Genomic DNA, 72,089 nt, shown 5'->3' with positions numbered 1-72,089 from the left:
TCATTCAAGACCACGTTATCAACTACTACTTTGAGCCTTTGCCTCAAACAATGTCTGCTCTCAAAATGATTTGGTTTCCAAGCTTATTCCTAGATTGGTATCTAACCATGATAATGTTATGCTTACTGATCTTCCTTCCCTTTATGAGATTAAATCTATAGTTTTCACTATGAGTGGCTCTAGGGCCACGAGGCTTGATGGGTATGGTGGCCACTTCTATCACAAGTATTAGGACATAATATCTAAGGATGGGTGCAATTTTGTGCTTTAATTCTTTTTGCAAAATTAGATTCTTTTTAAGGTGGGAGAGGATATTCTTCATTCTCAAGCTCTCATTCAAGACCACGTCATCAACTACTACTTTGAGCCTTTGCCTCAAACAATGTTTGCTCTCAAAACGATTTGGTTTCCAAGCTTATTCCTAGATTGGTATCTAACCATGATAATGTTATGCTTACTAATCTTCTTTCCCTTGATGAGATTAAATCTACAGTTTTCTCTATGAGTGGCTCTAGGGCCTCGAGGCTTGATGGGTATAGTGGCCACTTCTATCACAACTATTAGGACATAATATCTAAGGATGGGTGCAATTTTGTGCGTTAATTCTTTTTGCAAAATTAGATTCTTTCAGGTATGAATTCCAACATTGTCGCCTTGATCCCTAAGCTCTTGGAGGTAGATAGATTGGAGCAGTATCGGCTCATTGCTATGGCCAAAATCCTGGCTGATAGGTTGGCTAACATTGCGCCTAAGGTTATTTTGACTCAGCAAAGGGGTTTTGTCAAGGGGCAAAACATTGTTGACTGCGTTTGTGGTTCTTTTGAAGCCTTCAATATGCTCAACCAAAATTGATGAGGACATGACCAAGAGCAAGGGCAAGGATCAACTTGAAGGACTTGGAGGTCCATGGTTCAAGTGCCAAGGCCTAGAACACTATGCTTATGAGTGCCCTAACAAAAGGTCCATGGTTCTTAGAGATGGAGAATATATAAGTGAATCCAATGTTGAAGAGGAAGAGGAGAGTGAGTACGTAGAGGAAGAGGAGACTTCGGAGGGAGATTTGTTGATGATTAGACGGTTACTTGGTGGTCAATTAAAGCATGAGGAGGAGAGCCAAAGAGAAAACATCTTTCACACTATATGTTTAATCAATGGCAAGGTGTGCATGATGATCATTGATGGAGGTAGTTGCACCAATGTGGCTAGTGCTAGATTAGTGTCAAAGCTAAATTTAGCTACTAAACCACATCCTAGGCCATACAAACTTCAATGGCTTAGTAAGGATGGGGAGGTACAAGTAAGGCAGCAAGTTGAAGTGGACATTTCCATTGGGAAATACAATGATAAGGTACTTTGTGATGTTGTTCCTATGGAGGCCAGTCACTTACTTTTGGGGAGACCATGGCAATTTGATAAAAGAGCCAATCATGACGATTACACCAACAAGATCTCTTTCATGCACCAAGACAAAAAGATTGTGCTCAAACCATTGAGTCCACAAGAAGTGTGTAAGGATCAAAAGAAAATGAGAGAAAAACTTCTTCAAGAGAAAAAAGAAAAAGAAAAAGTGAGCAAAACACTTGAGAGGGAGAAAAAGAGGGAAACACTTGAGAGGAAAAAGAGTGAACAAAAGAAGAGTGAAACACTTGAAGTGAGGGAGAGCTATTTAGCCAAAAAAAAGTGAGGTCAAGAGGTTGTTTCGTTCTAAACAGTCACTATACATCTTGTTTTGCAAAAATCAGATTTTGACCACTAACACTTTTGATGATTTTGAAGTGCCTTCTAGTGTTAAAACTCTTTTGTAGGATTTTCAAGACATGTTTCCATCAAATGTGTCAAGTGGAATACCACCTTTAAGGGGAATTGAGCATCAAATTGATCTCATTCTGGGAGCTTCTTTGCCCAATAGGCCAGCCTATAGAACTAATCCACAAGAAACCAAATAGATTCAAAGACAAGTGGATGAACTCATTAGCAAAGGTTGGGTAAGAGATAGTATGAGTCCTTGTGTTGTCCCGGTGATTTTGGTCCCTAAAAAGGATGGGACATGGTGCATGTGTTTTGATTGTAGAGCCCTTAATAACATCACCATCAAATATAGGCATCCTATACCCAGGCTTGACGATTTGCTTGATAAATTGCATGGTGCATGTTACTTCTCTAAAATCGATTTAAAAAGTGGATACAATCAAATTAGGATTAGAGAAGGGGATGAATGGAAAACTGCTTTTAAAACAAAATATAGTTTGTACGAATGGTTGGTTATGCCTTTTGGCCTAACTAACGCTCCTAGCACTTTCATGAGATTAATGAACCATATCTTGAGAGAGTTCATAGGAAAGTTTGTTGTGGTGTACTTTGATGATATTCTTATCTATAACAATTCACTTGATTTGCATATTGATCATTTAAAATCTTTCTTGTGTGTGCTTAGAGAAGAACAATTGTATGCCAATCTTGAAAAATGCATCTTTGGTACTAACCATGTTGTGTTTCTTGGATTTGTTGTAAGTTCAAAAGGAGTGCAAGTTGATGAGGAGAAGGTTAGGGCTATTCAAGAATGGCCTACACCTAAGTCTGTGACCAAGGTGAAGAGTTTTCATGGCTTAGCAAGTTTTTATAGACGATTTGTGAAGGATTTTAGCACATTGGCAGCACCTCTCAATGAAGTGCTCAAGAAAAATGTTGGTTTCAAATGGGGAGAGAAACAAGAAGAAGCTTTCAATGTTCTTAAGCAAAAGCTAACTAATGCCCCCATACTTGCGTTGCCAAACTTTCAAAAATCTTTTGAAATTGAGTGTGATGCTTCAAATGTTGGGATTGGGGCTGTGTTGTTGCAAGAAGGTCATCCAATTGCTTACTTTAGTGAAAAGTTAAGTGGTCCTACCCTTAACTATTCAACTTATGATAAGGATTTGTATGCCTTAGTACGGGCTTTGAAAACATGGCAACACTACCTTTATCCCATGGAATTTTTCATTCATAGTGACCATAAGTCCCTCAAATATATCAAAGGGCAAGGCAAGCTTAACAAAAGGCATGCGAAGTGGGTGGAATTCCTAGAGCAATTCCCTTATGTTATCAAACATAAAAAGGGAAAAGGTAATATTGTAGCTGATGCTCTTTCTCGACGTCATGCATTACTTTCGATGCTTGAAACAAAATTGATTGGTCTTGAATGTTTGAAAAGCATGTATGAAAATGATGAAACTTTTGGAGAAATTTTTAAAAATTGTGAAAATTTTTCAGAAAATGCTTTCTTTAGACATGAAGGCTTTCTTTTCAAAGAAAACAAATTGTGTGTGCCTAAATGTTCTACAAGAATTTTTCTTGTTTGTGAAGCACATGAAGGATGTTTAATGGGGCATTTTGGGGTCCAAAAGACTCTAGAAACATTACAAGAACATTTTTATTGTCCTCATATGAAAAAGGATGTGCAGAAATTTTGCAAACATTGCATTGTGTGTAAAAAGGCAAAGTCTAAGGTAAAACCTCATGGATTGTATACTCCATTGCCAATTCCGGAGTATCCTTGGATTGATTTATCCATGGATTTTGTTTTGGGGCTGCCAAAAACAAGCAGTGGTAGAGATTCCATTTTTGTGGTTGTTGATAGGTTTTCTAAAATGACTCATTTTATTCCATGTAAAAACGTTGATGATGCTTCCCATGTGGTTGATTTGTTTATCAAGGAGATTGTGAGACTCCATGGTTTGCCAAGGAGCATTGTTAGTGGTAGGGACTCTAAGTTCCTAAGCCATTTTTGGAGGACTTTGTGGGGCAAGTTGGGTACTAAATTGTTATTTTCAACCACTTGTCACCCACAAACTGATGGGCAAATGGAAGTTGTTAACAGGACATTGGGAACTTTGCTTAGGACAGTTTTGAGGAAGAACTTAAAAACTTGGGAAACTTGTTTACCCCATGTTGAGTTTGCTTACAATAGAGCTGTTCATAGCACCACTAATTGTTCTCCTTTTGAAGTTGTTTATGGTTTTAACCCTCTAACTCCTCTTGATCTTTTGCCTATGCATAATGTTTCTGTTTTTAAGCATAAAGAAGGTGAAGCAAAGGCGAACTATGTGAAGAAGTTTCATGAGAGAGTCAAAAATCAAATTGAGAGGAGAAATAAAAGTTATGCTAAACAAGCCAACAAATGGAGAAAGAAGGTTGTCTTCGAACCCAGAGATTGGGTTTGGGTGCACATAAGAAAAGAAAGGTTTCCGGAACAAAGGAAATCAAAGCTTCAACCAAGGGGAGATGGACCATTTCAAGTGCTTGAAAGAATCAATGATGATGCTTACAAAGTTGAGCTGCCCGGTGAGTATAATGTTAGTTCCACCTTCAATGTCTCTGACTTATCTCTTTTTGATGCAGATAGAGAATCTGATTTGAGGACAAATCCTTCTCAAGAGGGAGAGGATGATGAGGACATGACCAAGAGCAAGGGCAAGGATCCACTTGAAGGACTTGGAGGACCTATGACAAGGGCTAGAGCAAGGAAAGCCAAGGAAGCTCTTCAACAAGTGTTGTCCATACTATTTGAATACAAGCCCAAGTTTCAAGGAGAAAAGTCCAAGGTTGTGAGTTGTATCATGGCCCAAATGGAGGAGGACTAAATGACACCACTTTGTCTTAATTTTAGAGTGTTTAGTTTGTCTAAATAATGGCCCAATCCTTATAAAGTTGGCTGACCAAAAATATGTTTTGGGTTAATCAACTAAAAGGGCTTTAGTTTGGTTTAGTTAAAGTTGTAATAAGAGCCCAATTGGCAACCTAGGAATCAGCCTTTTGGGATACCAAATGGCGGCTGGCTTGATGGCTGTTGGGGGTGACTTTTGGTTGCCACAATTTCAGTTACACTCAGCCATTAAGTTATTTTATTTCCCTAGGTTAGTGGCATTAAGTTATTTTAATTCTAGGTTAGTGGATCATTACTAAAATCTGATGTAAAGCTTCTATATAAGCTGAACCATTTTATCAATAAACACAAGTTGAGTTTTATTCAGAAAATTAGAGTTTATCTCTTTTATCTTAGTGAGAGTGATTCTCCTAAGTTCTTGAGTGATTCAAGAACACCCTGGCTATATCAAAGGACTTTCACAACCTTTGTGTGTTGCCCTCGCCGGAAAGAGTGATTATTTCCTTCCTTTCATCTTCAACCTTGTTCTTTCAAACCACAATTCCAAAAAATCCACTTCTGTCCAAAATTATCTTGTGGCCATAACTCCCGTTATACGCGCTCAAATTAAGTGATTCTTGAGCCTAAATTGAATTTCAAAACGAGATCTTTCACCTCGTTTTGGAATCACCTCATTTGGAGCCATGTAGCTTGAGTTATTGTCATTTCTATATTTCTGTCTAGCCACCACTTAACCTACGTTTTATCATCTCATTCTTCCATTTTATGCCAAGAACCACCTTATTAAGACCCACGAAATTAGCCACCGCCCAACCCTTAAATCTTCCCAATTTTCCATCCTTTCCTTAATCAATTTCCTCATTTTCCATCAAAGTTTAATCCTAGACGATCCTAAGTCAACCTTTGTGCAATGAAGGTTCATATAAAAAATTCCCTGGGGGAATATTGCCATTAAGTTCAACATCAGGAAATCCTTTTATACTCTTGATTAGGCCTGTCTCTTTCAAGTCTTGATGGCATACAACTTCAACTCTACCTTTTGTAGCTGGATTCACACCATTTTGTCTTCAACTAGGCTCTCTTTCTTCATTAATGAATCCCTTTATGGTTATGTACCTTTTAAAAGGAGTGTTCGTTAGGGAGACCTACTATCTCTGCTTCTTTTTTGTCTTGCTTAAGATGTTTTAGGTAGAGGGATTTCTCAATTAGTTGATTCTAAGGCCTTCTCTCCCATGTCTAGCTTGTGTTCTTTTCCAATGCCTTCGCACACCCTTTACGCGAATGGCATTCTGGTTTTTTATAAGGCCAAATCTTGGTCCTTAGATAGCTTATTAAACTTGTTTCACAACTATGCCTAAGTTTCATGGCAACATATCAGTCTTGAGAAGTGTACTTTCTTTCTCGATGACATATCTCGTAGGAAAATCATGGCTCTCAAGCAACTTCTCGGCTTTAAGATTGGGAGTCTTCCCTTCTCTTATTTGGGAGTGCCTATCTTCTTGGGTAAGCCCAAATCTTGCCATCTGAGACCCATAGCAGATAGAATTAAGTCTAAGCTTTAATCTTAGAAGGGATTTCTCTTATCTTTCATGGGCAGGTTCCAATTGGTCAACTCAGTGATAAGTGGCATGTTACTTTACTCCTTCCACATCAATTCTTCACTGAAGAAGTTTTTGAAGTTAGTGGACTCTTGGCTGCGAAACTTTGTGTGGGCGGTAGACCTTAACCAGAGGAAGGTTTGCACGATCAAATGAAATATTGTCTGCTCTCCCCTCGATGAGGATGGCTTGAGCTTTGTAATGTGACTTCCATCAACTTGGTAGCCTCCCTTAATCTTTGTTGGAATTTCCTCTATTTTGAGGAGCTTTGGGCTAAGTTTCTAAGAAATTGCTTCCTGAAGATTAGGTCTCAAATTTCCTACTACAACAAATGTTTTGTCTGGCCCTCTATTAAATCCCACTCTAGTGTTGTGGTTGCTAATATTGCTTGGGTCCTTGGCTCAGGTTGCTTTGTCAGTTTTTGGAACGACTGTTGGTGTCTCCAACAACTGATCGCTAAAGCCCCCAGCCTCCCCCTTTCCATTTGCCAACAACTATCCTCTATGGTTAAGAACTTTTGGCAAGATAACTCTTAGACCGTCCCAACTTCCATCCTTTCTAAAGTTCCTAGTTTGAGTGATGCGCTTCGTAATATCCAATTCGCTAAGGATAATGGTAAGGAGAATTATATATTTTTCATTACTCTTTGAGATAGATGAGATAGACTCATTATCCATTTTTTTTCCAAAGAATTGAAAAAGTTTTTATATATAATTTTTTCATCAAATCTTAAAACTTTTTCATATAAGCAATCACTGAAAAATCAAGGGGGAGTGAACGACACAAATGGATATTATTATTTCTCTTTTTACTCCTTACCAAAAGATGGTTGTCATCATCAAAAAGGGGGAGAATGTGAATGTATATCATGTAGGTTTTGATGATGCCAAAAGTTTACTTGATGAGCACGAATTGAATCAAGTCAAAGAACAAGATCAAGAAAATCTAAGATAAGAACTTAGTAAATTTGTTAAAAGAATCTCAATTTGATTAATATAGTTTGGCCTCAAAATCTTTACTGTGAAAACTCTTTTATTAAAGTTAAATCAGTTCAGAAATCTCTTTTTGAACTAGTAATCGATTACCAGGTTCATGTAATCGATTGAGAGAGTTTGTGAAAATGGCATATTGAAAATTTTGAACTGTTGAACCAACGTCACAAAATTATTTGAATTTTGATCTGTGTAATCAATTACAAGAGTCATGTAATCGATTACCAGCAAAGAGATTTCAGAAAAACTATTGAAAAGTCACAACTCTTCAAAGATATGACTGTGTAATCGAATACCAGAGTCATATAATCGATTACCAGTGAAATAGTTTCAGAAAATCTTTTGAAAAGACACATCTCTTCTAACTGTTTTGAATAGGCACAATGGGCCTATATATATGTGTCCTTACTTCGAAAAGAAAAGAATTCTCAGAGAACTTAACTGTCAAAATCTCTCTAAATAATTTTGGCCAAACTCTTGCAAATTATTGAGAATTCTTCTAGGAACTTCAAGTTGTACCATCTGGTCTAAAAGAGAGAAATCATTTTATTCATAAAACTCAGTTGTAATAAGAGATTGTTTGTCTCTTGGCATGTGAGAAACTCGAACACAAGGGTGAGGGATCCCAAGGTGTGTTCAAAGATTGTAAAGGATTTACAAGGATAGTGGAAAATCTCAAGTGAGTTACTTGAGGACTGGACGTAGGCATGAGAAGTGGCTGAACCAGTATAAATCGAGTTTGTAATTCTCTCTTCCCTTATCTCGTTTATTTATTGCAACTTACTTTGTCTTGCACATTTAAGGGACATTGTTAAATTGATTGTTGCTTCTTCTTCTACATTCTAAATCTATCACATATCATTTAAAAGAGGATTAAAAAGTTGGTAGTCGGGAAATTTTTTAAGACTTAATTCACCCCTCCCCCCCCTCTCTTAAGTTATTGAGGTCACTTGTCCAACAAATCGAAACAGATTCTGGATAGTGATTTTACTATGGAAGAGGTGGAAGCGACTCTACACAAAATGCACCCTTGAAAGTCCCAAGGTCTCGACTGCACCCTGACCCTCTTCTTTCAGAAATTTTGGAGCTAAGTTGGGAGTGATGTTACTAGCTAAATATTCTCAACCATGAGGTAGATCCAACTAAGCTCAACAAGGCATACATTGCGTTGATACCCAAGATAAAGTCTCCAACCCATCCTAGTGAGTATTGGCCAATTAGTTTATGTAATGTAAGATTATTACAAAAACTACTACAAATTGTCTCGAATTGATTTTACTGAACATTGTTTTGGATCAACAAAGTGCCTTTGTCCCAGGTCATCTTATCATGAACAATGCGTTGGTTTCTTTTGAAGGTTTCCATTACATGAATCACAAATAGGCTGGAAAGAAGGGATCCATGGCCCTCATACTCGACATGTCCAAGGCGTCTCATAGAGTTGAGTGGTTGTTCTTGGAAAAATTCTCACCAAAATGGGGTTCCCTCTAAAGTGATGTGACTTGATCTTAAGGTGTATCTCTTAAGTATCTTTTGCTGTCTTGGTAAACGGCTTCCCCAGTAAGGAGTTCAAATCGCATCATAGTTTGAGGTAAGGAAACCCTCTGTCTCCTTACTTGATTATTTTGTGCCTAGAAGCATTCTCGTCCTCATTTCCAAATCTATGGAAAACAACATGTTACATGGTATTAAGGTTTATCCAAAGTCCCCCTTTGACTCTCATTTATTTTTGTCAATGACATTATTATTTTTGCTCGCACCTCTCACCAAGAAACTCTTTAGATCTTGGCCATCATTGAGGCCTATGAGATAGCATCAAGATAGAGAATTAACATGCAGAAATCATATATCTCCTTTAGCCAAACTGTATCAACACAAAGAATTGATGATCTAGAAATGTTGTTGAAGATCAAGGTTGCTAGATATCATGGACAGTACCTGGGTCTCTCGGCTCTTATTGGAAGATCGAAATCTCAAGTTTTCCAATTTTTCTGGGAGAGGGTGTGGAAAAAGCTTAAAGGGTGGAAATAGAGGGTTTTATCTAGAGTAGGGAGGGAAGCCTTAATCAAATAAGTTGTCCAAGCATTCCCAACGTATGTGATGAGCTGTTTTAGACTTCAAAATTCTTTGTGTAGGCAATTAGAGAGTTTGATGGCGAAGTTCTTTTAGGGTGGAGAATCAGATGCTAGGGAATTACACAAGATGAGTTAGGACTGCATCTGTGAGCCTAAATCGTTGGGAGGGCTAGGCTTTAGACGAATGAAGAAGTTCAACAAGTCATTGTTGGCCAAGCAAATGTGGAGACTTATTACCAATGAAGAGAGCCTAGCTACTCAAGTTTTGAGAGCAAGATACTTTCCCTGGGGTTCTCCTTTGGATGCCCAAAAGGCTCACAGGCCCAGCTACACATGGAGCAACATCTTTTCTTCCAAAGACCTTATTGACAATGGTGTTGTGTGGAGAATTGGTAATGGGGATTCGGTCTGTGTATGGAGTGATAGTTGGATCCTAAACAATGACAAAGCCAAATTTCAATTGCATTCTAATAAAAAATTTGATCCTTTTCTTCTGGTTTATGATCTTATAGACCATGATAGAAGGAGATGGGACATCCAAGTTATCAATTTTGTGTTCCCCAACTAGTTAAAAAAAGAATCCTCAGCGTCCCTCTTCAAAGTGCTCACTACCTTGATCGCTTGATTTGGAAACACTCTGCAGATGAAGCTTTCTCTATCAAAACAAGCTATTTCCAAGCTACACACCCCAGTGGCCCTCACATCCCTTCTTCTAGCCTTATTTCGGGGGACTACTGGAAGAAGTTTTGGAAGATCAAGCTAGTTCCTAACAGCTTGGCCTGAAGAGCGTGTAGAAACATCCTCCCCGTGATGAAAAACTTGGCTGCTATGGGGTTGAATGTTGATACAATGTGTCCAAGGTGCAGGGAATGAGAAGAAACCGTTAGCCATGTCATCCTTTACTGTATCGAGGTAAAAACAAGTTTGGCTAGCCTCATCTATAGTGAGAGATAGTAGGTGAATGAAGACTCATCGTTTTTGGACTTGTTCTACTCATGGCTGAATATTGGTGATTGGGATTTTCTAAGCAGAATTTGTGAATTGTTGTGGACACTTTGGTATGCTAGGAACCAGTGGGTTTTTCAAAAATTCAAAATTCCCCTTCCTGTTTTGTTGGCAAAAGCCTAGGCTCTAGCACTACCTACCATGTCTCAACCTCTACCTTCTGAGGCCTGCAACCTCCGATGGAAAAAACCGCAGATGTACTGCATCAAGGAGAATTTTGATGCTTCTGTTGTGCAGGATAAAGGTCTAGGTATTGGAGTTGTTTATAGAGACCACCAGGGGGAGTTCTAGCAACGACTTCTCTCCTTATTTCCTTTGTATATGAGTCCCACATTGCTGAAGCAGTTGCTTTTTAATGGACCATAAAAACAACAACTCATCTCTGTCTAACCAACATTCTTTTTGAAAATGACAGCCAAAGAGTTGTACAATAATGGATAGCTAGGCACAAAGAAAACTTTCTTATTTTGGTGAGTTAATTCAGGATTGTGTTTTGTTATCATGTCCTGCTATAGTTAGATCACTTTCTTACTCTCATAGATCCACAAATAGAGTTGCTTATCAGCTTACTCGAATAACTTTTGTAGTTAAGGAAGCTTACTGGATAAAGGAAGCCCCTTCATAAATCCAATCTTCGACTTTGGATGATGTAAGGGCTCTGCCCATGTTTCCTTGAATGCAAAGTCTATTCTCAAAAAAAAAAAAAGATCCCATCCAATGCCATCCTACATTTCACACAAATAAAATTTAGGTTTTCCCGTAAATATATTTCATTAAATTTAAATCCTGCAACACATTCTCTCTTGACTTAAGACTGATAAATTTAATTAAACACTTACAGTAAATTTTAAGAAATTAAAAAAAATTATAAATCGCTTTCCTAAATTATTTAATTAATTGTTCTAGTTTTTCTAACCACATGTAATAAAATAATTTAAATTTGAATAAATAAATTTGCTAAAATCTAATTTAAGTTATTCTCATATCCGGTTGGCTTCGCGGTGGACCTTCCCTATCTGATGAGTCATTCTTGGAACCAATAAATAAATAATTACACAAAATAATGGCAGTTATAATATCACCAACTATAGAAGAATAACGCAAACCCAATAACAGAGGAGGGAATCGATTCTGAAGCCCCACACGCCATTTATTATTCATATAAAAACTTGTTTTCCTTCTTCATTTCTCGCTCGCACCTTTGCCTTTTCTCTCTCTCTCTCTCGTTCGTGTTCTTCGTCGCAAATTCAAAGGAGGATCTCTCTTGCGTTTTCTCTAGGTATGCAAATATTTATTTATTATTTATATTATATGATGATATATGTTCTTAGCATACGCGCGTTTTGGATATGTTCGTGTTTTGCGTTTTGATCTGAGCCGAGTTGTGGTTTCGATCTCTGTTGTTAGGTTTTCGCTATGGCGTCGAAGCGAATTTTGAAGGAGCTTAAGGATTTGCAGAAGGATCCTCCAACATCTTGCAGTGCCGGTATAATTTTTTTTTTTCTATTTTGTTGTGCATCTTTTTGTGAATTTTGTTTCTACGGTTTTGGTTGAGATTTGTTTCGATCGGTTGTGCCGGATGTCGTTTGTAGATTAGAACAGTGCTTGTTTGATTCTGTGTTGTAGTGATTTCATGAGGCTTGCCTGAGCTGCAAATTCTTTGCGACGTCATGATTCTGAAGGAGAAATAATTGTGGGTTTTTTGTGGAATATTGAATTTTATTTTCTATGGACAAAAAATGTTTAGGGAAATGTGCAATTCTAAGCATATTTTGTTTCAATTGTTTTAAGGTGGGAATAGATACATATTCCTCAACCTCTCCTTATGCATGTTTCTAAGTGTATTCATGATTCAATGTTTTGTTTCCTGGCCATGCATCTGGTGGCTTCTCTATCTATTTTATGACAAGATTATGCAATAATGGAAGTTGCAGCTGCTGTAGTTGTAAATTTATATACTATTGTTGGAGTGTGGCCCAAACCTTTATATGTGATGGTGGGTATTTTAAGGAAAAAAAACATGGTTATGTTCTTTTTATGTTTGTCATTAAGTTCTCAAATCAAATAATGACACGAGGATTTTACTTTCCAACATTATATTTTTTGGAGAAAAAGGGAACAGAGGGTAAAGTTTTCATTTTCTAATAAATTTTCTTTAATTTAATAATTATAAAACAAAAGAAATAAAATTATAGATTGACGTTATTGTTCTAATCTTTTGTTTATTTTTATGAACATTATATAAATCTTAATTTAAACATAAAAAAACTGTTCTCCTTTCTCCTTTGCTCTAAAACATTACTCCTAAATACCCCAAGTATCCACATGTTATTGTTTTGTTTGAGAGCTTGATGGTAAGGATATGCATAACTTGATTTAAGTTTTGTCGTATTTTAAGTGTTGTCTGTTCTCACTCTTGTTTCCTACTTTGGATCTCTGACTAATTTATTTCTGGGAACCCTGTTGTATGTTTTGTATGTTGGTTGAAGAGGATTAAACTAATTTATCTGATATTGGTACTTAAGAGCAAGATTAATAGTACTATTCTAGTGTTTGGATGTTAAAAGTTGCATAAAATTGTTAGAAACTAATATTTTCACCTATTCATTTCTCAAAAGTGACAATTTACTAATTAACATGATGGGACAATATGTTGCACTATCATTTTAGGAATTTATACACCCTATTTATGTCTGCATTTATAAAAGAAAATTTGTGCTTATGTCATGCTTTGTTGTTTGTTTCAAAACATTGCAGGTCCTGTTGTTGCTGAAGATATGTTCCATTGGCAAGCTACAATTATGGGTCCTCCAGACAGTCCCTATGCAGGAGGTGTTTTCCTAGTGACCATTCATTTCCCTCCAGATTATCCCTTTAAGCCACCCAAGGTCTGTATATCGATTAGGTGTCTATTAATGTAGCAATTAATACCTTAACTATCTTCATTTCTTTATAAGTTTATTTTGTTGTAGTGCATTTTCCCTTAGTTTGTTGGAATTGATTGTCTTTTAAAACTCCCATTTCCAAAAAATGATAAAAATTTAGGCATGGCTTTTTTCTTTATGAAGAGAAAAGGTTTAGTACTATAAGTGTGTGGGTCTATTGAAAAGTTTAATTAGTACCGAAATCATTTTGTATATTTGAACATGTATATGTAGTATGCTGTCATGAGCACTATATAACTCTCAACTGTTCTCGGGTGTGTACTTACGTAAGGTGATGGATCTTTCAGGTTGCATTCAGGACAAAGGTTTTCCACCCAAATATAAATAGCAATGGAAGCATTTGCCTTGATATATTGAAGGAGCAGTGGAGCCCTGCTCTAACCATTTCCAAGGTTTGTTCATTTCTCAGATAGTTAGACTAGCCTTTGTTTCTTAAAATATTATTCTTTAAAGTGCCATCTATCTCTGAAGTTTGAACTAAGATGTAGCAGTTCCTTAGACTCTGTCAAATGGTATTTACCAAACATTGTATTCATCACCATGACTAGTCACTGATATTAAACTTGGTCACTGAACTTTGTTGAATTACATGATTAGTTCAACTAATTAGTCACTTCTTGAAAAGGTAGACTGGATCTTTAAGTTTTAAAAGGCTATAACACAAGTATGTATCATATTAGTCTAACCATGATAGAGTTAGTGATAGTTAAATATATACTTTTTAATATCAATTAATAAATTTAATAGATATTAAAATATCTCTTAAAAAAATTATAGATATTAATACATTGATGAAATATTATAATGTTATATAGTTTAACCATTAACATTATTTAAGAGATTTTTAAAATTTAACAACCAGAAGAAATCAAATTTATACAAAATAGGTAAACACACCAAAAATTGAGGTGGCACGGTGGTCAAGCTGGACTTGTTAGAGGACCTGCCTTCAGATCCTGAGTTTGACTCCTTATGAGATTAGTCAGATCACCTTTGATTAAAACCGGTTGAACCAAGGCAGCCCTTGTTTGACTGGTAGCTAGAATATCTTGACCTGTCTAGCAGGTGACATGGTGCATGGACAAACTGGTTCAATTTGTCAATCCAGTGCAGGTTTCCCAACACTAGTATTAGTCTATATATAATGTTCTTGTGTCTATATATAAAGCTTGGTTGTTTTCATTGTTGAAGTTGTACTGGCTGATTTGCATGAAGTTCGTATTGATGTGATCAATTTTGAACTAATCCCATGCAGGGGGTTTAGTTGAGTCCAAAATATCTTCGTTAAAACATGTATTTTGGCATCATTGCTTACTTTGTTTATACATGTCTTTGGCATAAATAGGTGTTGCTCTCAATTTGTTCCCTATTGACGGATCCAAATCCTGATGATCCTTTGGTCCCTGAAATTGCACACATGTACAAGACAGATAGGAACAAGTACGAGTCAAATGCAAGAAGCTGGACCCAGAAATATGCCATGGGCTAATTGACATATATAGAATGAGGGAGAGCGATTGTTTAGGCCTAACAACCTTTGTATGAATATTTGTGGTCTTCGATTAAGGCCCCTCCAGTTGAAGATGAATGGGGAAATATTTCTTCTGTTGTTTGTATTGCACAATGCAAATGCTACTTTTAAAACAGTGAAATGTAGCTCAATTAAAAGTTTGTCAAAATTTTAACCTTGTATTGACGTTGTCGCATATTTAGAGAAGGTTTGGTTTGCTCTATTATCATGCTTTAGTTAATAATTATGATTTGTGAAGTACCGATCTATTAATATTATATAAAGAATTTTGTAAAAATGTACAACCATTTTATTCAACGTTTCTTAACAAAATATTGAAAATAAAATGAAAGACAGAAATTATAACCTCTTTGTTAATTATGGATTTATTTATTTATAAGAGGATTGAAGAGTAGTATCCTTCTCACATTCTTAAGGTAATCACAATAGCTAAAACCTATGATAAAATAAAATGACCTTTGAGATTGAAACATTGATGGTGGGATTCTAGGAAAAAAAAAATGGTTGATCTTGTGTTCTATTCTATCTCTTTCGGTGAAATAGGCTACTCAATATAGAAAGAATGTAGTCGATGGTATTTCATGGTTGGTAGTGAGCGCTATATTGGGTTTTGGAAGGGACCCTTTTATTCCTAGTTTTGGACCTCTAGTTCAGCATGCTTGCAGTAATAATAATGATGTTTCCTTATAGCAGGAGAACATGAATGTTTCTCTCTTTGCTTATCATGGTGTTTAGCGTTGTGAAGTCCTCCAAAAAAAAGGCTTCTTTAACAGTCATGCACGTATGCATTTGGAAAAGCACCTAGTTATTTTGCAAATGATGTTCGCCCCGAAGAAGTATTCTTCTATTGGAGGATTTATGTTAAAGTAAGGTTGCTTGAGTTATTTTTCTAGTATTATTTCTTCTAATGCTAAACAGCAACTCGTTATACTAAATTGGTATGTAGAAACCTTGTTACTTCTAGTTGCCTCCAAGGGTACACTTTTAGTGTGGATTCTCTTATTAGTAGGGCATTTCTTCTCATGGTTATTCGAAGCATAATGTTGATGGCTTAGACCGTGGTTCATAAGGTTATGCTGCCTGTGGTGTGTCTATTGCCAAGAGATTAGAGTTTTGTGTGTAACCTTGGTGTTTGTCTTGATAAATTATTAGATGATTTAAGATTATTATAGTCGTTACTAATATTTATATGTCAATAATTAAGTATTATTAATTATTTTTCGTAGATTGAAAATTTGTAATATATATCACGTAAAAATTGATTGGTACTATCAACGTGTTATAATTTCAAATTACCTAATAATTTCTCATTTGTACATTGATAAAACAGGATTTGGTGGGTTTGCTTCATTACTTACAACTGTTTTAAATTGAACCCTCAAACTTCTTTTACGGTATAATTGGGTAGTCCTCATGAAGCATGTCTTTAGAGAGGGAAATGGAAGTGCAAATGTCAGTTTTTATTTTACGGGAGGATTGTAGTTGGGTTGCTTTCCCTCGCATTATGATTGACCAATTGCTTCCTGCAACCCCCCCTTTTGCTTCTTGCATCCCTTAGAGGACAATAATTCCCTTCTTGTTACCCAGCACCCCACTCCCCACTGAACTCTAATGCGCACTCCATTGTGACAGTGACAACCCTTTTCACCTTCCTCTTTGTTGTGCGCCATCACTCCCCATTCCTCAACACTTGGTAAAAAATCCTGTTGAAGTGCAAGGAGAGCCATGATACCCTCATTTTCTTATTACGGAACCGTCATTCCAGAATAGCTATTCCGAAATGTGAACAATCATATTTTAGAATAGGTATTCCGAAATATAACTTTCATATTCCGAAATAGTTATTCTGAAATTAGGTGTGGAACTTTCTTTCCTTATGACTTTTCCCTTTACCCTGGTCACTCAGTCTTGTGACACCCACACATCGATCCCAGGAAGCTGAAATTCCCTTTCCTCTAACACCTCCTACGGAAGCCAACAGATCTTCCTCGCCACCACCCTCCCTAACACCTACCAAGGCCACCACAACTTCACCATTTAGTCTCCCTTCCTCTTCGGTAATGTCATCCCCATCATGTCATTTGTGATGAGCTCTTTGCAGTAGGATTAGAGCCTGACACCATTATGGTCAATGAGATGGAAAGTGATATCATTGGAGTTGGGGCTCCACCAACTCTTGCTGAGTTGCAGTGTTGATGTGTAGGCAATGGAAGTGACCAATCATCAGGTTTTGCTATGCTGCATCAATGTACGCTTGGAGTGTGTTTGTGCGGGGGGGTGTTCACGGTGACGAGATGGAGGCTAAGTGGTCTAACAACACTAGAAATAGTTTTGATGAGAAGTGTTTGTTGATGGCGGGAACGACGACAGGTCGGAGGGGAGGGAGTTAGTGGTGGTGCAGGGTGCCTGTTGAGGGGCATTTGTGTCCATTCGGGCTTTTTGACGGTACATAAAGTAAAAGCCTTATCATTGAAATTTAGTGTTGGCCTTAAACCCCGTTCAGTGTCTACGTATATAAAAACAGACACATATGAATTGTGTATGTGTGTGTTATCACTTTTTTGTCAGCAAATGCCTCCAAATTGGTTCCCATATGAAATGGCTAAGCTTCAAAAACTCTAATATCTACAACTTAGAATCTAATGAATGAACTTTGGGTAGAGTTGTGAATTTTGGACCGAAATGGCTTGACCCATGACGTCACCTTATTTTTGTTTTTAGGTTGGGTTGGGTCAATTTAATTACGAATTAGTTTTGTTTAATCAAACCTTCTATGAGCGGGGAAAATAGGGAAGTTTCTATACAAACTCTTCCTTTATACTAATACACTCCCTTTTATCAATTTTTACCCAAATTACCATGCAAAACACACTCCCCCGATTTAACTATTTTCTGGAGAGAAAAAAAAAAACTCTCCACCTCCCACATAAGTCCTCCAAAAAACACACTCCCCTCATTTTTTCTCTTCCAAACACTCCATTCTTAACCTTGCACCGTGACACAAATCAAACTCTAAAACCCGATTGAATCAAATAACGTCTCTACCAAATTAGTTTACCCAAAGAATAACCACTGCACAAAATTGAATTCTTTCAAATAAACAACATCCGGCCAAAGGATACTGTAACATTGACATAATTTGTTTGCGTATAAGCTTCTTCTTCAGTGTCGTTCTTAAATTCTTTATTATGCTGATAAGGTCGAGTTAAGTATATTTTATATATGTGCTGCAGGAGGTACTTGGGTCATAAGCATCCGCCCAAATGCAAAGAAGTTGAACATGTTATTCACGAACAAAAATAATAGGACGTGGGAGAAATTTGCTTCTTGACTTCGAACTTTCTAGGTAGGCATTATAGGAGAACAAAATGAGTTGAGGCTCGACAGTGGTGAGTTTAACGAGAATTCATCCTCTAGTATATGTCAAAACTCATCAAAGTTAGAGTTGAAGTATTATAACTCATTCCAAGCTCCAAAGTCGAGATCATGTTGTTGTGGTTCACATCGAAGTTAATAAAGATTGGTTTCTTCTCAGCCGCTAGGCGCGCGTGTGAGCGCACTGACAGTGAAGTGGATTAGGAAGGTATGGTTGAAGGGATTGCGTCCTTGTTGTCGTTGAAAAGAATTATACTAGAGGGAGAGGAGGGAGTGTGTTAGTGTGGCGTAGACTAGGGATAAAAAGTGAGAAGGGAAGTGCCTCAGTATAAAAAGGGACTGAAAATAAGAATTGCCTCGTAGGCTTAGCTTATGGGCTCTACTTTTTAAGAAAAAAAGTTAACTTATTATCTTTTTATCATGATATTAATAAGAAATAGTTCTCATCTCAAGCCACAATTAGTCTTTGCCAAAATCGTAAACTCATATAAGATTATTTCTTAACAATATCATTTTCATCAAAAAATATAAATAATAAAATATTAATTTTTTTATTATATATTAATACTTATGTAAAATAATCATTTTGTTAACATATTATATAATTTTAATGACTAATGATAATATTGTCATAAATTAGAATTAATAGATTGAATATAACTATTTAATAGATAGTACATTCATGAGTCACCACTTAGGAATTCATCACATAAAAAATGAGTTTAATATAATAAATAGAAATTTCGAAATCATATTACAAAAAGTGTAAGATAACATAAAAAAAAAACATAGGATCACACCAATTTTCTCAAAGTATTGTCAAATATTTCATGTACAAGTTTTGGCTTTTTTTTCTCCGATGGTTCAAAGTTCTCATATGTTTAGTAGGTAATTTGTAATTGTAAAACGCTTTACTAAAAAAACCACCAATCCGCTTCCATGTTAATTGTACTATTATTCATATTTATAACCATTAAAAAAGTAATGAAATTTGAAAACAAAATGTTAAACTACAGCTTTTATTATCTATCTAAAATTTTCATACTTTTTATTTAATGTAAAGGCAACTATCACAAATGGGGATTGAATTCTGATTTTATACATTTTAAAATCTTTTTTCACTTAAAACAAAGTTTTCATCTGATAAAACTTTGTAAAGAGCATATTATAGATTTTTCAAAAAAACTATTAGATGATGTAAAAATGTTTTTAGAAAACACGAGATATCTATTTAAATCTAAAAACAAATTCACACCCTTTGGTTAGATAAAACTTAAAGGAAAGCAAGAAAGATCAAATGCAAAAAGTTTTATACTGGTTCATCTCTACCATTGAGAGTACGTCCAATTCTTGGAAAATCATCAAATTTCACTAACTTCACACAAGTTACAAGTATTGTTTAGTATCACTTTTTACTCTTACACAATCAAGCTCTACATCAAGCTTGACAAAACTTAGTATTCTTTATTTTACCAAATCATTGTTGGCTCTAAACAAATCAAATGATTTGTTGTTTGAGATTGTTCACTAACTAAACTATGAATGTCTTAGAGAAAAATATACAATCAACTCTCTTTCATCATTTTCTCTCAATATATTCAAAGTGATTTGAGGGCTTTTGAACTTTACAACAATATACAAAAAACTTTTTACAGAAAAAAAATGAAAGAATAAAAGCATGTATGATTTGTATCTTCTTCTTCAAAGCTTCTAGTATATATAGTCTTCATCTTCAAGTGTTCGTTGTCTCACAATGATTGGATTATTTACTTAATCTTCTCTTATGATAATGGATGTTGGGAGCATTTAATTATTGCATTAAATGCATGCCTCTTCTTCATTCAGAGAATCTTCTCTTATCAGTTATCTTGTTGAGCACTTCAACATAATTCACTTTTCACTTGTCAGAACAAGTCTGCAAAGTAGAGCACATCTTTTGATGATGATGAATACTTTTAGATCTTGGATTTCATATAGTCTTCATAGGGTTTTCTTATATCTAAGGAGAATATTTTTGTAAAGAGAATATCAGATATAAAGAATTAAATGTTCTTGTTAAATGTCTCATCAGATCACTTAAACTTTCTACCATCTAGAGCATCAAATGCATAATAACATATCATAATCTGATGATGCATTAGACGTTACTTTTATCATTATATTTATATCTAATCAAAATAATTAGAAGTTTTAATTCATCTTAAGTTATAAACTAAATTTTCACTTAATAAATAACATATTAATTACTGCCACATATGATATACCCTTATTTGATAAGATATTGATTTAGTGTGGTTATTAAGTTTTCTTTTTGGGATATTACAATGACATTAAAAAGGAGAAATTTATTCTATGGACCATCATTTTGCATACATTATTTTAAAGCTTAATGAGGTTTTTCTTACCTGAAAAATAAACCATTTTCAAATTACTACTTATCATTCATTTTTTTTCAACTAAGTACTTGAAAAATTGTTATTTTTCAATTTATTACATGACGTTAGTCCCATTTTGTTAAGTGATGATGTGACATACAGAATGTCACATCATCACACCTTACCATTGACACATCATTGTCACGTTATCACCTTCAATGATGTGTCAATGATATGTTAGTGATTAGGCTTGATAATGTGACACTCCGTCTGTCACGTCATCACTTTACGAGGGAGGATTAACAATAGGTAGTAAATTGAAATAATTTTTTTAGGTAATTATTTGATAAAAAAATAAATTTTTAGGTAATAATATGAAAACAACCTACTTTTCAAATATGAAAAACATATTTAAGTCAATCGAAAAATAATTTTTAGTTAAAAATGATAAGGAAGAGTTTTATCAAAAAAAAAAATTTAACTTCTGAAAATGATAAATGATAAATTTTATTATTTTATTGAAAATAAAAATAAAAATGGTAACCGTAAATTTAAGTTATGTTTAAAAGAAAATCTTATAAGTCAATAAGAAAAAATCGTTTCTCAAATACTTTTATTTTATCAAATAAATTCGTAAACTTGTCAAAAAACTAAAAAATAATTAAAATAATTTGATGAACATATATATAATTTACTTTTATATAGACTTAAGAAACGTTATCATATTTATTATTTTAAGATAATTTCTCATTCAAAACAAGAAATAAATTAAATTAATAAGATATTTTTTATGGATAGGAATAAAAAAATACTATTTGAAATTTACAATAACTCACATATCAATTTATCATGTTTAACCAATTGAACTATATTAATATGATAATATTAAAGGTGAAATTAAAGAGTTAAGATGAATACATTTAATATTTGAACAAAGCTAAAAGAGAACACAATAAGATTAAATGGTGAGATATATATTTTGGGTCCAAAGAATAGTGAAGGAAGACATAACATGTTGTACGCGTACATTGATCATAAACCGCAAAGCACCAATTATATATAAAGTATTACATCATCACTCCTATTCATTGGCACATCATTGCCACATCATTGGAGGTGATGACATGGCAATGAGGTGTTAGTGATAAGGTGTGATGACATGACACTCTATCTGTCACGTCATCACTTAATGGAAGGGGACTAACAACAAGTAGTAAATTGAAACAATTTTTTTTTCAGGTACTTGGTTGAAAAATAATGAATGTTATGTAGTAATTTGAAAACAGTCTATATTACATGGACCTCTACTGGACCTATATTCTTCCAATTTTAGCAAAAAATCATAAAAAATAGTCATGTGCCAATATACTATTCAACTTCCACTCTTATGCAGGTGTCTATAATTTTGTTCTATAATATTTTTTTAAAAAAGATCACAAATAAAATGCCATTAGTGTTTCACAGTTTTCATTAAGAAGAAAAATCATACGAATGTAGTCACTACTAAAAAATAGTTTTTTACGACGCACATTTTAAGATGATTTTTGTAAATAATAGGAAATCTATGATGACATTTTTATAAAAACCGTCTTAAAAACTGAGTGTCCAAGATGGTTTTGTTAAAACCGTCTTAAAAAATAAGTGTTCAAAGATGACAAAGGTAGAGCCATCAAATTGAAATGTCAACTAGGGTTAAGAGCGCATTCTCCTTCTGCTTCGTCGCCACATTCGCCTTCTCCTTCATCGCTACATTTGCCTTCAATTTATTGTACTTTGCCATCGCATTCAATATCTCGCAGATGATCTCCTCGGGCCCTTTCCACAACGCCTTCCTCTCCCTCCTTCAACGCTAGGTAGAGCCTTCCGTCAATATCTTTTTGCAGCTCTTCCTTCTTCGATTTCACCGCCTCCATCGCCGCCTCCTCCTCTCTCACATCGCCATTCCTGTTTGGAACCTCATCCACGGTTTTCAGCAGAAATGACATCGTCTCAAGCAACCTATCGGTCCAGTCTGAGTACTAGTGACTCTTGGCTCTCTCTTTCTCCCAATAAGTCCATAGAGTTGCAATTGCGAGTGCAGGAGGAGGAGCGTGGAATGCGCCAAGTGCGGAGAAACCAACAAAGAAGCAGAATAATGCGCACATGAGGTCTTTCGAGAAAATGTTGTCGTTCTAGGAAGGTGTGGGTGTGGGTGTGGACTTTGCGGCGAAGGTGAGTGGTGGAGTGATGGTGATAGGAGTGAGTGAGAGTGGGGTTCGTGGTGTTCGGTGGGGGTTGTTGGAGATGAATGTTTGGTTTGGAATGGGGTGAATGGAAGTGAAAAGTGGATGCTAGGGGAAATGAAGTGGTGAGTGAAGTGGAGAAGTAGCCATGGTTGAGTTTAGAGAAGAGGAGTGAAGGAGGAAGAGATAGACATTGAAATTGAAGTGGAGTAAGTTTTCCTAGCATAATTTTCAACAACTATTTTATTTTTTGTTTCTTCTGTGATAAATTCTAATAACAAGCATTAGATCTAACTAGAATGAGTGTTGCATAGATAAAGTGGTTGGATAATGGCTTCCTAGCTAAAGTTTTGGGAAAAATTGACTTTGACATTCCATGATCAAAGTTTTTTTTATTTTTGTGCATTGAAAAATTAGTTTCTCTAAGATGTGATTTAATGAGGATGATGTTGTATTATTTTATTCTCTAAAATGGTAATGTGATCTAATTTGACACTTGTTTTTAAGTATTTTTCTCACAATTATGTGGTCCTATTTACCATGGCAACAACTCTTGTCTTTCTAGCAAGCTCTTTTGTCTCAACTTGATCAACAGCAACCAACACAGTAAGAAATGAAGCAATCTTTGCATTTCTATTTTCACATGAGTTTTCTTTTTTACTCCCTAAAAAGAAACAATAACATTAGTTTATTACTGCTAACTAGGCAATTAATATTTATAAGAGAGACCACATGCATAACTGTGGAAAAGTTACTAAACACATAGTTGCCTTATAAATTACTATAGATAGCATTAATCATAGTACATGTTAATTGTTAAAGGTAACAGATTGTGTATTTTTAGGCATCAACCTTCATTACCATTTCACCAGGTGAAGGCTACTACAAATTTTGATTATGAAGGAGGTAGGTACACATGTAAGGTGTTTTTTTCCCCATTTGATAGTTATACTCAGTTTTCATATCATGAAACAAAATGAATCATCTTCTATTCTCCTATCTAAGCTAACCACCCAAATAATTATTCAAATAACTTCTCTTAACCAGCTTAAACAAGTGGAGGCACTGGTATGCAAGAGAACTCTACTTTCTTTTTATTGTTTGTTTAGTACTAGAAACTATGCTCAATTAGTCTTGTTAGGAGTAATTTTTGTGTCTATCGTTTGGCAATTCAAATTGCTTGACTATCATGTAAGATCATCTGCTAATACTTGATTTAGTTTGAATTATAATTTTTGAATTTGTTGAAGATTATAATGTGATTAGGTTTCCTCTTGCACTTGTTCTTTGCATTTGTGATCAGCTGGAACCATTGCACTATTACCATGTTTTATGGTTTACATTTGGCATGTGAAGTAGCAAGTTTTGATTGCATACAAAATGTATCTTAGGATTCAGTTGTAGTCACTTGCATCTATGATTTGGATTAAGTAATAAAAGAAAATGAGTGTTCCCTAATTGTTATATCCCAAGATAGTTCCCTCTGACATTCAAGACTCAGAAACTTGAAGTTCTCAGCATGTAGTTTATGCCAACTGAATACCAGTAGAGCATTGCTCCCAATGGAGGACAAGAACATTGGATGATCCAGCATTTGTCCCGTGTACGTACTATTATACTGGAATATATAAAATTTTGGGAATTTTCCATAAAAAGTTCAGATGTCCTAGAGCATCCAGGTTTAACCGTACGATCCACGTTTATTTATTTTTGACTTGTTAATACCTCTATGGATTGATATTTTGGGTCCTTAATTATTCTTTTGAATAATAAAACAATGCAATCTTTTTCTTATCATGCAGAGTGAAGTTGATAATAGAAACTAGAAACCTTTGGCCAAATGTCATTGAATATGCTGAAAAAAATGTTAGAACCCCAAATCCATTTCCTGCCATATTCATCTTGCTTGGAAGATTCTGCATAAAGTAGTTCCTCTTAGTGCAAAGCTAGTTAAGAGTGGGATATGATGTTTTCTGTCCAAGATGTAGTATTAAAGCTAAAATCCTTACTCATGCATTTAGACTGCGTTTGGGTTAATCAAGTGTGGTTTCCTTCACCTCTAGTATTTCTATAATTGTTTGTGCATCAGCATATGCAATGAATGCAACACTAATAATATATGCAACACTGATTTTTTTTTCAACTATTGGTCTTAAGAGAGGAGAATATAAGGTAAATTATCTGAATAATGCAGAAATAATTGATATGGGAGTTGTGGCTGCAAATAATTGATGTTGTGGTGGCTGCATATCTTTTGAATGCTACTCTTGTTGTTCTAGAGTTGGATCATACATCTTTCAGGAAGGACACAAGGTCTATTGTCTTGCCCTTGCAAATCATATATGATATTTTTATTGGTCATTGTCTCTTAATTTGTGTGCAATTTTTGCAACCACTTTTCTGAACTATTTGATAAGAGTGGTTTATAACATTTCTCCATAATGACGTGAGAATTGTAAAAGAGCTTCCGAAAATGGGAGGGATCTTTGTGGCTCCATATATGGTGCGTGTTCCAAGGAAATGCACCCCCAAGTGCTATGAGAATCGTGTTTTACCTATGTTGGTCAAGAAGTGTGTAAGTCTTCACATCCTCAGATAAAAAATATTTGCATGCATTCCACCAATTAAAATTTGGACTTTTCGTCCCCTGTTTTGATTGTAACTAGTTGGGTAACTCATGTAGTAACTACTCATTAAGGATGTTGTATGTGTTTTTGCTTTGTTTTTCTTTTATAGAACTTAATCTTGCCAAACTTATAACTCCTTAAATGCACTTAGTAGTATAATTTTTTCAAATTGTTAGTTTTGGGTACTTTTTCTCTTACGAACGGAAATCTTTTGTTATTTTTTGGTATATAAAAAGTTCAGGGGAGAAAATATTCCTATTCTTTTCTATTTTATATTTATGATCAACTAGTGCATGTTTGGTTATATTTTATATTTTAATATTAGAAACTAATTTCCTTTTTCTTAAAAAAATTAGGAAGACTCAAATAAATTTTTGTTTTTTTTAAAATAATTTAATTCAAACATGCGGACTTTTTTAGTGAAGGTTGCATGAATTTTATGGTTAAGCAAAAATAGTTAATTTTCTTCATATTATGGTATTCTAAATTAACTTGCACAAGTGTTGGATTGATCAAACCTTTGCTTTCTAGTTCCTTTTCTCTATAGCTATGATTACTAAATTTGTTACTTCCTTTTTATGTAATTGGAATTCATTGTGACTTTGACACTGGATGAGGCCATAAAGACCACTAATGATGCAGTTTTGCTAGCTATTAAGACTCTCTCTGTTCTAAAATTTGTAAGTTTAATTTTCTTGTATACTTCTGGCTTTTAGTTTGTAAAACTATTCTATGCTTATTGATTCAAAAGTTTTGCAACTGTCCAAGACTTTCTAACTTTCTTCAATATTAAATATATGCATAATCTATGATATAATATTGTTTCACAAATTTATATATATACACACACATACATATAAAAATAATGTTTATGATTTAAATTTTTAATTTGTTAATGAATATCAACAAATTATTTTGAGTTACTGGCATAGAATTTTGAATGTTTATGGATTTCATTACAATCATTTTATATGTAAAAGAAATATGTTTTATATTAGTAAAATGATCTCTTTATTTTTTTAAAACAGTCTTAGAATCCTCCTTTTAAAAAAAAACAAACATTCTAAGACGATTTCCATGTATAAACCGTCTTAAAATCCTCTATTATTTATATTATTTTTATAAAAAAAAATACATTCTAAGACGATTTTCAAGTTAAAATCGTCTTAGAATAGTAATCAAATGTTGAATTGAACCAAGTCCTCCATAAGTTGCAACACCCAAATTTGTTGAAGTAATTTCCTAGTTAGGGCCATATGTATAGAAACTGCATAAAATAGTACAAAAAAATTTGACAAACTTATATAAGGTGGTTAAAAATATGTCATTCATCAAACAAAGAAAATAAATAATGAGTCTATGGGGTTTAAGAAAATATTTGAAAAATATTGTTCTTATTCTGTGGTGGAGAGATCCTACAAATTGCAACACTAATGAGGGATAAAGGAGCACCAATTCTTGGAAGCGAAACCCCTCTAGTTTAGATATAGTATCATTGTAAGCAACACAATTTTCTTTTTGTCAGACAAAGCAGGCTGCAATTTTGAGGCCACTTGCATAAGCCATGAAAAAAGTGTTTAAATGTATCCCATATCGAAAAAGTTTGACAATGTAGTGTGAACAACTAGCTATAAAACATAAGCAAATAACATTGGGTAACATACTTACCTGGATGTATCCCATATTTTGTGCATGTTTCACATACAATGTCACGAAAAACAAATCTACTCCTTCTTCCATGTTTGTTGTTTTGATTGCAGAAGTAACTTGTGTATTTTCACATACTCATGAAATTTTTCTTTTTTTATCCATAGGAATACAAATGGAAAATTATCAAAATCAAATTTAAAATTTATTCTCTTAGTTTTAATTAAACCATGATTCGTATAGGTTTTAATGTCTTAGAATATATATTTGTCTCACTTAGGCATTCTATGCTTAAGTCTTTGACATAGACATCCCCTTCTACTTCATAATTTGCATTGTAACTTAATGTTTCTGGTTTGGCATTTGTGAACACTTTTCTCTCATATTTAAGTTCTTTTCTCATTTCTAATTGGTCACCAAGAACATACTTTATAGCCAACCCAACCTGATGGTGCTCAATATGCTGAAAATGACTTCCAAACTAGCATTTTGTATTGCATAAAGGTCAAACTGCATAATTTCATTCCCTAACTTGGTTGTTTCTGGTTTTGTATGTTTAGATACATTCACACCACTTCTAGGCTCAATTAGCATCAACAATTAAGCCTCTAAAACTGATTGCTAACCAATTATGCACTAAAGAACCTAAAAGACCAAAAATCACCTCCAAATGAACCTTTTCTCTAACAATTTATCCCAAATCCGCATAATTTGCATATCAAATGTGATTACTCTAGTTTTTGTGTCTTCGCATTCCTTTCCATTGATAACAAATCATGCACCCAAAATACCTAATTTTAACAAGAGAGTCCGCACTTGGAGGCTTGGTTGGGGCAGGAGAATCTTGCTCTTTATCACTCCTGAATTTGTTTTCATCTAAAAAACTGAGAGCAACAAGTTTCTCTCCCATAGTTGGCTCATTTAAATCAACATCATGAAGGATTCCATCTACAACCTCACCTTGATCCACATCTGATTCCGGTATAAGAAGAAATATAAAAAAAATACTTCTCAGAATAATGATAGGACTCAATTCATCTACCCTAACAGTAAATATTTACATGCTTTAACATTAAATATACTTTCAAGTAAAATAGTTTATCTAGTAGCAAGGCTAATTGATATGCAAACTGAGAAGGGATAATATAAAAGAAGCAAGACAGGTGCAACATCAAATAACTATGAATTAGATTTGTCGTCTTAAGCAAGAATTCTACAAGAATACATATTCTAACTTTTAGGAATTGATTTCCTCATATATTAAAAGGAAATTTCATATATGAACAGAAAAAGTTTGTACTGGCTATTGGGAGTTCATCAATATTTTATTCAACAACACAAAAATTATACCTACACCTAAGTAAAGAGCATTTTTTTTTAAAATGCAAGTTATCAAGTACCAGGAAAACTAATCATTTCAAAATGGGATTAAAAGACACAAAAATTGAAAACATTATATGATTCTTACTAAAGTCGAGTGTGTTGTGATTCAGAGATGAGGATCAGAAATTGCTTGTCTTTTCTTTGCTATTTTGGTTTCCATGGAAACTGCTTCTCTGAGCTAAACTCTCCTTTGCAAAAAGGGAGTGATATGGGAAAGAACGAGGGTTTAGGATTTAGTAACTAAAACACATATTATCTTCACATTTGCTTTCACAGGTTTTGGGGCTGCGATCAACAAAGAGCATAAGATCTCTTGGAAGAGAGGTTCCACCATGCGACTACCTTTACTCGAGAAGAAGACGTTGTCATTGACTTGAGAAGAAGTAATTGAGAGAATGTGAACAAGGTTTGGGGATTTTGACAAAGAGGATGTGAAGTTTAGGAATTTCTCCACCTTCTCTAATTTACCTAATCCACTAAGAAGATCATCGAATGCAACGACAACGACTCTTCCTCCAAAAGTGGAAAAATCATGGAATAGAAATCCACGCGGTTGTAGTTGGAGCCACGTGGTGTGGGGTTTTGAGCGGTTGTAGAAATCCAAGTTGAGGCTGTAAATCTTCGTGTCGATGAGGTTAGAGGGTTGTAGAGTCATCATAAAGGACCTTTTGGAAGCGTAGAGTCACGTGAAGCTTCCCATCATTGTCGACTTCAATGTTTATTTCCAAAAAATCCCTTCTGTTGAGCAAAAAAATGTCTGAATATACATTGAAAGAGACTATGGAAGCAATGATTTCAAGAAACTACCCTATTATAAGAAGCCTTGCACCGTGATACTCGAAGAGAAAGAGGAGGAGCGTACTAGATGATGCACTGCAGCACCACCACCTGTACCATGAGCTTGTTGGAGTATTCACCGTACACCATCAAGATCCCCATCACGAGCATGTTTGGCAATGTGGAGACTGAGATTGAGAGTAGGAAGTGAGTGAGATTGAGATTGGGAAGTGAGTGAGATTGAAGGCTAGGTTTTAATTTGGGAATAAAATACAACATCAATTTTTTTTTATTATAAAATTTGATGTTAACCATTGATCAAGCAACATTGGTTTATATCAAAACCAATGTTAACATATATACACAACATCGATTTTTACACACAAAATCGGTTTTTTAAAAATCAATGTTAACGAAGTCAAGTTATATTTACAATTATGCCACCACCTTTTTTTAACATCGATTTTTATAAAACCGATGTTAAAGGTGCGACGTTAAATTCTACTTTATAACATTGATTGTTTATAAACCAATGTTTTTTTATAGTGGTTCTTGTTTGTTAACGAAGTCATGCTATATTTACAATTATGCCACCACCTTTTTTTAACATCGATTTTTATAAAACCGATGTTAAAGGTGCGACGTTAAATTCAACTTTATAACATTGATTGTTTATAAACCAATGTTTTTTACATTGGTTCTTGTTTGAACCGATACTAAATTTGTGACTATCTCTCTCTATCAGTGACTATGTGATCATGAACCAGAGTTAGTGTTATGTGTTGCTCATCATGCTCGGTTCTTACAATAAGCAATTTTTTTGTGTTACTCCTTGAGCCTTGATATCATTTATTTTGTGTGATTGAAATCGCTATTGTTGATGTTTGGTGTGATTCAATCAATATATTTTGATTTTAGTTATGTCTATGTTCTTTCTATTTTAATACTTAATTGGTGTTGTTAATTTATGGCTTGCTGCACTTTTTGAGATATTAATTTTTTAATTAAAAATCTTGATGGTTTAATGCTTTGAGGCAGTTTGGGCTTGTTTCAATTTAGGAATGTTATATTGCTTTCAAGCTTAGCTCTGTGATTGCTTTGTAAATTTTATGTTGGTAAAGTATAATGTGGTTTAGGTGTGTTTTTCATGTGATTTGGTGCTTAAAAGTGCATATTTTAGTATAATGCCTAAATGTTTTGCTTATTTTATTGATTTTGTGTGATGTTGAAAAATGTGGTGTTAGGATTTTTTTGGGTCTTACCTGTGGAGATTGTAATTAGAAAAGACAATTAACTTATCATATATGAGGTGAAAGTAAGTAGGACACTAAATGACATGCAGTAGAAGAAATTTATTGAGAAAAAATGACCAAGTTTTTCTTCAATAAATTTTTTTGTTGCATATTGTTTATGACTTGCTTATTTTTATCTTGTCAATGATGAGTTCATTCAATAAACTAGATCAAGCTTCATAAGTCTAGGATGAGCTATCAGGATACTTGAAAACAACATTATAATGCGAGGAAAACCGTAGCTCACATACAAAACCTAAAAAACCAATTATAGCTCTTTAAAAGTTCAAAAGCAATATTTTAGTCTATCATGTTCTACATGTTCATTGCATGTCATTAAAACATTAGGAATTGGTCTTCCGGTAAGTGTTAAAGGATGCATATAGATTCAAGATTGATAATTCATTAAGTGATCTAAATGATGTTGGTGACATGAAAAAGTGGTATGGATGTCTACACTTTGACCAAGTGTTGGCCTTTTTCCTATCTTTAATTGTTACTAATACCAACTCATGTAATTTAATGAGTTATTATCTTTGATTTCATTCACTTTGTCCTTGACACTTACAAGGCCAACTTTGTTGGCTAAATGCCACACCATAAACATGTTGAATATGACACGCCAAATAACGATGAAATATGAATATTTTTAATTAAATCAAACAAATTGCTTATGCTTGCATATTTAATTTTAAAAACAAATGATAAAATGTGAATACTTTTTCAATATTAATTAAATAATCTTCATTGAGAATATGTTGTCCTACTCCATAAACTAAAACTTATGGAATATCTATATATAGAGAGAGAAATCCATTTATATCTTCATTGAAGAAATTGATGTAGCGTTGATACATGAAACTTAATCTAAACTTCATTTTTTTGTTTGTTTTTCCAATATCCTATTGAACCTTTTCTTTATTCTCCATCGTACTGCTAAGTCTCCAGCCAGATTAACGGCCTATATGAAATTGTGTAATGATGCAACCAAACTTAATTGTTGCATAAATTGACGTAGCCTTGAAGAAATGAATATGGTAGATGAAAAAAAAATTGAGATGAAAAGAAAATACTTATCTTGTGTGCATTTTAAAAAAAAAAAAAACACTCCACAAGTTAACTTTGGGAGGGGGGGGGGATGGATCCTTCAACCAGAATGATGTTCTCAACGTTTGTGTTTACGTGCTTGCTGTTTGATTTACTAGAGATAAAAAACGGAAGCTATCTTTTGTTTTTGTATTTGATTATTTGTAATTAAGATATACTACTACTCTACAAGCAAAGACTTGAAATTTATAGTATTTATTTTTTCTTTTGTTCTGTTAACATACACAACAAAACCAACATCTCTTGCTTCGAAAAGAAGCTTGTGGACACGTTTATCAGTGAAAGAATAAAATTTAATATCATTCAATGTTAGTATTATTAACTACTACTAATTAATTTGAATCTGATCTACTTGCAGACTTTGTCCCTCTTTCTTTAAATTTTGCTTACATGGAAATGCGAGGTACGTAAGTTGTTTGATCGCAAACACCAATCACAAATATTAAGACCGACATCATACTAAAGCTTCAAATTAAGTTGTGACAAATGGCCCTTCTTTTTAGAATAGATCTTGTAGTTTCATTACTTCATGTTTTCGAAGGAAACACAGGGATTATTATATACTGTACTCCTTAAAGGCTTAAACTAAAATACACACAATCTAATAATAATAGAAAATACACATAATCTAGCACATTAATTTTACCTTGTTGCCACAATGGCAACTTTGTCACTTTAAATATAAAATGTAACATTACCATCCATCACAGGCAATATATAGGTAACGACCATATTCCAAGCTTATCAAGAGCTGAACCTGATCATGTGAATACTCGTTTAATTGGAAGGGGAGCTCAGGCTCATCAAGTACAATATTGCTTGAAGATATAAAGTTGATTCATTGATTAAATAAAGATGATGAAAGGAAAAGAAAAGAAAGAGAGATTATACGTTTAAATTGTTTTAACTGCCATTTCTAACAAAATTAGCATAATAAAAAAAATATAATCATTCATTTTGTATAATCACAAAACATGCAAATCAATGTGTGAAATTATTTCAATTTAATTAGACGTTTAAGTTTAAGTTCTGAGTATACATATAATTACATTAAATACTTGAAAAGAAAATTTTGTTATCCATAAAAATTCTATCCAAATTGAACAAAAATTATTTTCAATAAAAAATACTTATAATCTATATATATAGATATATATACCTTCATTCATTTTTATAAGAAATAAATACACTATAATTTATTTATATTATAACTTGTTTCTTATAAATCAAAATAGAAGTAATATAATTTTATATATATTTACCATGTGTTTTAATAATAGATTTGATCAAAGACTTCTAATTTAATATATTAACTTAGTAGTTTTTAACGACTAGCAGCTTATACGCTTTACACTCACGTATGACTTATGAAAATACATTGCTTTCAGAAAATAAAATAAAAATTATAATGAATGGCAGTAAGGATTCAAATGAAATTAATGCAAGTTGTACAACACCTGGTGCTGAATCGTACTGAACGTTTACGAGCATGATAAGCTGACCACACTCAAGGGCTTCTGCTCACGGTGATTAATTGACTTGTACCCACAGCTCACTACTTCAGTTTCATTCTAAAAGAAGAAAGAATACTCACCAGAAAGAAAGAGAAAATATTTAGAAACAGACGTGAGGTGAGGTGTTGTGGTTAATTAATTAGATATAATTGTCTAGAAGGGAGAAATTTATGTTAATAATAATAATAAAATTTAATATCTATGTATTAAAACTATACATTAATTTTATATTATCATTTAATTACGAATTAGCATTTGAATTATTTTTAAGATGATTATTTTAAAATTTAATAAATATGATAAATTATGATTAAATAAGTGTATAAAAAAATTTATAATCTTTTTCTCACATTGGTATCTCCTAACCACATTTATCTAACTAATTTTCAGATATCTCTTAGTTAAAAGTTAAAAACTTTGAGATACTCATATTTATTTAAAGAATTGATATCTCTTAATAAATATTCTTTTATACACATATACCTGAAAATAAATATTCATTTGATCACTTGTTTAAAAAATATAATTATTGAACTATACCGTATTATGCTAGTATAACATTTATCTAATAAAATATAAGCTACGACTCCCATTAATGTTAGCTTAGTATAATTTAGGTTAGTTTGTTATACAAAAAGTAAATTAGGTTAGTTAAAGTATTGCTTCATCATTCAGAGGTAAGGAATTATTTATTTATTTTAAAAAGAGTAAAATAATTTTATAATGTCATTCTATCACAATATTAATTTTTATAATAATTATTTTAAAAATTATATCAACAATATTTTTAATTAGTTTATAGTGTTAAAGTATTTACACCGATAATATGTACCCTCATTGATTAAACTTTGTTATATGTGCACTTTGAATCTCAAAATTCAACTCAAGACGGGTCCTTCTTTTTCAATGAATTAATTCAAAAATGGGTGCGAAGCATATTATTAGACTATTAGTATAACACACCATAAGATCTTTTCTTTCTACTGCATAAGAATTATTTATAAAAGGGTTAATTATAAATTTTACTACTCAATTTTTTTTAAAAAAAATTTTACCACTCAATTTTTTTTTACAAATTTTACCATTAAAATTTTAAATTTTTACATATTTTATCATCATTAACAAAATATTAATGATTTTGAGTTGTGATATTGATTGTAATTATGAGCGATGAAAAATTTATTTTTCTATTTCGATTATAACTAAAATTGATGTACAAAAATCTAAAAAATAATAAAAATTAAAAATTAAAATTTAGATGATAAAATTATAAAAGGTTAAAAGTTCAATGACAAAATTTTGGAAAACTTGAGTGATAAAATTTACGGAATTATAGAAATTAGCTAATTAAATTAGGAAAAAAAATCAATTGGTAAATTTTGTTAAATAATATAAGTTTAGTGATAAATTTTACGGTTAATTCTTTATGTAAAAGAGAAAATCATAAATTATTTGAATTTAATTTATTTCAAGTTGAACTTAGCCCACCCATCATTTGTCGATTTCGGTGTTACTGGCTCGGTGTCTGTCATGGTCTATTTCACTTGGCTCGATGTCAATTACTCGAAGAGAGAGCGAGAGGACTTTCGACAACATTGATTTTTTGTCTATGATGATCCACACAGTTGCATTGTGGCCTAGGACTTTTAAGCATTAAGGCATGGGATCTTCAAAATCACACACACAAAAACCATTTGAAGTTTAGACATAATAATCGCTTTTGGTGGAAACTATTTTGTACAAATATTATAGTTAGAAAAAAAAAAGTCATTCTCAAAGATTGCAAATGGCAAGTCAGTTTTAAATTCTAGGTTTCAGTTCTACGATATGCTAACATGTTTCTCGTTTTGATTTTCCTTTCGTTCCAAGTTAGAAGTCAGAGGTAATGCAGCCGTATTAGAGACTTCCAAGAGCCACATATGCCTCGACGCGGGTTGCCGTTGGTACTTAGTATAAGTAGTCAAAGATTTGAATATAAGAACTCCCACTATTTTCGTAAATGAGTTCAAATTCTCCTCTAGTTTGGTGGGCAACCACCCCAGAGATGTTTCTTGACGTCTAGTTAGTAATTGTAATTGAGTTTGTAAGGCCTGTAAAATAATTGTTTTTTTATTAGTATCCGTTGATAGCTTCAACATAGGTTTGATTATAATTAAAAATTTAATTGAGTTTTTTAATTATTAAAAAGTTCTATCAAATCTTTTTTTTTTCTTCTTCAAAATTATGTTAATTATATCTTTTCCATCAATTTTGTTACATTGACTAATTAATGGAATTGACTCATCACTCTCTTCGGTTCCTTTCTCTAACTTATTCACTCAAAAGTCATGGTCACCACACCCTCAACACCATCAATCTCCTCCACACAGCCCAAATTGTAACAACTTAATTTTTCATAATGTATGATAAGTGTTTAATTAAAATAGAAGAAAAGACAAAATTTAAATTTATGTTATTTAATGAATTAACTAATAAAAATAAAATAAAATATCAAGTAAATCTAACTTAATTTTTTAAACATGATGTGAGTATATTATAAATCTTTTATTACTTTGTTGAATTTCTATGAATAAAAAAAACTAATTAATAAAAGTAGCATGAAACTCTGTATTGTGTGTTTTAGTGCTCTTTTATAGTAATTGGGTTTGATTTTGGGCTTTAGCACATTTAAGAATAGGTGTGTATAGGAAAAATGTTTGAATAGGTAAGAAAACCCCAAAACTCACACACAACCCGAATCTGCGAAGAGCACGTGACCACCCACCACCACAAACACAACTATTAATCGTCACTTTTTCTTTTTAAAAAAAAAATTATACTTATATTCACTACTTAGTTTGTGAAAGAGGAGACTATTGTCCTTTTGAGATACTTCTTTATAAGAATTTTAGGAGAAAAAATAAAAAAGCAAAAATAAAATAAACTTATTTGATAAGCTAAAATTAATTTATGCACAACTTAAGATAATTTATTTTTTTATAGAGAAACTACACAACACAGCTTCTATACATTAGCATAAGCTTAATTTATAGAAAATTTTACCCAAGGTGCCGTAGTCTTACAATAAAGTGTATTGGTTATCGATATCACGTCCCAGTAGATTATTTTTATCTGTGTAAAATTTTTGTAGGATATTAGTCATTCAAAGTTCAAGAAAATCAATATTAGATAAATTAAATTTAATAAAAAATATAAAAATAAAAAGGACAATCTTATTTAAATTATTAAATGTTTTAATAAATCAAGTATATATTAATATTTATTTTAAAAAAGAAATCTTATACATATAATAATTTAAATAACAATGTCATTTTTTTATTAAAATAAATCAAGTATATATTAACAATAATGCGAGTGATTACAATAAAAAAAAATCTAAATTATTATTGTAATCACTATTTTTTTACCCTTTATTTTAAATAACTACACTCATTTCCCTTAAAAATTCAATTAATATATGCTATACTTTTATTCATTTTAATGTGAACTAGTTAAAATAACTACACTCTCTATTTAAAATATCTTTCCACCGTCTTCGAGCTGAAATGTTTAAAGGAAATTATTGTGGACCTTGGTATCTCACATTCTTAATTTATGCATCTTCATTATGATAGCCAAGACCAGATGGTGGTGATTCAAGCAAATCCAGAGTTGGATACTGGAAATCAGTATGGTGTCATGAGGGAGTCAGTTCCCAACAACCCAAGCATTTCTCAATGAATTGTTTATCCTGGAACTGTAGGGGGTGACGGGTATGAAGGGTTTTGCTGGTCTGGTAAACGACATTATTCGTGAATATGACGTGGGTTTTCTATGCTTAATGGAAACCCATATCAGTGGCGCTAGGGTTAGAAGTATGGTAAATCGAATGTCTTTGGATGGGTGTTTTATGGTTGAAGCTCAAGGCTTTGCTGGGGGCATCTGGTGTTTATGGAACTCATCTTTGTGGAAGGTGAGGGTTCTGGAATCGTCAAACCAATATGTTCATCTTCTGTTACAAAGGACGGGAAAGATTGGTTTCTGACGTGCGTTTATGCAAGCCCACATTCTCAATTCCGAGTTGATTTGTGGCGGGACCTTTGGAGGCTTGCAGCAAATATGGATATCCCCTGGTGCTCATTGGGGGATTTTAATGCAGTTCTTAGAGATTTTGAGAGGAATGGTGGGTCCTCTACAACCTCTATGAGAGGAGACCATGCTTTCCAGAACTGTGTTCTTGATTGTAACCTCCTGGATATTGGGTACCAAGGTGCACCCTTTTCTTGGAGACGTGGGAATACATTTGAGCGACTAGATCGTGCACTAGCCTTCTTCCATTGTCCGATTCTGATTAGATTTCAGCCTGGAATGTATGGTAGAAATGCAAGGAGACCCTTTTGATTCGAGTCGGCGTGACTCACCCATTCGCAGTTTCCAGAATTTGTTGGCCAAGAATGGAACGCAAAATCTGTCTGGAATCAAAGAGTGCAACATTTTCAGGGAGCTGTTCTAGACTGAAATAGAACAGTCTTTGGTAATATTTCCATGAGAAGAAATTTCTTTTGTAGATATTAATTCAACACTGGTTAACATTATCCCCCAAGGTTGATCAAGTGGTTAGTTTAAAGCAAAGTAGACCTATCAGCTTCTGTAATGTGTCTTACAAGGTGATTCCTGAGGTCTTGGCTCAACGTTTGAAGGTTGTGATGGAGACACTGGTGATCCGAACTCAATGTAGTTTTGTTTCGCATAGACATAGCAGTGATAATATAATCGTCACAAAAGAAGTTATTCATTCTATGAGGCACAAAAAGGAAAATAAGGGGTGGATGGCTATAAAAATAGACTTGGAAAAGGCCTACGATAGGTTGAGTTGGGAGTTTGTGAGAGAGATTCTTCAAGATATTGGGTTTCCAGAAAGTTTTGTGAGTTTGGTGCAGGTGTATATCTCAACCACGACTATGAGGATGATATGGAATAGGGATTGTCTTGAGGAATTCAAACCTTCCGGAGGTATAAGGCAAGGAGATCCTCTATCTCCTTATCTTTTTGTTTTATGTAAGGGACAATTATCCCATATTATTGATATGGCGGTTGAGCATAGATTATGGAAACCCATTCATCTTTCTAGAGAGGGACTTGCTCTATCTCATCTAGCTAGCCACAAATGATTTGGTTTTGTTCTCAGAAGCTAGCCTCACCTTGTACTAGCTCAAGGCAAATGGTGAGTCAGGAAAAAACACGTATCTTTTATTTTTTTTTATAAATGCTGATGCAAGTGTTAAAGCAGAGATTAGCGATACCTTTGGGTTTTAGATGGATGATCTAGGAAAATACTTGTGAGTTTCCTTAAACCATTAGAGGGTGTCGGGCTTATCCCATCAACATATTCTAAATAAGATGAACCAACGTTTGAGTAACTGGAAGAAGAAGAATCTTTCATTTGCAGGGCTTCTAACATTCTCTAAATCTGTGTTGGAGGTTTTGTCATCTAATACCATGCAAACGACATTCCTGCCCAAGTATATATGTGAGGAGATAGACATAAAGTGTAGAGAGTTCTCCATATTTTATGCACATTGGTTGGATGAGGGACCAATTTATGAGGAGATACCTTATGTGCACATTTATGATACTCAACTGCATGTAAAAGATGTTCTTGTTAATGGTCATTAATTGGAGTTGGAATGATATTTATTCAGACATCCCTTTGTCTGTGAAGCAGAAGATGTTATGTACTATTCTTGATGATGTATGATGACACAGAGGATACTCTTGTTTGGGGACCGTCTAATTCTGGTACCTACACTACTAAGTCTGCCTATGAGTGGTTACTGCCTGAGCCGATCAATCATTTAACTTTCACAGGGAGTTGGACATGGGTTTGGAAACAGAAACTACCTGAGAAAATAAAGTTTTTTATATGGCTCATCCAACATGAGAGCCTACCAACTAACTTACTCCGCATCAAGTGGCATTTTTCATTTGCTTCCTCTTATTGCAGGTGTGGCTTGGAAGAGGAGAACATCACTTATCTCCTTCGTGACTGTTTTCGAAATACAAGTCCCACGTTGACTGCCTATACTTCTTAGAGTATAGTTTATATATATTTGTTGTTAGACAACTTCATTTAATGTCAATTAATTTTAAGAAGAAATCTAATATGGTATAGTGTCAAAGGAGTGAGACAGTCAAGGTGAGATTTGAATATTTTTCAACACTTTTGAAGATACTGTTTGGTCTCTTTGGTACATTCTATCCCAAATTAGATCAACCGCTAACATTATCAAATCTTCAATTGACAACCTAGTGCAGCAAGCTCATCGTTTGGTCTCGTGGTCTCCTCCCCCAGATGGTTGCGTTAAGATCAACCCGGATTGGATTTTGCAAAATTGCTCGTGACTCGCTAGGGAATTGGATTTTTGGCTATTCGGATTCATGCGATTTCACAACTGTGATGAAGACTGAACTTCAAGGTATCTATAATAGTTTGATCCTGGCTTGGAACAACGATTTCAGGAAAGTGATTTGCGAGACAGATTCTCTAGCATCTATCAGCCTCCTTACTGAACCTACTTCAACCTGGCGGCATCCCCATGGATGTCATCTCATCAATCTTATTCATGGTTTCTTAGCAAGACCTTGGCAAGTCGACCTTAAGCACACCTTGAGAAAAGGAAATCAATGTGCTAAGCATGGAGCCTCTTCAGATGTTTCTCTTCTCATTTGGGATTCGTGCCCTACAGTTATCTCTAGTGTCCTACTAGTTGATGCCATGCAAATTTCTTTTGCTAGGAGTTAGTGTTTGTTTTTTTTATTTTTTTTAATTTTTTGAATGATAAAAAAAAAATCAACTGCCTCTTATTAAAATAATTTTAAGACAAAGTGCATTTAAAGGGAAAAAAAATTAGTTTTATACATTTCAATTGCATATATGGCTTGATGAATGTATAAATCTTAACAATTTAAAGTTGTCTTTTAACAAAAAATAATATAAACGATTGTCAAAATTATGGTATTGGTAAATAAAATAAATCCAGTCATAAATTTAAGTTCTATTTTTTAATAAGAATATTTAAGAATTCTTTCTTTTATTAAGGCATATGATTTTTCTAAATTAGTAATTTTATTTTATTTATATTTTTATTTTTCGTAAATACTATTTTTTAAATTATCAAATTAAACCATTAGGTAGAATGGATTTTCATACCATGATAAATATAGGCAAATTAAAATTGATTTTATTACATCAAAATATCAAGTTAATAAATATAGAAATAATATGCATTAATTTAAATAATTCATTTATGAATAAAAAAATGTTTCTTTTGCGTAATTTTTTTCCTTCATTAAAAATTTCCACCTCTTTACTTTCATTTTTTTATCCATAAAAATTGAATAAAAGAGTTTATAATCTCATTCAGTCGGGTCAACTAATTGAGATAGATTCCTAAGTATTTTTAAATTTATTTAAATCATTTGTTATTTTTAAATTTATTTGAACATTCCTACGCTATTTTAATTTTCTTCAGGGCCGAAGAAAAGCCGCGACAATCGCACTTGTTTATATATATATATATATATATATATATAACAATCGCACCTGTTACTATTCTCTTTATTACTTTTTTTTTTTTTGAGTTTGCCATCTTTCACTGCATTTCTCCATACGCACGAGAGTTTTATTTCGAAAAAAAATGTATTTATACCATTTTGTCGCACAAAATTATATAGAAAAAAATAGAGAAGGCAAACGATGCAAAAAGAGATGTTGATAAAATATAGAAATATTGAAATAATTATTAAGAATGATTATTTATTTTGTATTTTCCAATCTCCACTTACTCCAGGGTAAGTTATGCAGCAGTACGAAGTATTTTTATTTTTTTATCATACTGTTTGGTACAAATTAATCCCATTAGAAATGATAACCAACCTTTGCCGGTACTAAACAATCTAAAAACATGCTTTTAGAAAAAAGTTATGCAATTTGTTTTTGCAATGTATCGAATTCACACGACCATTATTCCTTCACACGACGGATCAATCGGTCACGAGTCACGACCGCAATCACCGCCTACAAGGGTCGAGTCGGCACTTGAAAATCTCACATACACCAGATTTATTGTTCACACATTGTGTGTGACCCCTTACACCAAAACCTACCTTTATTATCGTTTTGTTAATAAGGGTAAAAAAACTTGAATAGTGACCCAAAAATGCCAAAACCAAGCCAACGAGAATCAAACCAAAATAAAAGAGCTAAAAAGAACTTCATACCCTTGGATTGATACTAGACACAATATATTACACTCTCAAGTCTCAACAACCCTGATTATTAGGCAAAGGAAACATAAAATAGAATCTAAACAAAACTTTTCGTTCAACACCCGCTCCGTTCGCTACCAGAATTTCTCGACCAAATAAATAATAAAAAACAAACTAATATTTAAACAAAATGATTAAAATATTAACTTTTTTTTTCTTGCTAGGGAACAAAAATTTGCATTCACTCACAGAGCCACCAGAGGATCTGACCCTAACAAAATGTCTTGGAAATAATCGTCCACTTGGCACAACGTTGCTGACGGCAAAAACTTTTCCTCACTGAAAACCTCACTACTCGAAAACCGCGTCGTTTCGTCAAACAAGTGCGACACCGGCTCGTCGAACATTACCGGAAAATTAAACACATCATCCCACGGCATGTCTTGTAACATAAACTCACTACTTTCATGAAACGACACAGTTTGTCCTTGACACTCTTCCAGCACGGTGTGGGCTTCGGTTCGACCGGGAAACGGCTCGTACTGTTTCTCCAGTTCAGCTGATTCGTTGAACCGGAGAACTGAAGTGGGTGACGAGAGGTTCAGACAAAACTCGTCCGCCGAGTCGTAGAAGCAGGAGACCAAAGCAGTTTCAATCTCCGGTTTCACGACCACCTTCATTTCCGGTTTTTCGGTTCTGATTTCTTCCTTTTCATCCAACTCTTTTCTTTCTTCTTTCTCCAACGTTTCCTTTGACCGTATCCCGAAATTCGTTAGGGCGTCCGGGCCGCGGAGCATGATTGCGGCATTGTCGTAACACAAGGCGGCCTCCTCCGCGGTTTCGAAGGTTCCCAGCCAGATTCTCACGCGCTGCACAGGATCCCGTATCTCCGCCGCCCATTTACCCCATGGGCGTTGCCTCACACCGCGGAATTTTTTCACGCTGCCAGAATTCTTCACCTTCACCTGCGGCGGCCGTAGTTTCGTGGCGTCTCCAACGTGTCTCTTTCTGGTAGCGACGGATTTAATCGCCGGCTGAAGCTCGATTCTATTGACATAACGCTTGATGCGCCGGCGGCTCGTGACTCTTTCTTCGTCGCTGGATGAGTCTGTAGCATATTGATCCGTCATCAATATGGAAATGACTTTAGGCGAAAGAGAAGTATTGTTTTTTGATTTCATGTGTTTTTTTGTAACGGTTTCGTGTTCAGTGTATTTGCATAGGATGCTATTGCTGCGGTTTTGTGGTTCCATGACTGTTTGTTAGGTATGAGAACACAATACAAATTGTGTGTTGCTGTGTTTTTCTTGAACAAATAGAGAGGATGTGTGATTGAGAAGATTGAGGAAAGGTTGTGTGTGCAGAAACCTGCCAAAAAGGCATCAAAAGGATGTGAAAAAATGGAAAGAAAGTATTTAAAATGTGAAGGGGTCACTGTTTGAGTGAGTGAAGGATGAAATTGGGAGAGAAAGATGGTATGGGAATAAAGAGGAAAGGACTTTAAAGAGTGAAAAAGCAAAACATAACACCATGTCTCGTGTGCTATGAAGAAAAGATTATGAAAAGGGTGATTCTCAGGATGTTTGTATGAGTAATAGTGGCTGAAGGAGACTTTCGTTGAAACTTCTTTTTGTGTCCTTTAAAAAGAAAAATAAAAAACTGTGGATTCAAGAGAGGAGAAGGGAAGGAAAAGAAGATGCAGATTCTGTGTGTGTGTGTGTGTTTTTTTCTTCCTTAAGTGTTTGGTGTGGAGTTTTGAGAAGAAAGTGACGAAGTATTAGTAGTGTTGAATGGGTAAGAAACAATATTTCAGTTGCAAAACTGAAACACCGAAATCACATTTTTATAGGATCAATCAGCCGAAATCGGAAAGGTAGCAGGGTTTTTATTTATTTTTCTTTTTCTCGTACTATAAAAACTGACATATATAAAAATTTCATCAAATATTTTCTTTCCTTTTCTTCCGACAAATTATTTTACGTCATTTCAACGAATTTGCCAGAATGAAATTCACTCACTGCTTGTATAACGAAGCTAATGAGAGCAATTTCTTCATTGTTTGCTTAATTTAACATGATTTTTTTATATGAAAAATTGCATTGTTAATGAAAATTCAAACACTATTAAGTAGTAAAAATCCAAACATACTATATTTACTTTAACGTAATGTATTATTGTATTAGCCGCCGCGTATTTGTAATTTTGTTGCGATTTCATTTGACTCTTAAAAACATCAAAAGTAACTAATGAGAAAAAAAAAACATCAACGGTTGCGAGCAATGTGTGCGTTAAATCTCGAACACTGTGATGGCTGTCACGTGAGCCCAAGATACTCGGCTTATTGGCAATTAGTCAGTCAAATTGTTTTGACTAATAAAAAAGTATCTTTTTTCTCTAAATTGATTTTTGCCCCCCTTATAGATGTTGCACTTCAAAATTAACACAAACAATAAGATAAAAGTGCAATATCAATGAATGAAGTATGACATTATTAATAAATAATTTAATTTTTGATCTGGGCATATGAAAAAATATTTATTGAGATAAATTAATCTCATTTAAATGAATATAAGTACATCAAAAGATTGATCTTTGATTTTCTGCTTAAGAATATCTTACTTAAAATAAATAAATTGTACGAGAGTAATTTGGTAAAATTAGTGATTAAACAGTCTTAATTGGAAACGTTTCATTCTGTGCTGGCCAGTGGCAACCGTGGGGTTCCCAAGCTCTGCCATATGTGTGTGGGTCAATAATTATTTTTCAACAGTTAAAAGGATTTTAATCTTTTTGAATTTGGTTTAGCTTTTCAAAATGGATTTTTTATTTAACTTTTCTTACAGCTAGAGGTAGAAAGAACATAACGTGGTGGACAACCTTGAATTCGCCGCCATTTACAATTGAGTTCCACTACTACAATACTACTACCCTCTGGGTTCTTTTCTGTTTCTCAGTTACTAGAATCGAGGCTGAATCTCTCCACGCGTTAGACCCTAGTGTGCAACACACCCTTTTTTAGTCTTAATTAACTGAAAACTCCCTTGAAAAATTACAGAAATATTAATGATGAATAATTCATGATAAAAATTACGTATGTTTCTAGCACATTTAAATTTTACACTTTTAGAGGAATACACGATTAAATATAAATTGGTTGTTTAATTCAGGTAATATTTCGAAATTTATTAAAATTAACTGACATTTAAATTATTTGTTTCAGATTCAGCTTATCAATTAATGGCTTTTATCACTAAAATGGTTCAAAACGAAAACTAATAACTAAAATGAGTTGATCAAGAAAGTATTTAAAAATCACCCATAAATACTTTTTTAACTAACTCATTCTAATTATTAATTTTCGTGGTTAATCCATTTGGGTTAAAAAAAATCCCAATTAATTAATAGAGACATACAATATGAGATATTCCAGTATGCATAAAAAATATTTACAATGGCTGATCTTAATATCTAAAATGAGAACGGGTTATGCTAAACCGGGAATTGGAGTAGATCCGGATTATTATTATACACACACACACACAAAAAGCAGTGTTTTGATGATTAGCATAACCATTGTTTTCTCCTAAAAAAAAGTAGTATAACCATTGTTCAGTTTAGATATTAATAATTCGGATCAGTCACAATAAATATCTTTTCATGCATGTTCGATCAGTCATTCTTGAATTTTTCATTAATATATAGGAGTTTGTTTTACGGATTAAATTATACTCTGAAAATAATATTGTCTGGAAATACTATTTTTGACGATATTATTTTTATCAACATTTTTTTAACAATTTAATATTTCTTGGAATATTTTAAAATTTATTTCAATAAAAATAAAAAATAAAATAAAATAAATTGAAAATGAAAAATTATTTTATTATTCTCATCCTTTTACTTGAAAATAAAAAGAGAACAAATCATGTGTATTATATAGACTATGTTTGGATTTTCGTTCATAATGTGGTGCATAAATTCCAAGATAAATCTAAAGGTTCACAAACTTACTTTTACAAAAGGAAAAATTTGAATGCTTTTATAAACCTCATTGTGTTCCAAAAGTCTATTTGCGACAATAAAACAAACATGCACATGACCTTGGAGAAAAAATGTGTCTCTAAATCATTTTTTATAACTTAAACAAAAACACCAAACATAAGAATGATACATTCTTATCTTATATTTTCAGAAATACATTTGTATTACTTGAAACAAACACACTCATAAATCTTCATGTATCGACTCAAATTTCAACCAATGGATAAATAGTTCAATGTTAAGAAGTTGATGGAAGCTTGCTTGAGAAGCTTCTATAGAGGCTGGATCTTTGAGCTTCAATAAGATCCTTCAATAGTGATTTTCAGTCATGGAGTTGTAGCAGAAGATAAAGGAGAAGAAGTGAGAGGAAGCGCCATCCACTAGATAATAAGCCATGGAAGGAGAACCTTCACCACTAAGAGAGAGCCTTGGATAAGAAGCTTAGAGAGAAAGCTTCAATGGAGGAAGATGTTGGACCAGCGGCCTCAATAACTTAAGAGGAATAGTCTCAAAATACAGAAGAAGCAACAATCAATTTAATAACATTCTTTAAACATGCAAGACAAAATTGATTGCAATAAAATAAATGAGATAAGGGAAGAGAGAATGCAAACACATTTTTATACTGATTTGACAAAGTCCGTGCCTACGTCCAGTACTCAAGCAACCCACTTAAGATTTTTCACTCCCTTTGTAAAAATCCGTTTACAAAGTCTAAACCACACAGGGACAACCCATCCCTTGTGTTCAGAAATCCTTACAACTTAAGAGATCCTCTGTCCCTTAATCAAACTCTTTGTATAAGAAGAAAGAAGAGGAATTCTCTCTTGAAGAGAAGGATATTACAATTGAAGTCCATGGATGAACTCTTAATGGATTTGCAAGTGTTTGTCCAAGAGTTTCTTTTAAGAGAGCATTTGGCAATGAAGTTCTCTTAGAATATCTCTCTCATTTTCTTTTGAGAGGATAAGACATTTTGAATAAGCAAAATTCTCATTAAATTTCGTGCCCAAGTCACCTATTTATAGGCCTTTGATGGCCATTCACAAATCCAATCAAACGATGTGACTGTTGGCAGATTTTCTAAAAACTCTCCACTAGTAATCGATTATAATGTTTGTGTAATTGATTACACAGTTATAATTTGAAGGGTGATGACTTTTGAATTTGAATTTCAGGAGTTTCGTTATTGGTAATCGATTACATGTTCAAAATTCAAATTCAAAATCCTTTTCAACAGCTCTTTTTCATTCTTCCCTTTTGGTAATCGATTACACTTCCTGGTAATTGTTTACTAGAGCCTTGCATGACTTTGAAACCCTTTGTTTTGAGGCAAGGCTTGATCTTTAGTGAATCTTGAATTAATCTTGAAGCAAATGCTTATCCTTTGAAGCGGCCTTGTTTGATTCTTCTTTGACATCATCAAAATTCATGTATTCATACATTCACATTCTCCCCCTTTTTTATGATGACAATCAAGTGATTTCTTTTCGACATCATCAAAACAATGCATGATCCACAGAAGAGAATGAGAGAGGGGGGGAGGGCATGGGAATTGAAAAAGATTAGGGAGAGAAGTTGAACTTTGAAGTGTGTCTCACAAGTTTTTCATTCATCAAATTTATGACAAGTGTTACACATGTTTTTATTTATAGCCTAGCACATGGGAAGCTTCCTTGAGAAGCAAGAAAGGTAGCTTCCTTGGAAAGCTAGAGGGGACTACTCACACCCCTCCAATAGCTAAGCTCACCCTCATGCCAAAATACATGAAAATACAATGGGAAGTTTCCTTGAGAAACAAGGAATGTAGCTTCCTTAGGAAGCAATCCTTGAGAAGCTAAAGGGGGGCTACTCACCCCCTTCCAATAGCTAAGCTCACCCCATGCCAAAATATATGAAAATACAAAAAAGTCTCTACTACAAAGACTACTCAAAATACCTTGAAATACAAGACTAAAATCCTATACTACTAGGGTACCCTTAACTTGTAGGGTGGGGTACCCTTAATTTGTAGGGTACTCTATAAACCTAAAATGACCAAAATACAAGGCCCAAAAGAAGGAAAACATATTCTAATATTTAAAAAGAAAAGTGGGCCCAACCTTGGTCCATGGACTCAGAAATCTACCTTGAGGTTCATGAGAACCCTAGGGCATTCTTCAGCAGCTCTAGCCCAATCTTCTTGGAGCCTCTTGCTCATGGCTCTGGCGACTGGTCCCTTTCTAGGGAGGATTGCATCATCCCTTCCCCCTTGAAGGATTTGACCTCAAATCTGTTGGTTACTCCTCCTCGGTATTAGCTCCACCTGCAAAAGGAATTAAATTAGAAATGTTAAAAATGGTGTTAAGTTTATACTCTTATGGGAGGTCCAACCTATAGGCATTGTTATTGATCCTCTCCAAGGCCTGAAAAGGTCCATCACCTCTAGGACTAAGCTTGGATTTCCTCTTAGTAGGGAATCTATCCTTCCTAAGATGGAGCCAAACCTAGTCTCCCTCATTAAGAACTTGCTCCTTTCTTCCTCTATTTCCTTTAGTTGCATACACCTTTGTTTGGTTCCTAACCCTCTCATGTAACTTTTTTACAAACTCTGACCTAGATTCCCCTTCTTTATGTATAAAAGAAGTGTCAAGTGGGAAGGGAATTAGGTCTAAGGGTGTTAGAGGATTGAACCCATAGACAATCTCAAAAGGGGATTGCTTGGTGGTTCTATGAACCCCTCTATTGTAGGCAAATTCTACATGAGAAAGATACTCATCCCAAGACTTATGGTTGCCTTTCAGAAGAGCCCTTAAAAGGGTGGATAAAGACCTATTCACTACCTCTGTTTTCCCATCAGTTTGTGGATGACAAGTGGTAGAGAAAAAAAGCTTAGTTCCTAGCTTAGCCCATAAGGTTTTCTAGAAGTGGCTAAGGAACTTAGCATCTCTATCTGACACAATGGTCCTAGGCAAACCATAGAGTCTCACAACTTCCCTGAAGAAGAGTTTTGAGATGTGAGAAGCATCATCTACCTTGTGGCATGGTATAAAGTGTGCCATTTTGCTAAACCTATCCACCACCATAAGATAGAGTCTACACCTCTTTGGGTTCTAGGAAGCCCAAGGACCAAGTCCATACTAATGTCTACCCATGGTGTAGATGGGATGGGTAAGGGTGTGTATATCCCATGAGGCATCACCCTAGACTTGGCTTGTAAACAAGCCACACACCTAGTGTAATGCGTATGGACATATTTCTTCATATAGGGCCAATAGAACTTTTCTTTGAGTAAGACAAGGGTCTTGTCTATCCCAAAGTGGCCCATGAGCCCACCCTTATGGCTCTCTTTTACAAGTAATTTCCTGATGGATCCTTAGGGTATGCAAAGCTTTCCCTTTTTGAACAAATACCCCTCAGCAAAACAAAATCTGATGAGGACATGACCAAGAGCAAGGGCAAGGATCCACTTGAAGGACTTGGAGGACCTATGACAAGGGCTAGAGCAAGGAAAGCCAAGGAACCTCTTCAACAAGTGTTGTCCATACTATTTGAATACAAGCCCAAGTTTCAAGGAGAAAAGTCCAAGGTTGTGAGTTGTATCATGGCCCAAATGGAGGAGGACTAAATGAAACCACTTTGTCTCAATTTTAGAGTGTTTAGTTTGTCTAAATAATGGCCCAATCCTTGTAAAGTTGGATGACCAAAAATATGTTTTGGGTTAATCCACTAAAAGGGCTTTAGTTAGGTTTAGTTCAAGTTGTAATAAGGGCCCAATTGGCAACCTAGGCATCAGCCTTTTGGGAGTCCAAATGGTGGCTGACTTGTTGGCTGTTGGGGGTGACTTTTGGTTGCCACAATTTTAGTTACACTCAGCCATTAAGTTTTTTTTTAATTCCCTAGGTTAATGGCATTAAGTTATTTTAATTCTAGGTTAGTGGGTCATTACTAAAATCTGGTGTAAAGCTTCTATATAAGCTGAACCATTTTATCAATAAAGACAAGTTGAGTTTTATTCAGAAAATTAGAGTTTATCTCTTTTATCTTAGTGAGAGTGATTCTCCTAAATTCTTGAGTGATTCAAGAACACCCTGGCTGTATCAAAGGACTTTCACAACCTTTGTGTGTTGCCCTCGCCAGAAATAGTGATTTTTTCCTTCCTTTCATCTTCAACCTTGTTCTTTCAAATCACAATTCCAGAAAATCTACTTCTGCCTAGAATTATCTCGTGGCCATAACTCTCGTTTTACGCGCTCAAATTAAGTGATTCTTGAGCCTAAATTGAATTTCAAGACGAGACCTTTCACCTCGTTTTTGGAATCACCTCATTTGGAGCCCTGTAGCTTGAGTTTTTTCCATTTCTATATTTCTGTCCAACCACCACTTAACCTACGTTTTCTCATCTCATTATTCCATTTTATGTCAAGAACCACCTTATTAAGACCCACGAAATTAACCACCTTATTCGTCATCCTTTCCTTAATCAATTTCCGCATTTTCCATCAAGGTTTAATCCTAGACGATCCTAAGTCAGCCCTTGTGCCATGAGGGTTCATATCATTTGGTAATCAGAGCTCCGGTTCTAGGATCAACACTTCCTTTGCTGGAAATATTGGGTAACATCCTTCTTTATTCTCTTTGCTATTTATATTACCTTCTTATTCATATATTTTTTTTAGTCTGAGCCATTGCAAAAGTTAAGCCTTTTGATCTCTTTGTTATAAAATAAAAAGAAGCAGAATTTCGTATAAGCAAAATTAAAAAAAAAAATTGGGTTGAATGGTTCATGCTTGAAGAACTTTAAAAAAAATCTCTTTAAGGTAATATATTGGTTGCATGAAGGATTGTTACTTGAATTCCTAAATTCTGAATTTTATTTCCTTCATTTGTGTCTAAAAACATTGTTAGCCTTTTTCTTGGTTAACCTTTTCCTTGTCTCTCTAGCCTTACCTTACACATATTGGTGAATTGTTCTTTGTTGTGGCCATAATCTCTTGAATTTCCAAAGAACTCAAGGGGAATTAGAGTGGTAAAAGGCAAGAGTGTTTCATTAGAGAAAAGCCATAATTGTGTGATACACTTGAGTGGGTGAGGTATTCAAACAACAACTATAATTGTCTTGTTACGTTTGATTTGTTTGTTTGAGATGTCAGGTACTAATCCTAATGATGGAGTGGGGCTTTCGCAATTCCAAATGCAAGCTTTGATGCAACATTTGGAGAGGTTAATGAAACAACAAGATGATGCGCTCCATGAGAGGTTGGATCAAATGGAGAATAGAGATCATAATGAAGAAGAAAGGAGGAGAAGAGGGAATGATGGTGTTCCTAGACAAAACCGAATTGATGGTATTAAACTCAACATTCCTCCATTTATAGGAAAGAATGATCCGGAGGCCTACTTGGAGTGGGAGATGAAAATAGAGCATGTTTTCTCATGCAACAACTATGAGGAGGACCAAAAGGTGAAGCTTGCCGCCACGGAGTTTTTCGACTATGCTCTTGTGTGGTGGAACAAGCTACAAAAGGAGAGAGCAAGAAATGAAGAGCCAATGGTTGATACATGGACGGAGATGAAAAAGATCATGAGGAAGCGGTATGTGCCGGCTAGTTACTCAAGGGACTTGAAATTCAAGCTCCAAAAACTAACCCAAGGCAACAAGGGGGTTGAGGAGTATTTCAAGGAAATGGATGTGCTCATGATTCAAGAAAAGATTGAAGAAGATGAGGAGGTAACTATGGCTCGATTTCTTAATGGTTTGACTAATGATATCCGTGATATTGTTGAGCTGCAGGAGTTTGTTGAAATGGATGATTTGCTTCACAAAGCAATCCAAGTAGAGCAACAATTAAAAAGGAAGGGAGTGGCTAAGAGGAGTTTTACCAACTTTGGTTCTTCTAGTTGGAAAGACAAAGGTAAGAAAGATGGGGCTGCTACTTCTAGTAGTTCCACACCTATCCCATCAAAAACTCGCTCAAAGTCCCAAGAGGAACCCTCTAAAAGGAGTAGAGATGTGAAGTGTTTCAAGTGCCAAGGCCTAGGACACTATGCTTATGAGTGCCCTAACAAAAGGTCCATGGTTCTTAGAGATGGAGAATATATAAGTGAATCTGATGTTGAAGTGGAAGAGGAGAGTGAGTACGTAGAGGAAGAGGAGACTTCGGAGGGAGATTTGTTGATGATTAGGCGGTTACTTGGTGGTCAATTGAAGCATGAGGAGGAGAGCCAAAGAGAAAACATCTTTCACACTAGATGTTTAATCAATGGCAAGGTGTGCATGGTGATCATTGATGGAGGTAGTTGCACCAATGTGGCTAGTTCTAGATTAGTGTCAAAGCTAAATTTAGCTACTAAACCACATCCAAGGCCATACAAACTTCAATGGCTTAGTAAGGATGGGGAGGTGCAAGTGAGGCAGCAAGTTGAAGTGGACGTTTCCATTGGGAAATACAATGATAAGGTACTTTGTGATGTTGTTCCTATGGAGGCCAGCCACTTACTTTTAGGGAGATCATGGCAATTTGATAAAAGAGCCAATCATGACGGTTACACCAACAAGATCTCTTTCATGCACCAAGACAAAAAGATTGTGCTCAAGCCATTGAGTCCACAAGAAGTGTGTGAGGATCAAAAGAAAATGAGAGAAAAACTTCTTCAAGAGAAAAGAGAAAAAGAAAAAGTGAGCAAAACACTTGAGAGTGAGAAAAAGAGGGAAAAACTTGAGAGGAAAAAGAGTGAACAAAAGAAGAGTGAAACATTTGAAGTGAGGGAGAGCTATTTAACCACAAAAAGTGAGGTCAAGAGGTTGTTTTGTGCTAAACAGTCACTATATATCTTGTTTTGCAAAAATCAGATTTTGACCACTAACACTTTTGATGATTTTGAAGTGCCTTCTAGTGTTAAAACTCTTTTGCAGGATTTTCAAGACATGTGTTCCACCAAATGTGCCAAGTGGACTACCACCTTTGAGGGGAATTGAGCATCAAATTGATCTCATTCCGGGAGCTTCTTTGCCCAATAGGCCAGCCTATAGAAGTAATCCACAAGAAACCAAAGAGATTCAAAGACAAGTGGATGAACTCATTAGCAAAGGTTGGGTAAGAGATAGTATGAGTCCTTGTGCTGTCCCAGTGATTTTGGTCCCTAAAAAGGATGGGACATGGCGCATATGTTCCGATTGTAGAACCCTTAATAACATCACCATTAAATATAGGCATCCTATACCTAGGCTTGATGATTTGCTTGATGAATTGCATGGTGCATGTTACTTTTCTAAAATCGATTTAAAAAGTGGATACAATCAAATTAGGATTAGAGAAGGGGATGAATGGAAAACTGCTTTTAAAACAAAATATGGTTTGTATGAATGGTTGGTTATGCCTTTTGGCCTAACTAACGCTCCTAGCACTTTCATGAGACTAATGAACCATATCTTGAGAGAGTTCATAGGAAAGTTCGTTGTGGTGTACTTTGATGATATTCTTATCTATAGCACTTCACTTGATTTGCATATTGATCATTTAAAATCTGTCTTGACTGTGCTTAGAGAAGAACAATTGTATGCCAATCTTGAAAAATGCATCTTTTGTACTAACCATGTTGTGTTTCTTGGTTTTGTTGTGAGTTCAAAAGGAGTGCAAGTTGATGAGGAGAAGGTTAGGGCTATTCAAGAATGGCCTACACCTAAGTCCGTGACCGAGGTGAGGAGTTTTCATGGCTTAGCAAGTTTTTATAGACGATTTGTGAAGGATTTTAGCACATTGGCAGCACCTCTCAATGAAGTGCTCAAGAAAAATGTTGGTTTCAAATGGGGAGAGAAACAAGAAGAAGCTTTCAATGTTCTTAAGCAAAAGCTAACTAATGCCCCCATACTTGCGTTGCCAAACTTTCAAAAATCTTTTGAAATTGAGTGTGATGCTTCAAATGTTGGGATTGGGGTTGTGTTGATGCAAGAATGCCATCCAATTGCTTATTTTAGTGAAAAGTTAAGTGGTCCTACCCTTAACTATTCAACTTATGATAAGGATTTGTATGCCTTAGTACGGGCTTTGAAAACATGACAACACTACCTTTATCCCAAGGAATTTGTCATTCATAGTGACCATGAGTCCCTCAAATATATCAAGGGGCAAGGCAAGCTTAACAAAAGGCATGCGAAGTGGGTGGAATTCCTAGAGCAATTCCCTTATGTTATCAAACATAAAAAGGGAAAAGGTAATATTGTAGCCGATGCTCTTTCTCGGCGTCATGCATTACTTTCTATGCTTGAAACAAAATTGATTGGTCTTGAATGTTTGAAAAACATGTATGAAAATGATGAAACTTTTGAATAAATTTTTAAAAATTGTGAAAAATTTTCAGAAAATGGTTTCTTTAGATATGAAGGCTTTCTTTTGAAAGAAAACAAATTGTGTGTGCCTAAATGTTCTACTAGAAATTTGCTTGTTTGTGAAGCACATGAAGGAGGTTTAATGGGGCATTTTGGGGTCCAAAAGACTCTAGAAACATTACAAGAACATTTTTATTGGCCTCATATGAAAAAGGATGTGCAGAAATTTTGTGAACATTGCATTGTATGTAAAAGGGCAAAGTCTAAGGTAAAGCCTCATAGATTGTATACTCCATTGCCAATTCCGGAGTATCCTTGGATTGATTTATCCATGGATTTTGTTTTGGGGCTGCCAAAAACAAGCAATGGTAGAGATTCCATTTTTGTGGTTGTTGATAGGTTTTCTAAAATGGCTCATTTTATTCCATGTAAAAAAGTTGATGATGCTTCCCATGTGGCTGATTTGTTTTTCAAGGAGATTGTGAGACTCCATGGTTTGCCAAGGAGCATTGTTAGTGATAGGGACTCTAAGTTCCTAAGCCATTTTTGGAGGACTTTGTGGAGCAAGTTGGGCACTAAATTGTTATTTTCAACCACTTGTCACCCACAAACCGATGGGCAAATGGAAGTTGTTAATAGGACTTTGGGAACTTTGCTTAGGACAGTTTTGAGGAAGAACTTAAAAACTTGGGAAGCTTGTTTACCCCATGTTGAATTTGCTTACAATAGAGTTGTTCATAGCACCACTAGTTGTTCTCCTTTTGAAGTTGTTTATGGTTTTAATCCACTAACTCCTCTTGATCTTTTGCCTATGCCTAATGTTTCAGTTTTTAAGCATAAAGAAGGCCAAGCAAAGGCGGACTATGTGAAGAAGCTTTATGAGAGAGTCAAAGATCAAATTGAGAGGAAAAATAAAAGCTATGCTAAACAAGCCAACAAAGGGAGAAAGAAGGTTGTCTTCGAACCCGGAGATTGGGTTTGGGTGCACATGAGAAAAGAAAGGTTTCCGGAACAAAGGAAATCAAAGCTTCAACCAAGGGGAGATGGACCATTTCAAGTGCTTGAAAGAATCAATGACAATGCTTACAATGTTGAGCTGCCCGGTGAGTATAATGTTAGTTCCACCTTCAATGTCTCTGATTTATCTCTTTTTGATGCAGATGGAGAATCCGATTTTAGGACAAATCCTTCTCAAGAGGGAGAGAATGATGAGGACAAGACCAAGAGCAAGGGCAAGGATCCACTTGAAGGACTTAGAGGACCTATGACAAGGGCTAGAGCAAGGAAAGCCAAGGAAGCTCTTCAACAAGTGGTGTCCATACTATTTGAATACAAGCCCCAAGTTTCAAGGAGAAAAGTCCAAGGTTGTGAGTTGTATCATGGCCCAAATGGAGGAGGACTAAATGGCACCACTTTGTCTCAATTTTAGAGTGTTTAGTTTGTCTAAATAATGGCCCAATCCTTGTAAAGTTGGCTGACCAAAAATATGTTTTGGGTTAATCAACTAAAAGGGCTTTAGTTAGGTTTAGTTCAAGTTGTAATAAGGGCCCAATTGGCAACCTAGGCATCAGCCTTTTGGGAGTCCAAATGGTGGCTGACTTGTTGGCTGTTGGGGGTGACTTTTGGTTGCCACAATTTCAGTTACACTCAGCCATTAAGTTTTTTTTAATTCCCTAGGTTAATGGCATTAAGTTATTTTAATTCTAGGTTAGTGGGTCATTACTAAAATCTGGTGTAAAGCTTCTATATAAGCTGAACCATTTTATCAATAAAGACAAGTTGAGTTTTATTCAGAAAATTAGAGTTTATCTCTTTTATTTTAGTGAGAGTGATTCTCCTAAATTATTAAGTGATTCAAGAACACCCTGGCTGTATCAAAGGACTTTTACAACCTTTGTGTGTTGCCCTCGCCGGAAAGAGTGATTATTTCCTTCCTTTCATCTTCAACCTTGTTCTTTCAAACCACAATTCCAGAAAATCCACTTCTGCCCAGAATTATCTCGTGGTCATAACTCCCGTTTTACGCGCTCAAATTAAGTGATTCTTGAGCCTAAATTGAATTTCAAGACGAGACCTTTCACCTCGTTTTGGAATCACCTCATTTGGAGCCCTGTAGCTTGAGTCTTTGCCATTTCTATATTTCTGTCTAGCCACCACTTAACCTACGTTTTCTCATCTCATTATTCCATTTTATGCCAAGAACCACCTTATTAAGACCCACGAAATTAACCACCTTATTCGTCATCCTTTCCTTAATCAATTTCCGCATTTTCCATCAAGGTTTAATCCTAGACGATCCTAAGTCAGCCCTTGTGCCATGAGGGTTCATATCAAAATCCATCTTGGGCCTTTTGCCCACAACTCTCATAAATGGGATAGAAATGTTCATATGAAGCATACAATTTAGGGAGCAAAACAATGTGTGGCTCCTAGAGAGGGTGTCATCTACCATATTTGTTTTTCCCTTTTTGTATTTGATAACAATGTGTGCCTCCATGGAAGCTCCTAATATCTCCTACACATTTTGGGGTGGGCCATTCTTGGATGGCCTTGACTTTCTCAGGGTCCACTTGGACTCCATTTCTATCAACTACAAACCTAATAAAACTATATTATCTACACAAAAGGTACACTTCTATATATTGGCATAGAGAGTGTTTTTCCTAACAACTGAAAGAACTTGCCTTAGATGTCCTAAGTGATTATCTAGGCTCCTACTGTACACTAAAATATCATCAAAACAAACAACTACAAATCTACCTATGAAATCCCTTAAGACATGATGCACAAGCCTCATAAAGGTGCTTGGTGCATTACTGAGCCCAAAATGCATCACTAGCCAGTCATACAAACCAAACTTGGTCTTGAAAGCGGTTTTCCACTCATCACCCTCTTTCATCCTGATTTGGTCATAACCACTTTTAAGATCAATTTTTGAAAAGATGTTGGCACCATGAAACCCATCAAACAAATCATCAAGTCTAGGAATGGGGTGCCTATACTTTACAGTAATGTTATTGATGGTCTTACAATCTATTCGCATTCTCCACTTACCATCTTTTTTGGGCACCAACAACACTGGCGTAACACAAGGGCTTAGGCTCTCTTGGACTCAACCCTTCTCCAACAATTCCTTAACCTAAGACTCTATCTCCTTAGTCTCCTGAAGGTTAGTCCTATAGGTTGGCCTATTAGGAAGGCTTGCTCTTGGGACTAGGTCTATTTTGTGTTCTATTCCCCTAAGAGAAGGTAGCCTAGGGGGTATCTCTTTGGGAAATATATCACCAAATTCATGTAAGAGTTCTTGGACCTTTGGGAGTAAGGTCTCAAATGTAGGAATTGTGGTAGTGCTAAGGGAGGTTTCCCTTGATGGGAGAAGGTAGAAGGATTGTTTAAGAAGGAGTGCTCTTTTGATATCACTTTTTGTTGCAAAATAATTTTCCTTCTTAACAATCTTCTTGGAGGAATCCTTTTCGTCTTTTTACCTCCTCTTGGCCTTTGAAGACAAGACCTTACTATCCTTCTTTTTCTTTTGGTTTTCTAGTTTTTCTTCCTCATCCCTTTTATTTTTCATTGTTAGTTGATCTTTGGCCACCTGTGAAGGTGTTTGAGGATGCAACACAAACTTTGTTCCAAGGTCAATGAGGGTTATCTCATTATTTAGGCCAATATAGATGATTTTCCTATCATATTGTCGTGGCCTACCTAAGAGAAGATGTCCTGCCTCCATAGGAACTACATCACAAATCACTTCATCCTTATATGTTCCAATGGAGAAGGGCACTTTCACTTGTTGATTGACTATCATCTCCCCTTGTTCATTGAGCCATTGAAGTTTGTAAGGCTTTGGATAGGAAGTGATAGCAAGGCTCAACTTAGAGACTAATCTTGTGCTGCAACAATTGCAACATGAACCATTATCTACAATGAGAGAACATGAGTTATAAAAAAATTTACACCTTGTGTGAAAAATATTCTCTCTTTGAGATTGGGTCAAGTCACAAGATTGGCCTCCTAAAAGCCTACAAACCATTAAAAGACCATCTTCTTCTTGGGGGTAGATTTCTTCACTAGATTCTTCCCCTTTTGCTTCTTCACTTTCACTAGAGGAAGGTGAAGTAGTAGCCTCATCTTGGCTACTATAAATTTCTTGGCCCCTCATAATCATAGTTTTCTTGGTAGGGCATTGAGAAGCAATGTGCCCTCTTCTAAGACATTTAAAGCACTTTATAGAGCTAGTCTTCTCTTGCATACTAGCCTTAGGGGGTTGCTTTTCTATTGTCTTCCCCTTATCATCTTTGGGCTTAGAAGGTGCAGCCCCTAGGATGCCTTGACCTTGGTCTTTCTTTGGATAAGAGTGAGAGCCATAAGATTTTGAAGTAGGCTTCCTTTTAAGTTGTTGCTCTATCCTTATGCAAAGTTGGACTAGGTCATCTAGGTCCTTATATGGAAGGAGCTCAACCTTGTCCTTCACTTCCATATTAAGTCCACTAAGGAACCTAACAACACTTGTTCTTTCCTCCTCCCTAAGCCCAGCTCTCAAAAGGAGTAGCTCCATTTGTCACCTATACTCTTCAACACTCATACTCCCTTGTCTAAGTCTTTGGAGCTTGTCTATAAGCTCCCTTTCATAGTAGGAGGGGATGTGCCTCTTCCTAAGGGAACTTTTCAAGTCATTCCAATACTCTACTAGAGGATCCTCATGAATCTTTCTTTCCCTAACAAGGGAAGTCCACCAATAGATGACATACACTTGGAAGCTAAGCATAGCTAAAGGAACTTTCCTTTCCTCACTTGTATGATTACAAGCAAAGAGTTGCTCAACCTTCATTTCCAAATCTAAATAAGCCTCTACGTTGTCCTTTCCATGGAAGTATGAGAGGTTAATGTTAGCCTCTTAATATGGGAGTGAGGTCTAGGATGTGACCTATGCCTTCCTCCATAATAGTCACCAAGTTCTTCACTTAGGCTCTTGCAGGAGTCATGACTACTATACGAGGCATCCTTTTCTTTTCTTAACTCTTTTAGTATTTTCCTTCTTTCTTCTTCCCTTATTTATTCCCTCTCATCTTGACTTATTTCTACCCTCTCTTTTCCCTTTTCTTTTCTTTCTAGTTTTTCTTTCCATAACTTGAGGGAACCCAACTCATCTAATATTCTAGATAGAGGGTCCTTATGACTAGTACCTTCACTATTAACACTAGATGAATGATGACTCATGTTGGTTCCTAAGTTGTGGTTCTTTCTTGTTGGGGGTTTGCAAAAGGTAAAAGCTAGGGTTCAAAAGAACTCAAGATAAGCATGATAAGCAAGAAGAAAGTATTATGCAATAACAAGATAAACTAGGTGTGACTAGTACAAAAAATAAGCTATGAAAGTAAGCAAGAAATGTAAACTAGGTGGATACTAAGAGTGTTTGAATGACCATATTTAAGGTTCCCAACAAAACATTCACTTTCCTAAGGGAAAATTGCCTAAAATTATTACACACAAATGGAAGTAGGGTAACCCATTAGAGGCTCCCAACACACTTCCAATGAAAAGCCTTTTTGTTACAAAATTTGAAAGCAATGAAGCTAAACATACAATTGTCTAATTACAAGTAAATTGCAAATTACAAAATTACAAAAAAGTCCTCAATTTTGGTGGTTGTTCCCTCTTTGGTGTTTCACTCAATTTGGAGTGCTTCTTTGTCCAATATCTCTTAAGGTGGTTGGCCCCTTGCTTCTTGACTCAAATTCTTCAATTGATGGTACCAATCCTCTTTTCCAATTTCTTATATGACAACTCACAAACCAGGAAACAAAGAGACAAACAATAACCAAAGACCAAAAAAAATAAAATGAAAGCTAAACCAATAGAGTTTTAACAAGAAAAATTTTCAAGGATTATTCAACAATTAAGCAAAGAAAAGCACATAAAAGCAAGCTAGGACTCAAAGAGAAACCTAGAATGACTCTAGAAAATTTAGTAAAAATTTCAGCTCAAAATTCGTAGTGACCAATTCCCAATAATTTTTACAAGTTCGTATGTTCAAGCTGCTAGTACCAGCGATTTCAGACTTCGAATTTTTTAAGCATGGTATATTGATTGCCTTAGGTTTACTTTCAACTTTCCTATGTATGTTAAATTCACTAGGCTTGTTTACCATAACTTTAGGAGTTCAACATTCACCAAGGATCAAAATTTTAGCCAGCAATTCAATCACCAAAACTCAAATTCACAATAGACAAAATCATAAGGAAACCTAAAAGTTCAAGAAAAGGTTCACAATCAAAGAGTCTTTAAGAATTATGTATGAACATGTTAAGGACTAATTGACATGCAAGATTTGACTCAAATCAAATAATAGGATAAAAAAATTTCATACACTCATGAACAAATGAGTTGGACAAAGAAACAAGAAAAAAAATAAAATTCATCACAACATAAGGAATCTTATGTGACAAGTTTCAAGACTAGACATGACTTCTATGACAAAACTACAATAGGTGAACATGTCACTCTAGATTTTTGAGGTTTTCTTCTACTTTAAAGTTTTTGAAAGAATTTTATGGTTCAAGTTTCAACCAAAAAAAATAGCAATACAAATCTCAAAGGAAGCTAAACTCAACACAATTCATGGTTCTAGAACAAGAACAAGAAATTTGAACCATAGAAAATCAAATCTAGCTTCTATAGCAAGTTTAATCAGCGGAAATTCTAAAAAATCATGTTAACAACATTCAGCACAAGACATGTGAGGAGATAAATGGAGAAAAATGAAGAAACAACAATGGAGGAGAAGGTAAAGCTGAAAATTAATGGAGGTTTAAGGAGCACCTACTTGAAGCTTTTGTGCTTTGATACCACTTGATGGAAGCTTGCTTGAGAAGCTTCTATGGAGGCTGGATCTTTGAGTTTTAATAAGTTCCTTCAATGGTGATTTTCAGCCATGGAGTTGCAATAGAAGACAAAGGAGAAGAGGTGAGAGGAGGCGCCATCCACTAGAGAATAAGCCATGGAAGGAGAAACTTCACCACCAAGAGAGTGCCTTGGATAAGAAGCTTAGAGAGGAAGCTTCAATGAAGGAAGAGAATGAAAGAGAGAGGGGGGGGGGGGGGGAGGGGGCGTGGGAATTGAAGGAGATTAGGGAGGGAAGTTGAACTTTGAAGTGTGTCTCACAAGTTTCTCATTCATCAAAGTTATGACAAGTGTTACGCATGTTTTTATTTATAGTCTAGCACATGGGAAGCTTCCTTAAGAAGCAAGGAAGGTAGCTTCCTTGGGAAGCTAGAGGAAGAAAGCTTCCTTGAGAATCTAGAGGGGGGCTACTCATACCTCTCCAATAGCTAAGCTCACCCCATGCCAAAATACATGAAATTACAATGGGAAGTTTCCTTGAGAAGCAAGGAAGGTAGCTTCCTTGGGAAGCAATCCTTGAGAAGCTAGAGGGGGGCTACTCACACCCTTCCAATAGCTAAGCTCACCCCCATGCCAAAATACATGAAAATACAAAAAAGTTCCTACTACAAAGACTACTCAAAATGCCTTGAAATACAAGGCTAAAACCCTATACTACTAGGGTACCTTTAACTTGTAAGGTAGGATGCTCTTAATTTGTAAGGTAACCTACAAACCTAAAATGGCCAAAATAGAAGGCTCAAAAGAAGGAAAACATATTCTAATATTTACAAAGAAAAGTGGACCCAACCTTGGCCCATGGGTTCAAAAATCTATCCTGAGGTTCATGAGAACCCTAAGGCATTCTTGAACAGCTTTAGCCCCAATCCTCTTAGAGCCTCTTGCTCATGGCTCTGGTGACTGGTCCCTTCCTAGGGAGGATTGCATCAGAAGTGATATTTTAGTTGTTGAGAGGACCGAAACACCACAATCACACTTTTATAGGACCAGTTAGCCGAAAATGCAACCCTTTTGTAGGTTTAGTAAGAAAAAGAAGACAGAGTAAAAAATGAGTCCTTTAATATATAACTAGATTTTAAACTCTAACAATGCACACAATTATTTAAATTATATTTTTATATTTGTATTTATTGTTTTTTAAAAAAATATTTGTACATAAATAAATTTTTAACTTTTAAAATATTTAGTAGCATATTAAATACAATTACATTAAAACTGAGGAACATGACTAATTATATTTTAAATTGATCGATGTTGTCTTAAAAAATATTAAGCCTATTAAAAATTATTATGATTTTTTCTTTCTACAAGTAATGGTGATATAATGTCTATATAAAATGTATAATTTTTTTTAAAAAATAATAAATATAAATTCACACATACGCTCATCAAATACTGATAATGTGGTGGTGGCATTAGAAGTAATTCATTACCTTAAGTGATATACATATGCAAGGCTTATGATTGTGTTACCTAGGTTTTTTTTTTTGGAAACTATGATGATTAAAATAGGCTTCTCAGAAAAATGGATAAACTCAATCAACATGTGCCTCAAATAAGTTGTTTACTCGATTTCAATTTTGTTGGACTAGTTACTCTAGGTAGAGCACAAAGGCAAGGGGATCCACTATCCCCCTACCTTTTCATTTTATGTGTTGAGGGGCAATCGACCTTAGTCCAAAAAGCTATGGCTAAAGGAGAGGTGTATGGGGTCAAATTGCAAGAGAATGCACCCATCATTTCTCATATGTTCACTACTACAAATAATGGTTTTAACATCGCTAAGTTAACACCAGTTTTAGGTAAAATCAATGTTAACAAAAATGTTGTGGCAATCTCATAAACAACACGAGTTTGTTAACATTGGTTTTTTGTAAAATCAATGTTAATACGAGTTCATTAACATCGATTTTTAAAAAACCGATGTTAAAAAACTTTGATAACATTGGTTTTTACCAAAAATCGATGTTACTTAAGAACATAGAGAAAATTCAACATTGGTTTTTTGAAAAACCGATGTTGAGGTTACTTCGTTAACATCAGTTTTTTTAAAAAACAAAACCGATGTTGTGAAATCTTTTAATCATTGTTTGGCGCCGAAAACCTTGAAGTTCACTAACTTTGAAACCTCTCATTCTCATCACTTTCACTCTCATTCTGATCACTCTCACTCGAATGCTTTGGCACTCTGATTTGCAACCTCTCGCGGCACTTTAACTCCTTCATCGGCGATATTGGAACCTCTAATGGTGCTGCAACGTCATTGTCGCCCTCAGTCGTGGCACGTTGCAACCTCAATGTGACTCTCGTAGTTCTCAACTGTCGGTCATGAAAGTTTAGGTTTCTTCTAATTTTTTCGTGTTTCTGTAGTTTGTTCTCCTTCTCGCACTGCTATTTGAAGTCCTTCTTCCTTTCTTAGTCTCATAGGACCCTTTATCATTTCCTTAGTCTTCATCCTTCGTGCTAGTCTGACAGGACGCAATATAAAAGAAGTGAAGCCAAGTAAGTCTGGTTAATGTTAAGGGTAGATATGGGTGGAGTGACAAAAGCTTCACTTCACTTCTTCAGGTGGTGCAAGATATGCTTCCATAGGAAAACACGTTGCCAAAAAGTTACTATCAGGCAAAGAAAATACTTTGCCCGATGGGTATGGAGTACCAGAAGATTCATGCATGCCTAATGATTGCATATTGTACAAAAATAAGTGTGAAGAAATGCACAACTACCCTAGGTGTCGGGTACCATGGTATAAAATGATGGATGATGACGAGTGTAGCAGTGATGAAAGCACCAAGAAAGGCCCCCCAGCAAAGGTGTTATGGTATCTTCCGATCATTCCAAGGTTCAAGCGTCTATTTGCTAATGCAGATGACACAAAAGACCTTACATGACATGCAGATGGGAGAAATTGCGATGGAATGCTCTGCCATCCAGCTGATTCCTCTTAGTGGAAGAAGATTAATAATTTGTATTCAGAATTCAACAAAAAGGCAAGAAATCTTAGGCTTGGACTTACTAGTGATGGAATGAATCTATATGGCAGTTTAAGCACTCAACATAGCCCGTGACCTGTTTTTCTAGTAATTTACAACTTGTTTCCTTGGTTATGAATGAAGCGAAAATACATGATGTTGTCTATGATGATATTGGGCCCAAGACAACCAGGAAATGACATTGATGTTTATCTCAGTCCCTTGATTGAAGACTTGACAAAATTGTGGGACGAGGGAGTTGTTGTGTTTGATGGGTATCGAAATGAGACATTCAAGTTGCGTGCAATGTTATTTTATACCATTAATGACTTTCCATCATACGTGAATTTGAGTGGATACAGTGTTAAGGGCCATCGTGCATGCCCTATCTGTGAAGAAGACACAAGCTACGTACAACTGAAACATGGAAGAAAAATAATATACACTCGGCATCGGCATTTTCTGAAAGCTTATCACCCTTACCGACGATTGAGAAAAGCTTTTAATGGAACTCAAGAGCATGATTAAGCGTTGATATTGTTAATTGGTGAACAAGTTCTTGAGCGGGTTGATGACATCAATAATGTATTTGGAAAAACCCAAAAGAAGGAAAAAAAGAGTAAAACTTCCATATGGAAGAAGAGCTCAACATTGTTTGATCTTCCATGTTAGTCTGATTTAGATGTGAGACATTGTATTGATATTATGCATATTGAGAAAAATGTCTATAATAGTGTCATCATCATGCTTCTTAACATTCAAGGAAAGTCAAAGGATGGTTTGAATACTCGCCAAGATCTAGTTGAGATGGGTATACGAGACCAGTTACATCCAAGGTCTGATGGTAACAAAATATACTTGCCTCCAGCTCGTTATACTTTGTCTAGAAAGGAAAAGATAAGTTTTTGTCAGTGTCTATGTCGTGTCAAAGTGCCACAGGGATACTCTTCAAATATTAAGAGCCTTGTGCAGTTAAAGCATCTTAAGTTAGTAGGCTTAAAGTCTCATGATTGTCATGTCTTGAAGTAACAACTGTTAGCTGTGGCGATACGAGACATTTTGCCTAAGAAAGTCAAACATGCCATAGCTCACTTGTGTTTTTTCTTCAATGCCATATGTAGCAAAGTCATCGATCCTCTCAAGTTAGATGAGTTGGAAAATGAGGCTGCTATTATCTCGTGTCAATTGGAGATGTATATTCCTCCTTCATTTTTCAACATCACGGTTCACTTAATTGTTCATCTAGCGAGGGAAATTAATTAACATCGTATAATGTAATTTATTTTATATTTACTTGCTTTGTTAATTTTAGTTACACAACTTAATATAGTTTTGATACCTTGTTTAATTAAGTTGTTTTCTAACAGGCACATGGCTACACCACCCAACTCACCTCCTCCTCCTCCTAAGTCAACAACACCTTTTTCACCGTCTATGTTGAAGAAGACAAGAAAAGCAACACGACTCAGATCGTTGGCTACTAGACCAGCTGGGGTGGAGAGACCAGTGGTTCATGTTAATCCTGTCACTAGAAAAGTCGATGGTCCCCATAGAAAGAATTTAAAAACTTATTTGAGGATTTTCGCTTGCGATAAGGCAGATGTTACATATGATAATTGGAAACAAATCCCTACCGCTCAAAAGGATCTAATCTGGGAGGATATTCAGGTAGTTCAATTAAATGTTGTTGTAATATGTTGTACTAACAATCCTAATTTGTAATTGACTAACCACAAAATGTATTTATTGTATCGCAGGTTAAATTTGCTATTCCTGAATCATCCGATTTGAGGACAAAGAAAAAAAATACTTCAGACCGTAGGAGAGTGGTGGAGGCAGTTTAAGTCAGATTTGACCTCTAAATGGGCCCTAACACACCACAAGGAGGTCGATGATGACAAAGTTTGTAAGAAGTACGTAATAAGCAAAAAGAAGTGGATCCAGTTTTTTCAGAGCCGTAGAGACCCTTCATGGGAGGTTAGTTGATTTCCATTATTTTTTAAACTTTGTATTTACGTATTATTGTCAACTGTATTAAGTTATCGTTATGTGTTATTGTCATTGGATGTTCGAAAGAAGGTGCATGCCATTCAAAAACAAAAGACTGCCCCTCATGTGTTGTCTCGTGGGGGGTTATAATCTTCTAGAAAAAAAAGTTGATGGAGGAGAAGCAAAAAAAAAAAAAACAATTGGAGGAAGCAGCCCAGTCTGGGAGCACTGACACATTTGTTGTTCCTCCATCTCCCATTAGACGACACATGAAGTGGAAGATGGTCCACACGAAGAAAACTGGTCAAATGACGTATGAGGTTGCAAAGGAAATTATAGACAGGATTGTAAGTCTCTTTCATTTGTTAGTGGTCATTTTTTATAATAATTGTTGGATGAGTAAACCAATTTTGTTTCTTCTGTTGACTACAGGATTCCATGGAGAAGCAAGCCTTATTGGGAAGCTTTGTCGCCCATGGACATTAGGATGTATTGACCGCTGCCATTGGGCGACCAGAGCACCCTGGTCGTGTTCATGCTGTTGGAGTCAGTGTCACGATCAAACACTACTTTGGACCAGCTTTAAGGGGCTTCCACACCTCTTCGTCCATGGCTGGTGAAGACCTAGAGCAGCTGACACAAAAGATCAGAGACCTGCTGGAGGAGTCAATCACACAAAAAGTGACTCAATAATTATTGATGTCCTTCAACCGGATGCAGTCACAAATGCAATTATAGGAACTCGTACTACCTCCTAAGGCTGAGGTTGGTCCTTTTGCTGCTCGTGTCAGCACAGAGGAAAGTTGTGTCGATCCCTTGGGGCAGGACCCAAAAACGGGAGACTCAGACTAATATGGGTTGTATGTTGATGACAGTCCTCCCCGAATGGGTGCTCTTGGAAGAGTTTATGAAGGGTTGATGATTGTCCACAACGTTCCTTTGGGCAATGATCAAGTGAAGGTCGGTGTTGAGGAAGTCCGAGATGCTGATGCTCACATTCCTGTACCCACTCAAGAGGTTCAGTTACTAAAGCAAGCACTTAACACCTTCCTTGCTTGACTAACACATCTTGAAAAGCCATACTCAAAACAAGTATTTCATTTTTTTAATGTGTTTATTAATAAATGATTTGTTACAAATCAAGTTTTGACTGTCATTCGCTTAATGTTTATTAACTGTGTAGGATAAACAAGTAGCTGAAGGACCAACGAAACCTGTAGATATGCCGGATCCTGACGTCGATCCCTTATACCTGATTACATTGACCATTCTATAGCTTTTCCTCAAGTCGTTGCAGGTGTTGTGGGATGCTAGTGTGGTTGAGGTGTATAATGATAACTTCCCATTGTACATAAAACATGAAGATCTTTCTTAAATAGCTCATGATGGTCAATGTTTGAGCATGTCTGTTATACAATTGTGGATTATGTAAGTCACTTTACATTATTGTATATTACTTAACTGATTGTTTTATATTCATGCATAATTTTCTATATTGCAACAACAATAGGCATATGACAGAGATGATTATGCGAGCGGGGAATGCCGATGTGTATGGATTCCTCGAGTCACAGTCTATACAAAGATTTGGGCAATCGCAATTTGAATATGAATATTATATTAAGAAATGGATGCAGAATTCACAAACATATGTATACTTAGGAGTCTACTTGAATGAGTAAGGTAAACCAAACAAATCAATTTAAATCATGTATGCTTTATAATAACTTAATGTTCTCCAATGCAGTGCACATTGGCAAATGGTCTTCATTTTGCCTAAGGACAATGTTATCATCTGGTTTTGTTCCTTGCACAATAGGTCTGACAACTACTTGAATGGAATTATTAACAGGTCAGTTGTATTTTGTAAGACATTTACTTTATGATTACAATTTGACATCAATATTTTTTTTGTATAATACACATGCATGTTTCTCTTAATCAGTGCTTTGAAGGGATTCAATGACAATCAAGGAAGGTTGCTGCTAGATGGATCGTAGTTAAAGTAAGTCATTTAAATAATGTTTCACCTCTTAAAAATAAATTTTTATTACGCTTTGATTAAATTTGAATATCTAATTATCCTATTCAATTTAGTGTAATAAGAAAAAAGGAAGCACTGAGTCCAAGTACTACGTAATGCATTGGATGTCAACAATAGTCCTAGGAGGTTTCAAGGATAACTAGGAAATGGTAATTGTTTACTTCAAAACTAGTGTCAATTTCTAATAATTGTTATTATTTAGACTCATTTATTAACTTATGTTTTGTTATATCATATAATATTTTACTGATCAAAGACCGTTGGAACCAGAGAGAATGAAGGCAATTCGCATTAAGTGGGCAAGATATTATTTGAAAGTTAAAAATCAAACACTAGGAGTTTAAGTAATTTTAGAATTGTAGAGTAGTTATTATGTTAATTTAGATTAGATTACAAATGATTTTATGTATTGACTTTCATTTTTCTTATAATTCATTGTAAATATTCAATTATATATTATATAGAAAATTTAAACTGCTTTAGAAAAACTGTCTGGTCTGGTTTTGTTTTTCATTTTATAGGTTAATTGGGGTAATTACAAAAACATACATGATATTAAAAAAAAATACAAAAACAACATCAGTTATTTGAAAAACCGATGTTGTCAGTAAAAAACAACATTGATTTTCCCAAAAACCGATTTTTTTTACTGGCAACATCGATTTTTCCAAAAACTGATATTGTTTTTGATTGGCAACATCAATTTTCAAAAAATCGATGTTATTTTTACTGACATGACAACATCAATTTTCCTAAAAAACTGATGTGGTTTTTTGCATATTTTATTTATTTTTTGTTATTTTTTTATGATACGACATCAATTTTGTACTTAACTTCGATGGTGTGTAATTTACTTAACATCGATTTTGGAAATGATGTTAATGTTGAGACTTTTAATGTCGGTAGTTTCAACATTGGTTAATAACTGATGTTGAAAATCCTTAATAATCGATGTTAAAAGCCTATTTTCTAGTAGTGGCTTTTGCATATGATTGCTTCTTGTTCTTCCAAACCAGTGCACAAAAGAGTGGCAATTAGTGAATGCCTTGGAATAGGGAAATACTTGGGAGCATTGTAGTTGGTGGCAAGGAATAAAAGAGTAGTGTTTGGTTATATTAAAGATTGGGTTTGGAAGAAAATGAAATCATGAAGTGGTCGTTAACTATCTAGGGCTGGGAAAGAAATAATTGAAATATCAAATATTACACTAGAAATGGGGGTTGAATAGTGTGTTAGCAAATATGATAACTTTTTCACAAGGGAATGATTTCCACAAACAAATGTGCAAAAACATAGATACAAACTATGTCTTCCACTAAGTGAAAAACAATTTTAGTCAAAAACAAATGATTGTCGTCCAATGCAAGATAAAATAGAGTTTTCACAAAGGTTTTTCAAATAACACTTGTGTAATCAAGTGTGTCAAGTAAGCTTAAGAAAATACTAATCAATTAGGTTAAGAGAGAAGTGGATCAGAAACACTTGGTTTATACTGGTTCACTCAAACAAAACGATGTTCAGTTCTCCTTTACGTAGTTGTAAAGGGTTCCACTAATCAAAATTGTTTACAAACAAGTATTTTATCATGTCACTGTTGACTACACTAGTATTCTCTAGGTCACTACTGGCATATCCTTAGACCCCCATAAATCTAAGACACCAAAATATTATTTAACACTAAGTCACTTTTGGCTTTCACAAACAAATGTTTGTAGTACAATGATTCAAATCACTTGATAGAATGGATAAAAAAATTAAACTCAAATACAAAGAATAACTTTGCTTGAAAAATGATAAACTAATTAAGTGTAGTTTGTATCGTCCAATGACTTGACATTTTTTTTTTTCAAATTGCTTTTTCTCGTTTTCTCTTAGTATGGTTTGTTATTGAATAACATAGCTGGAGTATCTTTTTGTAGACTTCTGAGAAGTATCTCTTACAGGATTAATTAATGTTGGTCTTTGATATGACCATTGTCTCACAACTGGTGCTAGTTCAACCTGTCACACTTTGGTTGGGGAGAGAAAGAATAAAGTACAAACAACTACATATACTTCTTCTCCTTAGCAAAAATGACCCTTGAGGATTATTCTCTTCAATCCTTCTCTTTCTTTTTTCTATTTTGTCCTTTCATACTTGAAATTCAAACGTTAGTAATTCAAAATAAGAGAGACAAAGATGAAATCACAAAAGATAAGTATGGACACTTTCTTTTTTAGCTAACATGGATTTTAGTATAACGTTATGAAACAAAGAAAAAAAAACTTAAAAATGCTTTACTTGAATGCTGTGAAAAAAATGATCCCCTTGAAGAATAGTTACTAGAAACCTTCTCATTCAATAAACAATGCTAATTTATATAGAGAATAAAAGATAATCATTAGAATAATGCTAGTAACACACTATTTCTAATACATTTTTATTTATTTATTCAAAACAATAAAATCATGAGTGAGACCTACACAAATTTTGTGACTTTTGACACATTTCGATCAATAATAATATAGATTTTTTTATACAAAAACTTTACTAGAAAGTGTGTTTGTAGTATTTTTCTAATCATTTTTAATTATAATTATCTACTATATATTTTCACAGCATTCAAGGAAAGAATTTGTAAGAGTTTTTTATTTTGCATCTTTAGTAATTTTCTTAACCTTTTATTTCTCTCCATCTAAATAATAATTCATATGTTTAAAAATATTTACTTATTATAAATTTTAGTTATATAAAATAATATTTATTATATGTATTATACATGCTATTATTAACTTAAAAAACAATTAGTTTATAATGGATTAAAGAGATAAATCATTTCAAATTAAGGAAAAAATAATAAACGTAATTTTGTTTTTGGTGTACAATGATAAGACTAAGATTTCGAACTTAGGAACTAGAACTTCATGTTAATTATACTTAGGTCTCATGCATGCTTAGTAGTTCAAAACAGTTTTATGTTAATTATAAATTTATTTTTCTCTCTTCTTTTATAAAAAAATATTTACCATACTATTCAAAAAATTGTTATATAAATATTTAATTTTAAGAAATTAAGACAAAAAATAGAAAAAGAAAAGGAGAGCACCCTATTTCATGGTTGAGGAAAGTATAAGGATGTTAATGTTATATTTTTCACCACTCATTACTTAGAACTGCAAGTGCTTGTAGAAACTCTTCTATTGAAGTGAGAGACATAGCTAAATACTAATATATGATAGGAATAAGGCTCTAGAATTTCCCATAATTTATTTTCGAATATCTTGGTATATATAAAACAAACTTTGGTTGGAAAACCTAACTTTTCTTAGTCTATTGTTTGGTCCAATATATGGAAAATCACAGAGTACTTAGATATTCATTTTATCGATTTTTTTCCAAGGATTAAAACAAGTGGAGGGTCGTGTCCAGAGTACTCTTGTGTTTTCTTTTTATTACGTGCTCAATGATGGCATCCTTTTGTCCATACATTAGGTAGCACTTAGTAGTTAGTAGAATTCGAGTGGTATATATGATGACTGCGTTAGCTTAACAAAGTAGAAGCTCTAGTTGTTTGGATTTGTGTGAAGGCTCCAACAACTACCGAACTAACTTTGCAAATTGGAACGTTAATACAATTTAAATTACTCATACAAGTAGTTATCATGCTTTCTAAAACAAAATTCTTGCTAGAAGCTTACAAAATTAACTTTAGCCAAAGATATTATGTTGCCCAGAAAACTAAAAAGACAATAATAGTTCACTAGTGAAATTTTGACCTTATTTTTGTCAAATTCGCAATATTTTATCTTTATTATATATTTATAAGACTTGGAATGTAGGTTTATGGGCCATGTCCGGCCTTAAGAAAAACCCAAAATACATGAAAGGCTAAAACAATATATAAAACAAAAGCCGACTTATTTCGTTGGATCTCAGACTTAGATAAATAAAAATACTCAAAATATGTGTCGGAAAAAATAAATACAAAAAAAGGGGGAAAAAAAAAAACAAAACTTTTGTAGTCAAAACAGCCTTAATGCTTTTTGAACTATCTCATAAGTCCAGCTATGACATACGTCCTTATGTGTCACTCAATGATTGGTGGTAAGGCTTTCTTAATAGCAATTAGGAATTTTTTTTTAAATAAAAGTTAGTTCTATTAAAAATGGAGAGAATGCTTTTGCCGCTTTGGAATAAAATTGGCAGTTTTGGTGTATGCGGCAACCTTTTGTGGCAGGATACATGTAGTAGTATTGACAGAGATGGTAGACATATATTGCAATTAATTAGAGACTAACTTAATAATCTTAACTAAAATAACCCATTCTCATTATATTTGTTTCACAAAAAATTCATATAGGTATTCCTACCTAACAGATATACATTACAATAGAAGTTATGGCATGAAAGTAGGTGTGGTCTCCGAGAAGAGAAAAATGTATATGCATGCCTGCAAGTGAAAACTTCAACAAAAAAATATATATGGAGCTAATTGTGT

General features: G+C 34.6%; 3 protein-coding genes across 3 annotated transcripts; 2 read left to right on the top strand and 1 right to left on the bottom strand.

The window, feature by feature from the left end:
- Positions 1-11,416: 11,416 nt before the first annotated feature.
- On the top strand, positions 11,417-14,993 carry LOC114380847 (ubiquitin-conjugating enzyme E2 10-like). Its single transcript, XM_028339930.1, has 5 exons — positions 11,417-11,591; positions 11,720-11,798; positions 13,070-13,200; positions 13,545-13,649; positions 14,603-14,993. Exons 2-5 carry the CDS (start codon positions 11,729-11,731, stop codon positions 14,744-14,746), a joined length of 450 nt encoding a protein of 149 aa, XP_028195731.1. The 5' UTR covers positions 11,417-11,591; positions 11,720-11,728; the 3' UTR covers positions 14,747-14,993.
- A 24,445-nt stretch (positions 14,994-39,438) lies between these two features.
- LOC114381595 lies at positions 39,439-39,888 on the top strand. Its single transcript, XM_028340861.1, has one exon. It carries the CDS (start codon positions 39,439-39,441, stop codon positions 39,886-39,888), a length of 450 nt encoding a protein of 149 aa, XP_028196662.1.
- Positions 39,889-41,348: 1,460 nt separating this feature from the next.
- On the bottom strand, positions 41,349-43,154 carry LOC114381808 (ethylene-responsive transcription factor CRF3). Its single transcript, XM_028341025.1, has one exon. The coding sequence runs from the start codon at positions 42,605-42,607 to the stop codon at positions 41,600-41,602; it is 1,008 nt and encodes a 335-aa protein (XP_028196826.1). The 5' UTR covers positions 42,608-43,154; the 3' UTR covers positions 41,349-41,599.
- Between the last annotated feature and the right edge of the window lie 28,935 nt (positions 43,155-72,089).

This window comes from Glycine soja, chromosome 13 (assembly GCF_004193775.1).
Source record: "Glycine soja cultivar W05 chromosome 13, ASM419377v2, whole genome shotgun sequence".
NCBI lineage: Eukaryota > Viridiplantae > Streptophyta > Magnoliopsida > Fabales > Fabaceae > Glycine > Glycine soja.
This window is presented reverse-complemented; position numbering and strand designations above follow the sequence as displayed.

Excerpts from the sequence above, each read along its gene's own strand:
- LOC114380847 (XM_028339930.1), top strand. The coding sequence starts at position 11,729 with ATGGCGTCGAAGCGAATTTTGAAGGAGCTTAAGGATTTGCAGAAGGAT. Across the intron at positions 13,201-13,544 it reads ATCCCTTTAAGCCACCCAAG|GTTGCATTCAGGACAAAGGT; the intron begins GTCTGTATATCG and ends TGGATCTTTCAG. Across the intron at positions 13,650-14,602 it reads CTGCTCTAACCATTTCCAAG|GTGTTGCTCTCAATTTGTTC; the intron begins GTTTGTTCATTT and ends TGGCATAAATAG.
- LOC114381595 (XM_028340861.1), top strand. The coding sequence starts at position 39,439 with ATGGTTGCGTTAAGATCAACCCGGATTGGATTTTGCAAAATTGCTCGT.
- LOC114381808 (XM_028341025.1), bottom strand. The coding sequence starts at position 42,607 with ATGGAACCACAAAACCGCAGCAATAGCATCCTATGCAAATACACTGAA.